General features: G+C 47.3%; 4 protein-coding genes and 1 long non-coding RNA gene across 7 annotated transcripts in view; 2 read left to right on the top strand and 3 right to left on the bottom strand.

Moving 5' to 3' along the window:
* The first annotated feature begins 712 nt into the window (after positions 1-712).
* LOC148124553 (uncharacterized) lies at positions 713-7,416 on the top strand. The gene is made up of 3 exons (XM_087914099.1): positions 713-1,070; positions 5,690-5,851; positions 7,152-7,416. Exons 1-3 carry the CDS (start codon positions 762-764, stop codon positions 7,293-7,295), a joined length of 615 nt encoding a protein of 204 aa, XP_087770225.1. The 5' UTR covers positions 713-761; the 3' UTR covers positions 7,296-7,416.
* A 196-nt stretch (positions 7,417-7,612) lies between these two features.
* TMEM79 (transmembrane protein 79) lies at positions 7,613-20,992 on the bottom strand. Of its 2 annotated transcripts, XM_087914098.1 has the most exons (5): positions 19,717-20,955; positions 18,749-19,027; positions 15,004-15,876; positions 10,932-11,145; positions 7,613-10,298 (listed from the first exon to the last, which is right to left on the bottom strand). In XM_087914098.1, exons 3-5 carry the CDS (start codon positions 15,719-15,721, stop codon positions 10,091-10,093), a joined length of 1,140 nt encoding a protein of 379 aa, XP_087770224.1. In that variant the 5' UTR covers positions 15,722-15,876; positions 18,749-19,027; positions 19,717-20,955; the 3' UTR covers positions 7,613-10,090. The 2 variants fall into 2 exon arrangements, with proteins under 2 accessions (XP_087770224.1, XP_026573507.2); XM_026717722.2 differs by lacking the exon at positions 18,749-19,027 and having other exon boundaries at positions 19,717-20,992.
* An 11,569-nt stretch (positions 20,993-32,561) lies between these two features.
* LOC148124554 (uncharacterized) lies at positions 32,562-33,335 on the top strand. Its single transcript, XR_015739663.1, has 3 exons — positions 32,562-32,633; positions 32,775-32,846; positions 33,047-33,335. It is a non-coding gene; the product is annotated as an uncharacterized LOC148124554 (long non-coding RNA).
* A 5,173-nt stretch (positions 33,336-38,508) lies between these two features.
* Positions 38,509-54,787, bottom strand: PAQR6 (progestin and adipoQ receptor family member 6). Of its 2 annotated transcripts, XM_026717735.2 has the most exons (8): positions 53,526-54,787; positions 51,693-51,933; positions 47,132-47,259; positions 45,292-45,497; positions 44,499-44,625; positions 44,031-44,127; positions 41,966-42,110; positions 38,509-40,969 (listed from the first exon to the last, which is right to left on the bottom strand). In XM_026717735.2, the coding sequence occupies exons 2-8, from the start codon at positions 51,741-51,743 to the stop codon at positions 40,698-40,700; spliced, it is 1,026 nt and encodes a 341-aa protein (XP_026573520.1). In that variant the 5' UTR covers positions 51,744-51,933; positions 53,526-54,787; the 3' UTR covers positions 38,509-40,697. The 2 variants fall into 2 exon arrangements, with proteins under 2 accessions (XP_026573520.1, XP_087770341.1); XM_087914215.1 differs by lacking the exons at positions 51,693-51,933; positions 53,526-54,787 and having other exon boundaries at positions 45,292-45,514; positions 47,132-47,212.
* Positions 54,788-58,778: 3,991 nt separating this feature from the next.
* Positions 58,779-69,258, bottom strand: part of SMG5 (SMG5 nonsense mediated mRNA decay factor) — a 37,453-nt gene continuing 26,973 nt past the window's right edge. The window contains exons 17-22 of the mRNA XM_026717654.2: positions 68,036-68,095; positions 65,432-65,591; positions 64,094-64,184; positions 62,187-62,261; positions 61,452-61,590; positions 58,779-59,901 (exon numbers count right to left, since the gene is read on the bottom strand). Coding sequence (XP_026573439.1) covers positions 59,818-59,901; positions 61,452-61,590; positions 62,187-62,261; positions 64,094-64,184; positions 65,432-65,591; positions 68,036-68,095 — 609 coding nt within the window. The 3' untranslated portion in view covers positions 58,779-59,817. The remainder of the gene's footprint in view (positions 59,902-61,451; positions 61,591-62,186; positions 62,262-64,093; positions 64,185-65,431; positions 65,592-68,035; positions 68,096-69,258) is intronic.

Below are 69,258 nucleotides of genomic sequence, written 5' to 3' on the forward strand. Positions count from 1 at the left end.
TCCAGAGGGGGTCAGGAAGAAAAAAAAGATCTAAACTTAGTTTCTTGTTGTTCTTTTTCAGCAAGAAAAGCAAAACTCCTGAGAAGTTTCTTTGTGAGGACAATGTACCTCTCTCAGAAATTTTAGGTGGGTGTGGAGGGTCGTGGTAGTGTTTGACATACAAACCAAAAGGACCAGATATTGTACGTCACCATTTCTTTTTTAAAAGGACGGGTTTTTTTGGTCTACACCCAGAATACCAAATTTATTTATTAAACTTATAATTTAAATTTAAAGAGGGTGTGTGTGAAACATCCTAGAAGGATTGCTTTGATGGCATCTGCAATCCTTAAATTGGTCTGATGGGACCAGTCAAGCAAAGTTGACTTATTTCCCTTGTGTGTTGAATGAATATATTTGAATTTTGGCTTAACCCCCAGGGGAAAAATATGAGAATTGGGTTTCAAAGGCTGGTTCTGGGATGTCCTATCCAAAGACACCAATTGTGGGGTCAGATCAATGCCTATGGAAGGGAGGGCACGTGACTGGACCAACGAAAGAGAATGTCACAGCCAACCAAAGCCTTCTTTTAGGGGAGTGGCATTCGATTGTCCAGCCTGAGATGCCTTCACTAAATGACCGTTTCTCTTTTGGGGTGTGTCTCAAGGGAGGACAGGCTGTCTGGACTTGGGGGTGGAGCCCCTGAACCTATATCAGTCGGTGCCCCCCATCCCCAGCCCGCCCATTGCTACCCAAGGAGTTGTGGCATTGATTTTGGCACCATGGGAGGCTACTGGCAGCTGGTCTTTGCCTGCTGCCTACTTGTCCAAAGTCTTTCAGCAGAATACTCAGTGAAAGACAACTCAACCTCTGCCGTGAAAGACAACTCAACTTCTGTGGTGAAAGACAACTCAACCTCTGTGGTGAACTCAGACAGAGAGCTGAAGAAGAACATTGGGCAACGAATTGCTTCCCTGCAGGAAATGCGGCAGGATGAAATTCGCAACTTCGCTGACTTAGCCTTGCAATATTTTAACATGCAGAAACCCTCCTTGTTCACAACCTTGGAGAAAGCAACCGTGACGGTCAAGGTAAGAAGCATCTTGAAGCCACTGAGAGGGTCTCCATCTGATGATTGTTTCAGTGAGGATTGTAGCCATTTAGCACCCTCTGGCCCCACAGGAAGTCTAGACGGTAGTTCCCATAATTCCCGGTCTTGTCAGTTGCAGAATTAGAGACTTTGCAGTCCAACTCAACCAGCTGAGGAACGCTGTCATGTCCATTCACCTAGGAGAGGGATACACACACACACACACACACACACACACACCATTATTTATTTTATGGAGTTTTTGAGTTCTCACCTCTCCTTCAGAAGCTCAAGGCTGTGTGGATTGCACTCCTATCTCCTGTTCTCCTCCTCAACAACAATCCTGAGAGGTAGGCTGGGCTGGGAGGATCTATGACCGAAAGAGTAAGTTTTCTGTGGCTGAAGGCGGAGTAGAATCTGTATCTCTTCATCACTAGTCCAACACCTTCACTGAGGCTCTTGTTTTTGATATCTCACCATTCGTGTAGGACCTCAAGGCAGCATAGAGAGTGGAAGAAAGGGGACTAAAACTTGGGTCTTCTCAATTGCACAGAAGAGGAGCATAGGTGATAAAGAGTCTGGAGGCTAAACAGTATGATGAATGGTTGAGGGAGTTAGATATGTCCAGCCTATCAAAGATGATAAGGATTAAAGTGGGGAGGGGGATGATAGCAGTCTTCTAGTACTTGAAGGGCTGAGAAGATTGATTTAATTTCCAAAACACTGGAGGACAGGTAGAGATTCAAGTAGTAATGTAAGTTTTTTTCATTATTATTATAGATCCAACATAGAATTAAGGAGAAATTTAAGGTGGCTTCTTAAAAACCTCCAGAGATGGAGCATCCATAATTTCGGAAGGCAAGCTGTTCCATTGGTTAATTGTTCTAACTGTCAGGAAATTCCTCCTTATTTCTAGATGGCTTTTTTCTCCTTGATTAGTTTCCATCTGTTACTTCTTATCCTGCCTTTGCATGCTTTGGGAGTCAATTCCCTCTTCTTTGGGGCAGCCCCTCAGGGGAAGTATTAGTGTGGTTTTATACTGCGCTGGTGAGACCACACTTAGAATACGGCATCCAGTTTGGGTCATTAAAATACAAAAGCGATGCTGAGACTCTAGAAGGAGGGCAGAGAAGAGCAACAAAGATGATTAGGGGACTGGAGGCTAAAACGTACGATAAATGGTTGCAGGAGTAGAAAATGTCTGATTAATGAAAGAAGGATGGGGCGGGGTGTGTGTGTGACAGTAGCAGTCTTCCAATACTTGAGGTGCTGTCACATGGTACAACCTGCAAAGCATCTGAACTGAAGGCAGGACAAGAAGCAATGGATTAAAATTTATCAAAAAGAGATTCTACCTAGAATTAAGGAGGAATTTACTGACAGTGAGAACAATTAACCAGTGGAATGGTTAAATCAGAAGCTGTGGGTAGTGCCACCCTGGTGGTTCTCAAGAGATGGGGCCACCATTTGTCTGGAATAAAATATGGACTCCTGCCTGAGCGAGGGTTGGACTAGAAGACCTTCAAGATCCCATCCAATCCTATCATTCTATGTTTTAGTCCAGACTTTATACCACTCTGTCTCTTTCTCCTGTATTTAATCAAATAGTTAAAGTTTTGTAAACCAAAGAGAATGGAATACAATGGACAAATATGAGATGATACGAATGCATGAGTATAAAAGAATGTAAATATGTATATAATTGTAGATAAATGTAGATAAAAGTAAATAGAAATAATAAGCAGCTAGCACTATATTAATAACGTAAGGGGGAAAAGGAAATTAACTGTTACGGGTATCTCTATGCTATAGTTTATATGGCCAAAATGATGGCCAAGAAAGTCGCACTGTGTTCAATTGTTTTTAATGTTTATTCAACAAAATTTATTTTAAAACACTACACAAATATCCAATAATAATTTGGGATGGATTCTATTCTTCTCCTGAATTACCTCCTTGAGGAATTTGGGAGAGGCTCTTTAAGGAAGACTTCTATGAGCAGACATTGAGGACCAAACAGAGAAAAAGCAAATAGTAGCAGAAAAAGGGAAAGACTGGAAGAGAAATTGAAGACACCGAGGCAGTGTTCTTGACTTAAAATGTAAACAGGGAGAAACGAACTACAGCAGACAAGGATTGTTAGGAACGATAGTCACTTAACAGTTGGGTTGGCAATATATAAACCAGGATAGTCATTTAATACTGCTGTATCTTTAAGAGAATCTTGTAATTGTGATTAGCTGAGGTTTCCCCCAACGGCCATAAACCTGGTTTGTTCTTTTTTTTGCATTTCCTTTGCTTTCCTTTTAGAATAGAATAGAATACCTTTATTGTCATTGCATTCTACAAATACAATGAAATTTGAAAGCTACTCCAGCACAGTGTCCCAAACACCACATCACAATCACACTATAGAGTATTTAAACATTAAAATAATTAAATAGTAATTAAAAACCTAGTCTAAAACCTATCTAAAACATATAGTAAGTTAGATAGTTTAAAAATGCCACGATATACATAGGGCTACATCACATATGCATTGTTTGATTCAAGACAATTACTGCCTTGGAAAAGAAACTGTTTCTCAGTCTATTAGTCCTCATTTTAAGACACCTATAATGCCTCCCTGATGGTAACAGTTCAAAATATGAATGTCCAGGAGGAGAATGGTCTGTGGGGATTTTTAGTGCTCTAGAGAGGAGTCTGGTCTTCGCAATCTCTTCCAAAGAAGAAAGAGAGCAACCTCTTTTGCCTGATCGTTATTCTGCTTGAATTGCTGTGAATCTTGCAACTATTTGCAAACTTCGTTTACTGAACTTTGTTTATGATACTGGTAAAGAAAAGGACTTCGTTTTTGGATTATCCCTGGACTGATTATTTTGAATACTAACTGCTTTAACCACATATGATTTGGACTGTTTGTTGGACTTTGTTTACCCGTTTACAGGAAGTAAAACTTGCATTTTACTATTCAGTGTTTCTGTGTGCTGGTTGTGTGTTATTCATCACCACCCTCACTATGTTTCTCTGAGTGTAATCATTCTCCTAACGGGGAATACCTCAACAAGCATAATCAATTGTTTGGTGGGAGTCATTAAAACTGTTGTTGACCATGATGTGGTTGCTTGCTCTGATCCCGTTCACACATGGGATGGATTCACACAACCCTAAAACCTGGTTTAGGTTTTCAAGTCACAGTGGGCGAACCAGAATCCTCCAATATGATTGACAAGGATTCCAGGTTCACTCAACATCCCAAGACAAAAGGTGAATTATGACATTGGGTTGTAGCCAAAATCACCCCAGTCCCATCTTATCCAAGCCTAGCACATTGTGCAATCTTCATTTCGGGGCAGGGGGAATTTTGCAAGGATGTAATTTTGCCTGTTTTCCCCAATTCCATCATGGTGATAGAAAAGCAATTTTCATACGCAGAGAGACGTTTAATTTCCTGCTTGGAAGGGAGTGGTCGAAGCAGCCAAGATGATGGCTGTGATCGCACACTTTTGCAGGTGCCATCTTGACTTTTTTGACCTCTCTATTCCTAAAGGATGACTTTGCCCTTTGCGGAGCATCTCACAGTCAAAACACCCCTGTGTCGGGGCTCCAACAAATCCATCCTCATTCAAATCATAAGTCTCTAGCCGCATCTCTCAGAGTAAAAAAAAAAAAAAAAGATTAGGAGTGGCCATGTCAGTGTTAGCTGGATGCAGCCGACACTAAAATATTCATTTCCCCCTTGACCCTGGTCTCCCCTCTATGGGAGACATCATCAATCAGGAAGCTCAAACTGCCCAAGGAACTGCTGATCCAGTTCTACAGAGGAATTACTGAGTCTGTCATCTGCACCTCTATAACTGTCTGGTTTGGTTCTGCAACCCAACAGGACAGACACAGACTTCAGAGGGTAATTGGGCCTGCAGAAAAAACAATTACTACCCACCTGCCTTCCATGGAGGACCTATATACTGCAAAAGTCAAAAAGGGGTCTGTGAAAATATTTACAGACTCCTCACATCCTGGACATAAACTGTTTCAACTCCCACCCTCAAAACAAGGCTATAGAGCACCACACACCAGAACAACTAGACACAAGGAGAGTTTCCCCCCGAAAGCCTGATCACTCTGCTAAACAAATAATTCCCTCAACACTGTTCCAACTATTTATAAAGTCTGCACTACTATTACTATTAATCTTCTCATCACTCCTTATCACCCATCCCCTCCCACTTGTGACTGTAGGACTATAACTTTGTCACTTGTATCCTTACAATTTATATTGACTGTTTCCTAGTATGATTTGATTGTTGATTGTACCTTATGATTATCATTAAGTGTTGTACGTTATGATTCTTGATTCTTAACAAATGTATCTTTTCTTTTATGTGTACTGAGAGTATTTACACCAAGACAAATTCCTTGTGTGTCCAGTCACACTTGGCCAATAAAGAATTCTATTCTATGCTCTCCAGTAATAATCTTGCGCGCCAACAGCTTTGGCTGCCTAGCAATTATCTGAAGCATTTAAGGAATGCACTACTTTACCCTACTCCCTTTCTGCTGGCAGCTAAAAAGACCACAGGAGTATCTTTTTAGCTGACACCCTGATTGTTTTCGTAGAAAGCCATTGGATCCATGGTGTACCTGCGGATGACATTAGAAAAGACCAACTGCACCAAAAAAGATGTGAAGCATCACAGTCTCTCTCACTTTGATGACTCTGATGACTCTGATGAAGGCCCCCCGAAATATTGCGGTCCACTTGACGGCCAGAACAAGGAGGTGAGGAAACAGGACTTGGTCTGCATAGGAACCCCAAGCTGGGAAAACTCAGCTAAGAGTTCTTAGGAGTGACTCCTTCCAGTGACAGGATTCCCCAACAAACGGATTCATTTTTGATTATTTTAGATATTTTCACGTCCTGCCTTTAGTGTTTTTCTAAATGACTTAAGGCAGGAATATACGCAGTAGTCCTTCTTCCTCCTATCTTCCCTGCAACAACAACCCTGTAAGGTGGGTTGGGCTGAGAGAGACTGGATCAAAGTCACCCAGCCAGCTTTCGTGCCTATGGCCTAAGGCAGGATTAGAACTCAATGACTGGACTGAAGTGATCCAATTGGTTTCCCTCCCTCCCTCCCTCCCTTTTTCTTCTTTTTCCTCCCCTCTTCATTCTCCTTCCTTCCCCTCTTTCCTTCCTTGCTCTCTTCCATCTCTCCTTCTTTTTCTTTGTCTGTTTCCTTTCCCATGCAAAACACAAAGAAACATTTCTCTTTTTGTTTTGTTTTTCGTTTGTTTTGTAGCCGCCTGCCAGCCAGGTTCCAAACGCATTTTAGCAGCATGTTTCAAATGACTCTTGCTCACCTTTTGGGGGAAAAAAAACTCATTGGAGGCTTTCAAGAAAAAACAAATTGGACATTCGTTTGTCAGAATTACATAAGTTCTCCTGCCTCAAGTTTTGACTCCACTATCATGATCACAGGAGTGGGATTCAAATTTATTAACAACCAGTTCTGTGGGCATGGCTAGGTGGGAGTGGCCATTTGACTGCCTCCTCCTCCTCTTCCTCCTCCTCCTCCTCCTTCTCCTCCTCCTCCTCCTCCTCCTCCTCCTTGCAGCATCCCCCTCCCATATTTTGCCTCCTGAATACCGGAACAGCTGATCATCAAAGCATCTGATCGTCGGGAGGGGAAAAAGAAATACCTTAAGGAGTGACTGGGTGGGGGAGAACGCAGTCAGCAATGTTGGGCAGTGATGTCAGCTGGGGAAGGGAGGGGAGGGCGGAGATGGGCGGGGCCAGCCAGGGACACAATTTCTCCGAACTGCACAGAATCATAACAACCGGGTCTACAGAACCGGTCCAAACCAGTAGAATCCCACCCCTGCATGACCATCTTAGAATCAGAGATGGAAGGGACCAACCTTTGGTGTTTTTATGCTCCCAGGCAAGAGTGATGCTTATTTTACGTAAAGCCCATTGAACTTGTGATGGTTAAGCCCTGGGAAACATGTACTGCACATCAAACCTCTTAACTTGTTCTTTGGTTTCCCTCCCCCCATCTACCTCTCCTTTTCTATTTTTCAGCAACTGGACTGCAAATTTGACATTTTTAAAAATGAAAGGGATTACGGTGAGACTGTAATGAGCCAGGACTGCAAGCCAGTTAAAATGATCGATAAGGATATTTTTCTTGGGGAAGATAGAGAATTCGACGAAGCTGGAAAATAGCCCCAGAAAGGATATGCCTGCTGTCACCCCCACCCCCACCTCATGCTAGAATCGCTGGTAGCCCTCTCTCGTCCCCCGCTGTCCTGAAATAGGAAAATAAAATAAAAGCTTTGCCATGTGATTGACTGACTGCGTCTCTCTCGCCTCTGCCCCATGCAAGGTTCTATTTCTTTCCCAACCAATTGCAACTGTAGAAGAACAAGATCCTGCAAGTGATTGGAAGGCATCTGCTAGCCCTTAACTTGACTCAGCCTCCCGTTGGCATTCAAAGGCGGACACAAACTGGAATGGCCGGTCAGTAATCAGATGGACAGCTCTTAGTTTAGTTTAGTTTATTGCCATTGCACCTTGCACAACGAAATTATATACCATCTTCTGTGTACATGATGACTATGTAAATAAACCCACACACACATCCTTCACATTCTATACATCGAATTGAAAACCCCTGATGTTGCATTCACATTGCACTATACAGTAGAATTCAATAGAGTTACTGCCCTGGGATAGAAGGTGTTTTTCAGCCTATTTGTCCTTGTTTTTATTATCCTGTACTATCTGCCCGACGGTAATAGTTCAAAAAAAGGTGTGCCCAGGATAAGATGAGTCTTTGAGGATGTTTTGAACTTTCTTAAGGCAGTGGGAGCTATAAAGCTCTTCCAAAGAGGGGAGAGGGCAACCCATGATCCTCTGGGCAAAGATGTTAGCCCTCTGGAGCACCGTCCTGTCTGCCCCTGTGCAAATTGGCAAATCTTACTGGTGCTCTTGCTGATTTTGGGCACTGAGACTGGACTGCCATCTGTCAGAAATGGTGTAGGATCTCCTGCTTGGGTGGGGGGCAGGGGCTGGACTAGATGACCTTCAAGGTCCCTTCCAATTCTGTTAATCTGTAAATCTCCAGGGGTTCAATGGGGTTGATACATGGTGGGGTGCCAACAACAGAGGGTTTAAATTTAGTCCCACGCAGACCCACTGTGCAAGTTAGTCCTGTGATGGGAACTCTTACACCCGGTCAATCAAATCCTTATCACCCTTACAATTTTCCAAGAAGAGTTGGAGAAGAGGAATGGCTGAAAAGCAAAATCACCAAAACGATGCGTTATAGGTAGTCCTCAATTCACAACCATTCATTTAGGGACCGTTTGTCAGCTGTCCCAACTTGGGGAAAAGTTAGAAAAGAAAGACTCTCGGCTATGGCTCTTGGTTTGACTGCTTGTCTGAAGGCCGCTTGCAATGGTCCTAAATGTGGAAAAATGGTCATAGGCCAATTTTTTTCAATGCTGTTGTAACTTTGAAAGGGTCACTTCATGAATGGTTGTAAGCCGAGGACTACCTTTATATGCTTTTAAAGAAAAGTATAAAAGTATTAGTACTCCTCCTTTCTCTGAGATTTAAGAAAAGGGGGTGCAATTTCTTTAAAAATACGCTGCTTACCATGGGCTGCTTAGACCAGAGGTGGTATTCAGCCAGTTCTGGAGAACTGGTAACAACAATGTTGAGTAGTTCGGAGAACCGGCAAATATCACCTCTGACTGGCCCCGCCTCCATCTCTTCTCTGCCTCCCATTGAGTCCCAGCTGATTGTCGGGGTCTCCTTTGGTTGCCCTGCACAGGAGAACGGAGCTGGAAAGCAGGTCAGTGGGGTGGGGATTTTGAATGGGGATTTTGCAGTATATCCTTCCCCTGCCATGCCCACCAAGCCAAGCCATGCCCACAGAACCGGTAGTAACAAAATTCGAATCCCACCACTGGCTCAATGTTGGTGCTGAACCCCAACACCCCTGAGTTGCACGGAGGCCAGAAGAAGCATGAGTGTGCCTGCAGCTTGGCGTCCCAAATAAGGACCAAGCAAGCCCTTCCGCTCCTTTGGGAAATCCCCCCCCCCAATCCCAGGGAGTCAGGCAGAGCCCCCCAAATGGTGCATCTGGCGTGAATATTGGGGTTGGAACCTTTTCGGATGGAAGGAAAAAAAATAAAGTCACAGGAGTAAATGAATATTTCTGAAAGTTGAACAACAGCGTTTTTCCACCACGTGACACCATATAAAACCTTAGTAAGGCCACACCTAGAGTCCTGCATCCGGTTTTGGTCACCACACTAAAAAAAACATATTGAGACTCTAGAAAAAGTGCAGAGAAGAGCAACTAGGATGATGAGGGGACTGGAGGCTCAAACATCCGATGAACGGTTGCAGGAACTGGGCCTGGCTAGTCTAGGGAAGAGAAGGACCAGGGGGGACAGGAGAGCAGCTTTCCAGTATTTGAGGGGCTGCCCCAGAGAGGAGGAGGAAGGGGGTCAAGCTATTCTCCAAAGCACCCGAAGGCCAGACAAGAAATAAAGGATGGAAACTGATCAAGGAGAGATTCAACCTGGAAATGAGGAATTTTCTGACAGAGGAACTCCTGCTTGGGGAGAAGGGGGTTGGACTAGATGACCTACAAGGTCCCTTCCAACTGTAATCTGTAAAAAGAAGGATCACACGGGTTCCTCCCTTCCAAGAACAGAGGATGGCTTCAAGAGGTAGGAAGGCACCCAAATGAAGGTCAGAAAGGACTTCTAAATAAGGTGGCCGAAGATCCCGTGGTGCAGAGCAGAGATGGGGGGGGCTTCTCTCCAAGGAGTTCTGAGGTTGGCCAGTCTTCTCCACTGGGATGCTGTCACACTGGTTTGGACAGAGGCGGGGTGAGACTAGTGACCTCGAGGGCTCCTCCCAAGCCTACTGTCAGCCAAGGATGGAAACGAGCCTCGCTGCAGTTCAGAAAGGGGGATTCCTTGGCTTTGAGGCTCTGCCTGGCTTCACCCCCAGTACCGGGACCTGGAGACATCCAGCTCCTCCTTTTGCAACGGGGACTTGGCACTCCTCACGGCAAACATGTTCTCCGTGTCCAGCAGAAACATGCTGTAGAGGTTGAAGACCAACATGGCAACCAGGGGGAGGAAGGTCAGGCCAAATCCGAAGCCTCGGAACGAGCGGCCCATGGCGTACGCCAGCCAGTAGAGAAGCCTGGAAGAAGGACAAGAAAGAAAAATGGTCAAGAGAAGTCAAAACGGCAGCCACGATGGTGGGATCCAAGCGTCACACCCATCGCAATCCTGTGGATCTCCCCATCAAAACCCCAAGCAAACCCTTGCTTGCATTTCGCAGGAACAATTCCAATTAACAGAGAACAGAATAAGAGAGCTGGGACCTTGGAGGTCATCTAGTCCAACCCTCTGTTCAAGCAGATGGCTGTCTACTCTCTTCTTAAAAGCCTCCAAGGGATGGAGCATCCACGGTGTCTTATATTTATGTTTGTTAATTGGGTTGTGGGTTTTTTGGATAATTCGTTTTTATTTTATTTATTTAGTTTAGTTTGCCAAGCATGTAATGAGAAAACAAGTGTAAGTATGAGCATAACATATAAACATGTAAGTATAGCACGTATATACATAATAAAATGAGTATGAATAAATGGGAACCATGGGACAGGGACGGTAGGCACGCTGGTGCACTTATGCACACCCCCTTTCAGGCTCTGGCGGGGGCATAGCAAGCCTCCCGCTCCAGCAGGAGACCCTGTACCAGGCAAATGGATCCAACCCAGAGGAAGGGTCTAGAAGGGAGAGGAGAGGGGTCACATAGCTGTTTCTATCTTACCGTGAGATGGCAAAAAGGGCCGTCAGGAGTGGGATCACCTTGAGCCCTTCCTGGGGCAGGTAGGTGGAAAGGACAGCGATGTTGAAGAAGTAAAGAATGAAGAGGTCGACCGACTGCGAGACGAAATGCCGATGGATCTCCACCTCCCTGGTGAGCTCCTCAAAAGGCTGCAGGGAGGAGGCATAAAGGCGAGACACCCCGTAAACCATCATCCCTGCAGGGGAAAAGAGACAGGAGGAAGGGGTCAAAGAAAGGCTTGCTCAAGGGGGACCTTAGGGCTGGAAAGGACCTTGGAGATCTGCTAGTCCAACTTTCCGCGCAAGCAGGAGATCCTATGACATTCTGGCCAAACGGCTTTCCAGGCTCTTCTTGAAAACCTCCAGGGATGCAGCACCCACAGTTTCTAGGCCATTCCACAGGTTATGTCAACTCTGAAGCTGTCCTGACCGAGGCCATCTTGGAGGCTTCAGTGTTGCCACAATGGTGCTGAGGGACAGAGAGCGGGGAGTAGAGATAGCTGGCGGTTTTGTAGCCAAAACAAAATAGTTTCCCCGGAGAACCAAGGACATTCCCACAGGTGGCAGACAAGTGAAATTTCCAAGCAACCAGACAGCACCTTGATTGGAGCATGTGACTGATTGGGAAACGTTTACTTTTAATTAGGGGAAAACTGCAGGGAATCTTTAGAGTTGGTTTTCACTAATTTGTGCCAATAGGATAAACTTGTTCTTTGAGGAAATGGCTTGCCTTGGAGTTCTATTTGCTATGGGTGTAACGCTGACTTTTTTTTTTTTTTACAACACTTAATAATAGTCTTTAATTTCTTTAAAACAAACACTTAAGGAAGGTTTTTAAAGTTATTAAGCACATGCGGATAAGACTAATAGAAAATCTGAAACATGTTTCAAAGGGCTCCGGTTTTTGTGGGTTGTGTATTATGTGATAGAGACTTCATTGATCATAAATACATAAGAGCCCCAATATGTCCTTTGGGTGTAGACTTTTGTACTTTGCACTACTCCTTGAAAATAATGAACATGACTATGAAATGATAAGTTTATATACTACTTCTGTTACTAAATAACTCTGTTATATTGAAGTTTTATGATTTGACATTTTAATTTTTAATGCATAGAATATCTACAACTAGAAGTCTAAGAATGTGTTTGCATAATGTTTAAGCTTTTAGCAATGCTTGTTTTGTTTGTGACTTATTGTATACTGTGTGTATGATTCAGAGTATCATAGAATGACAGAAAATAGGATTGATTGATTCATTTATTCAGTTTGTATAGCTGCACATCTCAAATCAGTGATTCTCAGTGGCAAACAATCAGAAACAATTAAAACAAATAGTAAAAAAAGAAAATTAAATGCTATTGTTAATTGAATAAAACACACTTTAGATTAGAGGTGGGTGTAGTCTTTTTTAGCTATCGTATTAAAAATATGTTATTTTTGGTTAAATTGTAAGTGCTGAAAAATGAATTAGGATGAGTCCTAGGATTGTTTTCAGAAATAAGTTCTGCTAGCATGAGGAAGGCTACATATTTATTTATTAGATTTTTAGTCCACCTTTATTATTTCATAGGTAACTCAGATTTACAAACAAACATAATACTCCTTCCTTCTATTTTTTTTCCCACAACAACCCTGTGGGATGGGTTGGGCTATGAGAGGGTGACTGGCCCAAAATCACCCAGCTGGCTTTTATATCTAAGGTGGGACTTAAACTTAGTCTCCTGATTTCTTTTTTCTTTTTAAACAAACTATTAATTATACAACTAAAATGTCACACAAACACATACAAAAAAAGGAAAAAAAAACGATTAAAAACTAGCAATTCTATTATCGACACTCTATGGTTCCTTGCTTGTTATCAATATTGGTGATATATTTACAAATACATCTTATTGCGAGTATATAATTACTACCTCTTTTACATTTTACGTTGTTTACTAATATATTTTCTATTTTTGTTCTATCCAGTCATACCAGCATTCCCAGCTTCTATAATATTCTGATGTTTCTTTTTCCTTAAGGGCTAAGGTTAACTTATCCATCTCTGCATAGGCTGTTATTTTCTGAATGACCATTTTCTCTCTTGGAATGTCTGCTTGTTTCCAACACACTGCAAAGATTATTCTAGCTGCAGTAAGAATGTGCAGTATATTATATTTGACTTTTTTAGACATTTGTCTATTAAATACCCCCAATAAGAAGAATTCTGGTTTTAATTCAATTTGCTCTGCCGTTATTTCCTCTAACCATTTTTTTGATTCTATGCCAGTATCTTTGGGCTTCAGTGCAGGACCACCACATGTGAAAGAATGTTCCGTGTTTCTTTTTACAGTTTAATGTAACGCTGACATTTTAATTATTCTCACTGATAGGAAATTCCTCCTTAGTTCCTTGTTGCTTCTCTCCTTGAGTTTCCATCCATTACTTCTTGTCCTGCCTTCAGGTGTCTTATGAGCTGAACGCAACAAAATTTCATTTTAATGTATGCCAATTAATCTATATTCAAAGTGACAATAAAGTTATGAATTCTATTCTGTTGAGGTAATTCCCCGTTAGGAGAATGAGCGCATACAGGGAGACATAGGGAGAGACGTGTTTGAATACTACTCACACAGCACACAGATACACTGTACAGTTAATGTAGGTTTTTACTTTCAATAAACGTTTAAGTAAAGTTCAAACAAGCAATCCAAGTCATTCACAGGTAAAGCAGTCAGTATTCATTTCAGGGATAATCCGAATATCAAAGTCCAGTATCAAAAAACAGTTCAGTAACAGACTTACATCAATGATCAATAGGAACTGGAGGAACGGCACTACTCTCCAACAGAAGCAAACAGAGATTCACTCACTTCACTGAGATTTCTGAGACTGGCTCCATCTTATGGCCATTTGCAGAACCACACCAATTTCAGTTTTTGCATTTTCTTAAAGATACAGTATTAAAATGTCTATCCTGGTTTATATATTTCCAACCCAAATAACTGTTAGGTGACTAATATTCCTAACATATTCTATTCTATTCTATCCTATCCTATCCTCCTAAATTCTTCATTCCAATATTCTATTCCAATTCCCATTCCATTCCCTATTCTGTTTTATTCCATTCCCATTCTATTCTATAGTCTTCTATTTCTATTCTATTCCTTCATTCAAATATTTGTTCTGTTCTATTCTATTCTATTCTATTCTATTCTATTCTATTCTATTCTATTCTATTCTACTCTACTCCCATTTCCATCCCTGTTCCTATTCTATTCCATTCTATTCTATTTTCTATTCTATTTTGGCTTTATTTTGCCCAGAATCACTGAATTGGGCAGCCATATCAATTTTATCAAAAAATAAATAAAGTTAAAAGGGAATATCTGGAAAATTCTCCAATTGGCACTTGACTGTAGAATTTATAGCTGGCTTTCCTGATGGGCAAAGATGGCAAGATGGCCACCAGCATCATGATGCATTCAGTAATGAAATTATTGAGGAGCTGGGATTTTTTTGCTTTTGGGAGGCTGCACACGCAGATTTCCTGGCCTGTGGAACGCTTCAACGGAGCCTGTCGCCAACCCTGGGACATGAACCGAGGGGATTCTGGGCTGGTCATGTACAACAGCTTCCCCCGGCCTGGCACCTTCTCTATGCTACGGGAACTGGGCCTGGCTACTCTAGGGAAGAGAAGGACCAGGGGAGACAAGAGAGCAGTCTTCCAATAGTTGAGGGGCTGCCACAGAGAGGAGGAAGGGGGTCAAGCTATTTTCTAAAGCACCTGTAGGCCAGACAAGGAAGAATGGATGGAAACTGAACAAGGAGAGATTCAACCTGGAAATAAGGAGAAACTTTCTGACAGTGAGAACAATCAACCCATGGAACAGAAGTTGCCTTCAGAAGTTGTTGGAGCTTCATCCCTGGAGGCTTTCAAGAGGAGACTGGACTGCCATCTGTCAGAAATGGCGCAGGGTCTCCTGCTTGGGCGGCGGGTTGGACTAGATGACCTACAAGGTCCCTTCCAATTCTTTTAATGTGTACGGCAAGTAGACTCCTCCCTACTCACCTAAAATGATGGGGAAGGTGGCGAACGCCCCACAACGCAGCGTGTACACCAGCCGGGCACTCATGCTCTCCATGACAGGCACGTCGAAGGGCAGGAAGACATAGGCACTGTAGATCAAGCCCGGGAAGATGATCAGGGCGGTAGTCATGGAGGCCACGGCTTTGAGGTTGGCCGAGTTGCAGCACCCCTTCGTCTGGCAACAATGGGTCTGTGACGGCTCCACAGGAGGATCGGGGAGGTCATGCAAAGAGTCCGAGCAGCCTTGGCCGAGGAAGGTCTGCTGCTCGAGGTCGCACTTCTCCTCCTGGCACAGTGCCCTGTCCTGTGGTGGCATTCCCAGCTGCCACGGCTGCTTCTTGTGGCTCCTGGGACGGCGTTCGATGCAGAGGGGGTCGATGGGGATGAAGGCGTGGGTTGCCATGGCGGGCACCCCACTGCACCCATCATTCTCCAGAGGTTTCAGGAAAGCTTGATGGTCCATGGCAGAGCCCAACGCGGCTGCCTTCATGCTCCCTTCCGGGCTCGGCCGGGCGTCCGTCTCCAAAACCTCGGGCATCTCGCCCGCTGCATCGTGTTGGGCTCGGTCCCAGGGCAAAGTCGCCTTGGCATCGTCCAAACTCAGCTCCTGAGTGTGAGGCTGGTCCAACTGGGCATCAGGGTACGAGTCCTTTCCCAGGGGCACCATCGCCAAATCTCCCGAAGGAGCAACAACCGACATCTTCAACTGTTTTAGCAAAAGTTTGTTCCGTATCTGCTGAGCTTTTTTTTTCTGCTAAATCTTTGCAGTCACCATTCCTTCTTCTTCCCCAGAACAAGAGGCTCTGGCAAAACGGACCAGGAATATCTCAGGATGTGCTGCAGCTGGTTCGTGTGCTGCAGAAAGAATGGAAAAATATAAATACATCTGTTTGGAGACAGCCAAAGGATGCAAAGGGTGGCTCCAAGGCAGGGGAGAGATTCAAAAATCCCAACAACCGGTTCTCTGCCCGGTTGTTGGGTGGGCCGTGGCCATGGTGAGCGTGGCCTACCGGAACTTCTAGGAGGGCCGTTTTTCACCCTCCCAGAGCCTCCACGCAGCCCCTGCACTTATTTGCATCCAAAATGGGCTACATGGAGACTCCGGGGAGGGGTATAGTGGGGTGGGCGGGGCCAGCCAGTCAGTTCAACTACCAGTTTAGCGAACCATATGTAAGTTTAACATCCGGTTCGCGTGAACCAGCCTAAACTGGCTGAATCCCACCCCTGCTCCAAGGCCTCCCCACTGAACAAAAATCTGCAAGAAGGAACACAAAGGAAATCTTTTGTTTTGTTGGTCATTTTGGGAGGGGAGGGGGCTTATCTGATCAATACAGGAACTATCCTCCCCTACTAACGCTTGAAAGGGGAATTATCCATTCTAAGAATTTTAAAATGGCCTTTGGAAGTCGTGGGAGCTTCATCACTGGTGGCTTTCAAGAAGAGATTGGTCGTCAGATAAATTGGTGTCCTCAGGTAAATGGGTCCTTCCACACCCCATTTGCACTACTCAGGTGACCCTGAGGACACAGACAAACCTCCAAGTGGCCTCAGTGGCTCTCTAAAAGGATGCAAATGAGCAGCTGTCTGCAAAGAATATAATTCCTTCCCTTCCCCACCAACCAGTCAGAGCTGAAGAAGCTTCTGGGATGAGAAGAGAAATGTCTTCAAAAGAAAAACCAGAAACTCTTGAAAAAAAGCACCTCATAAATTTCTTCTGAGATGTTTTTTCAACTTCCACATCCAAATAACAGCCAGTTTAGGCCCTTGTCTTCATTTGATATCCAACAGAGTTTGCCTCCTGCTATAAAACCAGGAGGGACGTAACCACCCCTTTGTCAAACCTAGTAACACATTTTATTAAACAGATCAAGTTTTATAAGCTTCACTCCATCAAATGTGATTTTCTCCTACTGTAGGCTAGCCTAGCACACCTCTCCTCCTGCAACTAATTGCTGTAGAATTGGGTTAAACTTATGCATAAATTAAGATTTACTTCATAAGAAGTGTGGAGTGTTATTTTAAGTTGCTAGACTTCATAATTCTGAATCTGTTTGTATTTATACAGAAAGGCGCAGAAATGTCAAGGTTTATTGTATATAATATGTCGCACCAACCTAGCCATTGTATCTTAAACATAGATTAGTTGGCTGTGCATCCAGGCAATTGTGATTTATTATGCTAAACATGGGTAAGCAAACTACATATACATATATATATATATAGAGAGAGAGAGATACATAGATATATAGATATAGATAGATATAGATAGATATATGTTGTGACATAACGTATATATATTTGTTTTCTTAAGTTTTCGCGGGTACGTACATGTATGGTATTCAGCTTTGTTTGGGTATTTTCACACGTCATTATAGTTGTGCTTTTAAAGTTGTAGCAACATTTCGGCAGAATCTCATCTGCCATCATCAGGTTTCTGTATCAGGCTTCAGACGAACCCAGTACAGAAGCCTGATGATGGCAGATGAGATTCTGCCAAAACGTTGCTACAACTTTAAAAGCACAACTATAATGACGTGGGAAAATACCCAAACAAAGCTGAATAACATACATACATACATACGTACACACATACATACATACATACATACATATATATATCCATTATATGAACCCAACAGAGAAAAAGAACAAAACATTAAGTTGTGTAGCAAAATGCAGCGAACTGACTGCATTTGAAGAAAGTAACTATAAAACTACACACCAGTATAGTATTTCAGCCCCCCTCCTCATCAGGTGGGACTGTGTGTGAAGGCACAGATAGTCCTTAACTTACGAGCACAATTGGTCCCAATTTACGTTGCTAAGTGAAACATTTTGCCCCATTTTATGACTTTTCTTGCTATGTTTGTTAAGCGAATCCCTGCAGTTGTTAAAAATTGGTCACATGGTTGTTAAGTGAATCTGGCTTCCCCATTGTCCGGAGGTCGCAAAAGGGTGATTGCGTGACCCAGGGAGACACTGCGGCTGTCGTATAGGTGAGCCAGTTGCCCCACATCCGAATTTTGATTACACGGTCACGAAGATGGGTCATAAGGGTGGAAAAAAACATTTCTCAGTCCCTTTTTTTCCAGCAGCGCTACAACTTCAAACAGTTGCTAAACGTACTGTTGTAAGTCGAGGACTACCTGTTGCGATTATGTTGGGATTCCAGCAGTTACCCCCCATTTCAACCGTGATCGCGAGCCAAACTTCCAAAACTTTGAAAGGTGTTTCTTTGGTCTGTAGGAAGTTAGCACTCAATCCTCTCCTAGAAAATTGAAATATCCTAGGAAATATTTAAAAGGAAGAATATTTCCCCTAAAAAGAGTAGAAACGCAGAAACAGAAACTCACCTCAGAGAGGCAGAAATTTAGCCCACTCCCCACCTTTGCTAATGTGCCATTAAGGCCTAGGGCCGAGTATTCTACATAACAAAGGTCTCTTTCTATCTCACCACCTGGCCTGGGAAGATTGCATCAGCCAGCACTCAGGTGAAGCCATGTGGTCCAGACATGCCTACAAAGTTAGTTAAGACCCCCGCCCCTGGGAGTTTGACAGCCAATGGGATTACATTTTTTGCACAGGAACAGTAAACACTAAGGTGAGGCCCAACGGGTATATAATATATATATATATATATATATATATATATATATATATATATATATATATATATATATATATATATGGGTCTCTCGGCATCTCAGCCCTTCCCTTTTCGTTTCACCTTGAAGTATGTGATTGTCCTTTTCACTTTGGAGCTCCAAGCCATGTGGTCCTGCTGTCCACCATTCAACCATCTTTCCAAACAGCCGCCGTGTTTCCAAGTGTCTTTTTCCTCACTTGGAACTGAACCCAGAAGGCTATTTCTTCCAAGAAGTCTTTTTAGAGTTGCCAGATTACACACTTGGCTACTTGGATCAACAAATTTTCTGGATTTGCCCAGTGCATCGATCAGTTCATGCTAAAGCGGCGCGAATCCATGGTGTCACGCCAGGCTGAGCCGCTAAAACAAAAGCCAAGCAAGCACACAGGCAGAAATCCAACTGGTTAAAAGGGAATGTAGATTATTCAGAACACACATAAAAGGATAAGCATAATGAAGATGATGATATGAGAATTAGTTAAAGCTAAAAGGCATAGGTTAAGAAATGATTGGAAAAATTATAAATAAGCTTGATGAAAATATTTGTGAAAAACAATAGAAAATATATGTAAAGTAGAGATTGATATGAACTAAATGTGGAAGACGAATATGTAAATCAAATTGTGTCTGTACAGAGATGTGAAAACCTGTTCGCTAAAAAGATGTTTCTTTAAAAATGTGGAAAATTGAAATAAAACTTTTACCAAAAAAAAAAAAAGAATACTATACAATATGGGAGAAATGGTATCATTGGATTGACAATAGAAATAAGAAAAGAAAATGTATATATAATGCATATGATAGATGTAGAAAGTATGGAAATAGTATGTACAGATTGTATTGGATATGTGAATGTATACAAAATTTTATTAAGTAATTTATTTATTAATAAATTTAATTTGTTTATTAAGTAATTGAGATATGTACAAATGAAAAAACCCAATAAAGTATAAAGGAAAAAAAAGAAACCCAAAGGATCCGACTGCATTTAAGAGGAGAAAAGTGGTGAGAGAAGCCTAGTTAAAGTTTTGCTAGTTTCGAAAACCTACCGGGGAGACGGAGAGAAATCCTCCGGTCCTTTCGCCTGGTTCTCCTTTCTCACGCCTTGCACACTCGCCTTTTCACCCTGGGACGTGCATGTATGTGTGTATGGTGTGTGTGTGTGTGTGTGTGTGAAGGGGGAAATAAACCGGAGCTGCTTCAGATGCCAGGAACTCCAGCAGCCCTTCCGCAAGTTTGTCAAATGCGCAACTTCAATTTTCTGGCTTTTTGTCCTTTGGACTTCCAAACCTGTTTGACCAGCCCAGGTGGAGTCCCTGGCAAGAGGTGCGGGGGCCGGTTGGCTGAGCCTGTCCCGCCCGGTTTCTGAGTTGGGAAAACACAGAGAGAGAGAGAGAGAAAGGGAGAGAGAGAAATACACACAGAGAGAGAGAGAGAGAGAGAGAGAGATACACAGAGAGGAACAGATACACACTCACAGAGACACATAGGCACACAGAAAGAGAGAAGAGAGGACAGTCAGATACACTGAGAGGAACAGATACACACTCACAGACACACAAACACACACAAAGAGAGAAGAGAGATACACAGAGAGAGATACACTGAGAGAAGAACATACACACAGAAATACAGAGAGAGAGAGGCACACAGACAGATACACAGAGAGGAACAGAGACACTCACAGAGACACATACAGGGAGAGGCACACACACACACAGACACACAGAGGGACAAGCAGACACAGTCACACACAGTGTGGGGGGGAGAAAGACAGAAGAGACAAACACACACAGATACAGACACACAGAGATACAAACACACACACACACAGAGGGAGGGTGACACACACACACAAACAGACAGAGGGGGGAAACACAGATACAGACAAACACAAAAACGGGGGAAAGGGAGAGAGAGAGACACACACACAAACACACTCAGGGAGGAACATACATGCACACAAAGAGGAACAGACACATACACAAAGACAGATAGAGATACACAGACATATAGACACACACAGATACACTGAGAAAGGAACAGATACACACTCACGTACACAGAGAGAGAGAGAGAGAGAGAAGCACAGACTCACACACAGGCAGACACATTCACACACACCAGGGGAGTGTGGAGAGAGAGAGAGAGAGAGAGAAAAGAACAATGCACACACACATATACACATATACAAAGAAAGGGAGATAGAGAGAGAGTAAGGGAGACACACACAGATATAGACAAACAGAAAAATTGAGGGGAGTGAGATAACACACACACACACACACACACACACACACACACACACACACACACGTACACAGAGTCTCTCCACCCCCCCCCCCACGCCCCAAAGGCATACAGGCACATTGAGCCAAACTCTTCATTTGCAACCTGCGCTCCCCACTTGTCTTGGCCCAGGTTCGCCACTAGAGAGCAGCACAGCTGTTGCCTTGACTTTCAGATGTGTGTGCAGGTTGTGCGTTTAAAACTTTGACTCCCCACTCCAGACCAAGAAAAGAACTCTGTGAAGTTAGGTTTGGCTGAGTGTTGATTCGACAGGTAGTCCTTGACTTACAGCCGCAATTGAGCCCAAAATTCCTATCGCTGAGCGAGACAGTTGTTGGACCGAGTTTTGCCCCATTGTACAACCTTTCTTGCCACAGTCGTTAAGTGAATCACGGCCATTGTTACATTCGTAACCCGGTGGTTAAGTTGATCTGGCTTACGCGCTGACTATGACGAAGTCTCAAAAAAACACAGGGCCCAGGGACCCCACAGCTAGGTGACCAGAAAAAGCACAGTCCTGGTTTGTCTCTTGGGGTCACCTGTTGGTAGAAGAAAAGACGCCAGGCTTAAGGATATTGAAGGCCAACTTTTTGGTGGCCTTCCCAGAATTTCCCATCCAGCCTGCTTTAAGATGGGTGGACTTCAACTCCCAGAATTCCCCAGTCAGCATAGGGAATTCTGGGAGCTAAAGTCCAGACATCTTAAAGTTGCTGTGGTGGAGAAACTTTATGGCTTCAAGACCTTCTCTAGATGGTTCTAGGGAAGGAAGTTTGCATTAATTTAAAAACAGTTAAACAGTTAAAATTTCTTACTTTTCCCCCCTCTGTCAATTAAATAAATCACTTTTCATCCATTTGTACAGGTGTGTTTGTTTCTCCAGTCGGTGATCTTATATCCCTGGTGATGTGCTAATTTTACTGTAATACTTTTAATCCAAAATAAAGAAAGAAATCTATTTTTTAATTATTATTTTTGCCACATGCTCTGAATACAGCCGGTGGGGAGCCTGTCCGCTAGGTGTAACGTCTGAATCCATCTTGGGTGGTGGTGATTTCCTTCCTCCTCCTCCTCCTCCTCCTCGAGGCTTCAGGGAGACCCTGGGTGTTCAGCCCCCCACTTCCAGCCCCTCCCCCACAAGGGTCACTTGTCTGCCGCCCCTCCTTCTCCTCCTCCTGGGTGCTAGGGATCTGGGGGGGGACCGCCTTCCCCACATGCCTGCCCCCATTAAAGGCAATGAAGAGGATACTTCAAGCATAAAAGCCACACGAGGCGGAGGAAGAGAACTCATTGGGGACACCCATTTATTTATTTAGTTCGTCAAGCATGTGTGAGAAAGCAAGTAGAAGTATGAGCATAACATATAAACATGCAAGTATAACATGTATATACATAATGAGTATGAATAAATGGGAACTGTGAGACAGGGACGGTAGGCACGCTGGTGTACTTATGCACACCCCCTTACAGACCTCTTAGGAATGGAGTGAGGTCCATGGTGGACAGTTTAAGGTTAAAGTGTGGGGGGTTTGAGGATGTAACAACAGAGTGAGGTAGAACCACTCTGTGGCTGAAGTCGTATTTTCTGCAATCAAGTTTGGAGCAGGTTACTTTGAGTTTGTATCTATTGTTTGCCTGTGTATTATTGTGGTTGAGACTGAAGTAGACATTGACAGGTAGGACATTGTAGCAGATAATTTTGTGTTCTAAGCTTAGGTCAGACCGTAGGTGGCGTGGTTCTAAGTTGTCCAGGTCCAAAATTTCAACCCAGGAGGCCTCCCCCCACAGGGATTCGAACAGGGGCTTTGGACCCCCCACCCAAAAGGGCGTGAACAGGAAGAGGAAGAGGCAACCAAAAAAGGCTTTGGGCAGCCATGATGGTGCCTTGAGGCAGCAGGGAGCTGGCCTAGATGCTGATGGCTGGCTCTTCCCAGGCAGTTACAGCCCCTCCTGCCCCCTCCCCTTGTTCCACTGTGACATCACAGATGACCCCACATAGGTCACTAAGCAACAGCTATCAGGTAGGCAGGCTGCCAGGAGATGCCACCTTGGCAAATGGGCTTTGACAGTTGGAAGAGGTTGGCAGGCACAGACTCTCTAACTGGGAGCCAATTTTGTTTGGAAATCAAGGTAGCGAGCAAGAAACACCAAGATGGGGAACTCTGGTGCTATAATAACCAGAGGAGCCAGGTGGATGACTAGTCCAATAACCTAAAGAAGAACAAAGACGAACAGAAAAGCGAAGATGGGACTTTTTCTAAAATCAAGAGGTGGTGATGGTGAGTATGTTTCCAATCCAGAATAGGAAATCGAAGAAGGCGGGACTTTGCCTGAAACCGGGAGGTGGTGAGTATGTTCCCAGCAATGAACAGGAAAGCCGAGGCGAGACATCGCTGGAAATTGGGAGGTGATCAGTATGTGTCCAGCACCAAACAGGAAAGCCAAGGTGGGATGTTGCCAGGCCCCAGGAGGTGGTGAGTATGTTCTCAGCACCAAAAAGAAAAGCTGAGGTGGGATGTCGCCGGAAACTGGGTGGTAGTGAGTACGTTGCCAGCACCGAGCAGGACATCTGAGGCGGGACGTTGCCGGAGAGCGGGAGCTGGTAAGTATGTTCCCAGCAACCAACAGGAAAGCCGAAGCGAGCCATCACTGGAAATTGGGAGGTGGTGAGTATGTGTCCAGAAACAAACAGGAAAGCTGAGGCGGGATGTCGCCGGACTCCAGAGGTGGTAAGTATGTTCCCAGCACCAAACAGGAAAGCTGAGGCAGGACATCACCAGACACTGGGACTGGTGAGTATGTTCCCAGCACCAAACAGGAGAGCCGAGGTGGGACATCACTGGACCCCAGGAGGTAGTGAGTAGGTTCCCAGCACCGAACAGGACAGCCACGGCAGGACGTCGTCGGACCACAGTAGGTGGTGAGTATGTTCCCAGCACCAAAAACAAAAGCCAAGGCAGGAGGTCTCGAGTATGTTCCCAGCACCGAACAGGAAAGCTGAGGTGGGACATTGCCGGACACCGGGAGTGGTGAGTATGTTCCCAGCACTGAACAGGAAAGCCGAGGCGGGACGTCAATGGACACATGGAGGTAGTGAGTATGTTCCCAGCACCAAAAAGAAAAGCCGAGGCAGGACTTCACCGGATACTGGGAGTGGTGAGCATGTTCCCAGCACCGAACAGGAAAGCCGAGGTGGGACGTCGCTGGACCCCGGGAAGTGGTGAATATTTTGCCAGAAAGCTGAGGCAGGACGTCGCCAGACCCAGGAGGTGGTGAGTATGTTGCCAGCACCAAACAGGAAAGCTAAGGCAAGACGTCGCTGGAAACTGGGAGGTGTCGAGTATGTTCCCAGCACTGAACAGGAAAGCCGAGGCGGGACGTCAATGGACACCTGGAGGTAGTGAGTATGTTCCCAGCACCAAAAAGAAAAGCCAAGGCAGGACGTCACCGGGCAACGGGAGTTGGTGAGTATGTTGCCAGCACCGAAGAGGACAGCCGAGGCAGGACATTGCCGGACACCAGGACTGGTGAATATGTTCCCAGCACTGAACAGGAAAGCCGAGGCGGAACGTCAATGGACACCTGGAGGTAGTGAGTATGTTCCCAGCACCAAAAAGAAAAATCGAGGCAGGATGTCGCCAGAAACTGGGAGGTGGTGAGTATGTTGCCAGCACCAAAGAGGAAAGCTGAGGCAGGACGTTGCAGGAAAACGGGAGTTGGTGAGTATGTTGCCAGAACCAAACAGGACAGCCGAGGCAGGACATCACCGGACACCAGGACTGGTGAGCATGTTCCCAGCACCACACAGGAAAGCCGAGGTGGGACATCACCAGACACCGGGAGTGGTGCGTATGTTCCCAGCACCGAACAGGAAAGCCGAGGCGGGACATCGCTGGACCCCGGGAGGTGGTGAGTATTTTGCCAGAAAGATGAGGCAGGACGTCACCAGACCCAGGAGGGGGTGAGTATGTTGCCAGCACCAAACAGGAAAGCTCAGGCAGGACATCGCCGGAAACTGGGAGGTGTCAAGTATGTTCCCAGCACCGAACAGGTAAGCCGAGGTGGGTCATTGCCAGAAATTGGGAGTTGGTGAGTATGTGTCCAGAACCAAACAGGAAAGCCGAGGCGTGACGTCGCTGGACTCCGGGAGGCGGTGAGTATGTTCCCAGCACCGAACAAGAAAGCTGAGGCGGGATGTTGCTGGACCCTGGAAGGTGGTGAGTATGTTCCCAGCACCAAACAGGAAACTGAGGCGGGATGGCGCCGGATCCCAATAGGTGGTGAGTATGGTCCCAGCATTGAACAGGAAAACCAAGGTGGGACATTGCCGGATCCAGGAGGTAGTATGTGTCCAGCCTCAAACAGGACAACAAAGGTGGGACATAGACAGACAATGGGAGGTGGTGAATATGTGTCCAGCACTGAACATGACAGCTGAGACGGGACGTTGACGGTCACTGGGAGGTGGTGAATATGTTGCCAGCAATAAACACGAAAGCTGAGGCAGGATGGCACCAAAACCCAAGAGGTGGTGAGTATGTTCCCATCACTGAACAGGAAAGCCAAGGCAGGACATTGCCGGACACTGAGCCTGCTGAGTATGTTCCCAGCACCAAACAGGATACCCACGGCAGGACGTCGCCGGACCCCAGGAGGTGGTGAGTATGTTCCTAGCAACAAACAGGATAGCCGAGGCAGGATGTCGCCAGATCCAGGAGGTGGTGAGTATGTGTCCAGCACTGAACATGACAGCTGAGAGGGAACGCTGCTGGTCACCGGGAGGTGGTGAATATGTTCACAGCAACGAACACAAAAGCTGAGGCGGGATGGTGCCGCACCCTAATAGGTGGTGAGTATGTTCACAGCACTGAACAGGAAAGCCGAGGCGGGGCATTGCCAGACTGAACATGAACATGACAGCTGTCGCCGGTTACTGGGAGGTGGTGAGTATGTTCCCAGCAACAAAAAGGAAAGCTGAGGCAGCATATCACCGGAAACTGGGCAGTGGTGAGTATATTCCCAGCACCAAACAGGAAAGCCAAGGTGGGACATCGCCGGACACCGGGAGTGGTGAGTATGTTGCCAGCACCGAAGAGGACAGCCAAGGCAGGACATTGCCGGACCGCGGGATTTCTGAGTATATTCCCAGCACCAAACAGGAAAGCCAAGGTGGGACGTTGCCGGACACCGGGAGTGGTGAGTATATTCCCAGCACCAAACAGGAAAGCCGAGGCGGGACGTCACCAGACAACGGGAGTTGGTGAGTATGTTGCCAGCACCAAAAAGAAAAGCCAAGGCAGGACGTCACCGGAAACTGGGCAGTGGTGAGTATGTTGCCAGCACCAAACAGGAAAGCTGAGGCGGAACGTCACTGGACAACGGGAGTTGGTGAGTATGTTGCCAGCACCGAACAGGAAAGCCGAGGTGGGACATTGCCGGACACCGGGAGTGGTGAGTATGTTCCCACCACTGAACAGGAAAGCCAAGGCGGGACGTCAATGGACACCTGGAGGTAGTGAGTATGTTCCCAGCACCGAAAAGAAAAGCCGAGGCAGCATATCACCGGAAACTGGGCAGTGGTGAGTATATTCTCAGCACCAAACAGGAAAGCCGAGCCGGGACGTCACCGGACAACGGGAGTTGGTGAGTATGTTGCCAGCACCAAACAGGACAGCCGAGGCAGGACATCGCCAGACACCGGGACTGGTGAATATGTTCCCAGCACCCAGGAAAGCCGAGGCGGGATTTCGCTGGACCCCGGGAGGTGGTGAGTATGTTGCCAGCACCAAACAGGAAAGCCGAGGCGGGACATTGCTGGACACCGGGAGGTGGTGAGTATTTTGCCAGAAAGATGAGGCAGGACGTCGGCAGACCCGGGAGTTGGTGAGTATGTTGCCAGCACCAAACAGGAAAGCCGAGGCGGGACATTGCCGGACACTGGGAGTGGTGAGTATGTTCCCACCACTGAACAGGAAAGTCAAGGCGGGACGTCAATGGACACCTGGAGGTAGTGAGTATGTTCCCAGCACCAAAAAGAAAAGCCGAGGCAGGATATCACCGGAAACTGGGCAGTGGTGAGTATATTCCCAGCACCAAACAGGAAAACTGAGGCGGGATGTCACCGGAAAACAGGAGTTGGTGAGTATGTTGCCAGCACCGAAGAGGACAGCCGAGGCAGGACATTGCCGGACCGCGGAATTTCTGAGTATATTCCCAGCACCAAAAAGGAAAGCCAAGGTGGGACGTTGCCGGACACCGGGAGTGGTGAGTATATTGCCAGCACCAAACAGAAAAGCCGAGGCGGGACGTCACCAGACAATGGGAGTTGGTGAGTATGTTGCCAGCACCAAAAAGAAAAGCCAAGGCAGGACGTCACCGGAAACTGGGCAGTGGTGAGTATGTTGCCAGCACCAAACAGGAAAGCCAAGGTGGGACATTGCTGGACACCGGGAGGTGGTGAGTATTTTGCCAGAAAGACGAGGCAGGACATTGTCAGACCCGGGAGTTGGTGAGTATGTTGCCAGCACCAAACAGGAAAGCTAAGGCAGGACGTCGCTGGAAACTGGGAGTTGTCAAGTATGTTCCCAGCACCGAACAGGAAAGCCGAGGCGGGACATTGCCAGACACCGGGAGTGGTGAGTATGTTCCCATCCCTGAACAGGAAAGCCGAGGCGGGACGTCAATGGACACCTGGAGGTAGTGAGTATGTTCCCAGCACCAAAAAGAAAAGGCGAGGCAGGATATCACCGGAAACTGGGCAGTGGTGAGTATATTCCCAGCACCAAACAGGAAAGCCGAGCTGGGACGTCACCGGACAACGGGAGTTGGTGAGTATGTTGCCAGCACCAAACAGGAAAGCTGAGGCGGAACGTCACTGGACAATGGTGAGTATGTTGCCAGCACCAAACAGGACAGCCGAGGCAGGACATTGCCAGACACCGGCACTGGTGAATATGTTCCCAGCACCCAGGAAAGCCGAGGTGGGATTTCGCTAGACCCCGGGAGGTGGTGAGTATGTTGCCAGCACCAAACAGGAAAGCCGAGGCGGGACATTGCCGGACACCGGAAGTGGTGAGTATGTTCCCACCACTGAACAGGAAAGCCAAGGCGGGACGTCAATGGACACCTGGAGGTAGTGAGTATGTTCCCAGCACCAAAAAGAAAAGCCGAGGCAGCATATCACCGGAAACTGGGCAGTGGTGAGTATATTCCCAGCACCAAACAGGAAAGCCAAGGTGGGACATCGCCGGACACCGGGAGTGGTGAGTATGTTGCCAGCACCGAAGAGGACAGCCGCGGCAGGACATTGCCGGACCGCGGGATTTCTGAGTATATTCCCAGCACCAAACAGGAAAGCCAAGGTGGGACGTTGCCGGACACCGGGAGTGGTGAGTATATTCCCAGCACCAAACAGGAAAGCTGAGGCGGGACGTCACCAGACAACGGGAGTTGGTGAGTATGTTGCCAGCACCAAAAAGAAAAGCCAAGGCAGGACGTCACCGGAAACTGGGCAGTGGTGAGTATGTTGCCAGCACCAAACAGGAAAGCTGAGGTGGAACGTCACCGGACAACGGGAGTTGGTGAGTATGTTGCCAGCACCAAAAAGAAAAGCCAAGGCAGGACGTCACCAGAAACTGGGCAGTGGTGAGTATGTTGCCAGCACCAAACAGGAAAGCTGAGGTGGAACGTCACCGGACAATGGGAGTTGGTGAGTATGTTCCCACCACTGAACAGAAAAGCCAAGGCGGGACGTCAATGGACACCTGGAGGTAGTGAGTATGTTCCCAGCACCAAAAAGAAAAGCCGAGGCAGCATATCACGGGAAACTGGGCAGTGGTGAGTATATTCCCAGCACCAAACAGGAAAGCCAAGGTGGGACATCGACAAGCCGGAGGCGGACACCAAAAGCAGGTGGGGTTGCCGACAGAGTGAGTGCAGCACCAAACAGAGCCGCGGACGTCACAGACAATGGGAGTAGGTGCAGCACAAGAAAGCCAAGGGCCACGGACTGCAGTGGTAGTATGTTGCCAGCATTCCAGAGAAGGCAGACGTAACAGGAGCTGAAACTGGTGCGATGTTCCCAGCACCGAACAGAGCAGCGGATGCAGACACCGAGTGGTGAGATGTTCCCATCCTGAACAGGAAAGCCAGGACTCATGGACACCTGAGAGGAGTATGGACAGCCAGCTGGACGACAGGTTGGGGTGCAGCACCAAGAAGCTGGAACCATGGACAATGGAGTTGGTGGATGTTGGCACAAACAGACACGAGGCAGGACATTGCCGACACGCTGGTGAATATGTTCCCAGCACCGAAACGAGGTGGATTTCGCTAGACCGGAGGTGGGGTATGCAGCCGAGGGATTGCGACACGAAGGGTGGTATTCCCCACTGAACAGAAAGCCAGACGCAATGGACACCGGGTAGTGAGTAGTTCCCACAAAAGAAAAGCAGGGCATATAAAGCAAGGAACGGAAACAAGTTGACAACAGGAACAGGTGGGCCGGACACGGGAGTGGTGAGTATATATTCCCAGCACCAAACAGGAGCGAAGCCAAACGTTGCCGGACACGGGAGTGGTGAGTATATTCCCAGCACCAAACAGGAAAGCCGCACCAAAAAGGCGGGCGTCACTGGGCAAACAGGGTGAGGTGCGTCAGAGGGGTGGAGTTGGTGAGTATGTTGCCAGCACCAAAAGAAAAGCCGAGGCAGCAGGGCGTCACCAGGAAAGCCAGGGACAGGACACGGAGTGGTGTTCCAGGCAGTGGACATGCGGACCGATTCTGAGTATATTCCCAGCACCAAACAGGAAAGCCAAGGTGGGGCGTTGCACCGATATTCCCAGCACAAACAGAAACGGGAGTCACCAGACAACGGGAGTTGAGTATGTTGCCAGCACCAAACAGAAAAGAAAGGCAGCGCACGAAACTGGGCAGTGGTGAGTATGTTGCCAGGACGGAGTTGGTGAGTATGTTGCCAGCACCAAACAGGAAACGGGACATTGCCGGACACCGGGAGTGGTGAGTATGTTCCCACCACTGAACAGGAAAGCCAAGGCGGGACGTCAATGGACACCTGGAGGTAGTGAGTATGTTCCCAGCACCAAAAAGAAAAGCCAAGGCAGCATATCACCGGAAACTGGGCAGTGGTGAGTATATTCCCAGCACCAAACAGGAAAGCCAAGGTGGGACATTGCTGGACACCGGGAGGTGGTGAGTATTTTGCCAGAAAGACGAGGCAGGACATTGTCAGACCCGGGAGTTGGTGAGTATGTTGCCAGCACCAAACAGGAAAGCTAAGGCAGGACGTCGCTGGAAACTGGGAGTTGTCAAGTATGTTCCCAGCACCGAACAGGAAAGCCGAGGCGGGACATTGCCGGACACCGGGAGTGGTGAGTATGTTCCCATCCCTGAACAGGAAAGCCGAGGCGGGACGTCAATGGACACCTGGAGGTAGTGAGTATGTTCCCAGCACCAAAAAGAAAAGGCGAGGCAGGATATCACCGGAAACTGGGCAGTGGTGAGTATATTCCCAGCACCAAACAGGAAAGCCGAGCTGGGACGTCACTGGACAACGGGAGTTGGTGAGTATGTTGCCAGCACCAAACAGGAAAGCTGAGGCGGAACGTCACTGGACAATGGGAGTTGGTGAGTATGTTGCCAGCACCAAACAGGACAGCCGAGGCAGGACATTGCCAGACACCGGCACTGGTGAATATGTTCCCAGCACCCAGGAAAGCCGAGGTGGGATTTCGCTAGACCCCAGGAGGTAGTGAGTATGTTGCCAGCACCAAACAGGAAAGCCGAGGCGGGACATTGCCGGACACCGGAAGTGGTGAGTATGTTCCCACCACTGAACAGGAAAGCCAAGGCGGGACGTCAATGGACACCTGGAGGTAGTGAGTATGTTCCCAGCACCAAAAAGAAAAGCCGAGGCAGCATATCACCGGAAACTGGGCAGTGGTGAGTATATTCCCAGCACCAAACAGGAAAGCCGAGCTGGGACATCGTCGGACACCGGGAGTGGTGAGTATGTTGCCAGCACCGAAGAGGACAGCCGAGGCAGGACATTGCCGGACCGCGGGATTTCTGAGTATATTCCCAGCACCAAACAGGAAAGCCAAGGTGGGACGTTGCCGGACACCGGGAGTGGTGAGTATATTCCCAGCACCAAACAGGAAAGCCGAGGCGGGACGTCACCAGACAACGGGAGTTGGTGAGTATGTTGCCAGCACCAAAAAGAAAAGCCAAGGCAGGACGTCACCAGAAACTGGGCAGTGGTATGTTGCCAGCACCAAACAGGAAAGCTGAGGCGGAACGTCACCGGACAACGGGAGTTGGTGAGTATGTTGCCAGCACCGAACAGGAAAGCCAAGGCAGGACATTGCCGGACACCGGGAGTGGTGAGTATGTTCCCACCACTGAACAGGAAAGCCAAGGCGGGACGTCAATGGACACCTGGAGGTAGTGAGTATGTTCCCAGCACCAAAAAGAAAAGCCGAGGCAGCATACCACTGGAAACTGGGCAGTGGTGAGTATATTCCCAGCACCAAACAGGAAAGCTGAAGCGGAACATCACCGGACAATGGGAGTTGGTGAGTATGTTACCAGCACCAAAGGGGACAACCAAGGTGAGACGTCGCTCGACAACAGGAGGTGGTATGTGTCCAGCACCAAACAGGACAGCTGAGACGAGACGTCGCTGGTCACCAGGAGGGTGTGAGTATGTTCCCAGCACCGAACAGGGCAGCCGAGGTGGGACTTCGCTGGACATTGGGAGGTGGCAAGTATGTATTCAGCACTGTACATGACAGCTGAGACGGGATGTCACCGGTCACCAGGAGGTAGTGAGTATGTTCCCAGCAATGAACACTAAAGCTGAGGTGGGATGGCGCCGGACCCCAAGAGGTGGTGAGTATATTCCCAGCACCGAACAGGAAAGCTGAGGCGGGACGTCACCAGACAATGGGAATTGGTGAGTATGTATCTAGCACTGAACATGACAGCTGAGATGGGACATCACTGGTCACTGGGAGGTGGTGAGTATGTGTCCAGCATCAAACAGAAAAGCCGGGTGGGAATTCACTAGATACCGGGAGTGGTGACTATGTTGCCAGCTCCGAAGCGGGACTTCGCTGGACATTAGGAGGTGGTGAGTATGTTCCTAGCACTGAACAGGAAAGCCGAGGCAGGATATTGCCAGATACCGGGACTACTGAGTATGTTCCCAGCACCAAACAGGATAGCCGTGGCAGGACATCGCTGGGCACCAGGAGTGGTATGTTCCCATCACTGAACAGGAAAGCCGAGGCAGGACATCGCCGGAGAACAGGAGGTGGTGAATATATTTTGAATAATGTTAGAAAAAATAAACAGGTTCATAATTATGGGTAGAAGCTGGTAGTTTATCCTGAGTATGGGTATCGAGAAGTATTATTTGTCAATAAATACCGCTGCCAAATTTTCATATTTCCTTAAAAAATGAGCAAAATTCGCCCCCCCGCTCCTTCATAACTCCTGCAGTTTATCTGAGTATCTCTGGGTTGTCTTGCTAGGTGCAATAAGTTGTAAACGTGGGATAATTGACGGTGATCTCCATTTGTGCGATTCGAACAATAGGCAGGTGTGTAACTTTGGGTCAACAACCAAGGGATGGTCACTTCCGTTCGTGCAATACGCTTGGTGAGTTCTTGTCCTGCAATATGCAGAACTGACTTGGTGGGGCAATGAGGAGGAGAAGGTGAAGTCTCCAATTCTCACAATTTAGTGACTTTGGAGTTTGGACTAATAACCAAGAAATCATTGTTTCTCTTCTTGCCATAGGCCTGGTGAGTTCTGCTCCTGGAATGCTCACGAGTGGCGGCTGTGTCACTTTGGGTCAATCCCAAGGAGGTGGTGAGTTCTAGTTCTCCAATGGGCACCAAAGCCTGCCTTCCTTCCCTCCCTTCATTCATTCCTTCCTTCCCTCCATCTTTCTTGTTGCTTTTTTCCTTCTTTCCACCCAAATTTCCCTCCTTTCTTCCTCGCTCTCTCCCTCCCTCCCTCTTTCTGGAGAAGTCCATCTCATTGACCTTAGGCCAATCATTCTTTCCCAGCCCTAGGAAAGAGGCAATGGCAAGCCAGTTCTCCAGAACTTCTCCGAGAAAAGAGACCGGAACTGTTCAGACAGACTTCAGGAATTGGACCTGGCGGAACAGAAGGAAAAAAAGAGCAACGGATGGCGAAGACGGAAGCGACACACACCCCTCAGCACATCACATCCTGGCTAAGACCACGCTGAGGCTGGGCAGAGGTCCCCTCGGCTCACACGCGGACCAATGTCCCTGTAAGATCCACCATCTTCGTCTTGGCACCTCGCAGGCAGTCTGCCATCAACCTCGGAAAGGGAGGAGGGGACAAATTGGCAATAAAGCTGTTATGAGGGAAAATGGGAGGGGGGGATTGACAGTCGAGGAAGAACGGAGCGGTTTGTAATCCAGTCCATGCCGGCATCTTCAAGGCCACATATCCTGAGAGAGGAATTTCATCAGCTTAAACACCTCAGTGCTTCCCAACACTTCTTGACAGTGACGGATTTGGCTGCACATGGATGGACTGTGGGGGGAGGGTCGGGGGAACCAGGGGGTTAGTGCTGTATTGATGCGCTGGAACTTCAGGTTCTGCCCGACTGTCCTGCAATCAACATCTCTTAGTAAAAGTGCCTTTTCGCTTTAACCAAATGGAGTCAAGGGTTTCACTTCCCTGGGAGATCAGATTTGGTCAGGTCTGACAGTATCCAGTTGCGTGATCTGAAGTCAGTGACTGAAGAGGGACCCCAGCCATTTCACCGGGCAATTGCTGAATGAGCCACAAATCCTCAGCTGTGTCAATCAACGACCCATGCATCCGGACCGAACTAATGTGGGCATCTGGCTGGGAATTCTGGGAGTTGAAGTCCCCACATCTCCCCACATCGCCAAATTGGAGAAGCTCCCTGAGTTCAGGTGGCTGCAGGTGGCTGACTTTTCCCAACAGGCTTGTCAAAATTTTAAAAAGGAAATGGACCGTGAGCATCCAGGAGATCCTCTGAGCATACGACAACCCACAAGGGCATCTCATTCCCGACCCCTGGCACCACACCAAGCTTCGCAATGACCTGACCTGGCCTCATCTCAATCTGATTCATAATTTATCTCTAATAAATGTTGCAAGACAAATCTTGATACCCAGTGACTCCTGAATCCCTTTCATTCCGGCTGCCAGCTGCCCACTGGGCACACCTCGGAGGTTCATGGTGCCCCCTCCTCTATTTGAGCTTCCTCTTGTGCCCTCTGCCCCACATCAGGTCCGGCTGCTCGCTGTCGACAATTTCATAGATAGCGATGCTCTTTTTCCGAGCCCCACTTCTTCAGATTTGGGGGGGTCCCTCTCCCTGCCTTGGCCACCAGGGCACCTTGCCAGTTGCGCACCTCGCTCAGGAAATTATCCAGTTCATGCTCCATGCAGGCCAATTGGTAGACGTATGCCTGGAGGGCGGGGTTGGTGCCCGGAGGGCTGGATCTGAACTCGGGGTGGGCTGGGACAAGGACCTGAGACTCCTAACTGGATAATTGGTCCCTGTCTTCTTCTGGACAGGGTGTCTGGACCAGCGGACAGATTCAAATTTCCTACCAGTTCTGTGGACGTGGCTTAGTGGGCGTGGTGTGGTTTGGTGGGCATGGCTTGGTGGGCATGGCTTGGTGGGCATAGCAGGGGAAGGTTACTGCAAAATCCCCATTCCCTGCCACCCCACTAACCTGCTTTCCAGTTCCATTCTCCTGTGCAGGGCAACCAAAGGAGACCAGGGGTTTGGGAGGCGGGGAATAGATGGGGGCGGGGCCAGTCAGAGGTGGCGTTTGCTGCTTCTCTGAACTACTCAAAATGTCTGCTACCAATTCTCCAGAACCGGTCAGACCCAGCTGAATACCACCACATGAGAGCCCCCAAACAAAGCCCAGCCACCCCTCCCAACTTAAGCTTTTCTCACCTTTTCTTAAAAATTTGCACGGCACCCTTCTCATTCATCGAACGATTCTGGGTGGCTTGCCTTAGACCGAAAAGGTTAGAAAAGAGAAAAGACGACACACAGGCATCTCCATGAAGAGAAAGCCATTTCTTTGAGCCAGTTTGCATGGGGGCTGCTGACTTGGTTGAGTGGGTTGTGTGAACCCAACCTTTTGGGGCAACTCCTTGTCCTCTCACAGAATCACAAAATCCTGGGGCCGGAAGGGATTAGGGTCTCCTGCTTGAGCAGCGGGGGTGAGTTAGAGGACCCCCAAGGTCCAAAGGTAGCGTTCAAGTTTTTGAACAACCGGTTCTGTGGATGTGGTTAGGTGGGCGTGGTTAGGTGGGCGTGGCCATGTAAAGCAATAAGACAGCGAAGGGGATCCCGGCACAGCTGATCATAGGAACAGCTGAACGTTGGGAGCGGGGAAAAACGATATACCTGAGGGAGTGACCGGGTGGGGAAGTATGCAGTCAGTGATGTTGGGCATGTGTGCGATGGCGCGCATGCGCAATAAGGACGGACTGGGCGGGGCGGGGAGGGCCAGATGGAGAGGGGTGGGGCCAGCCAGGGGCACGGTTTGCCGGTTCTCCCAAACTGCGCAGAATCATAACAACCGGTTCTATAGAACCGGGCTGAACCGGTAGAACCCTACCCCTGGTCCAAGGTACCTTCCAACTGTGTCATTCTGTTATTCATTCTTCCCTTCCAATATTGCCTGCCTGTCTTCTCTTTTCTTCATTCCTGCCTTCTTTTTCTCCTGCCTCTTCCCTTCCTTCCTTCCCTCTCCTCTCTTCCCTCCCTCCCTTCCTTCCTTCCTTCCTTCCTTCCTTCCTTCCTTCCTCCTTCCCTTCCTCCCTCCCTTCCTTCCTTCCTTCCTTCCTTCCTCCCTTCCCTTCCCTTCCCTTCCCTTCCTTCCAGGACCTTCAGGGCAGGCTGAAGAAAAAAACGGAAATGTCATTTGTCTGAACGTGGTGTAGGTAAGGTTTCCTGCCTAAGCAGGGGGTTGGACAAGAAAACCTCCAAGGTCCCTTCCAACTCTTTCTTATTCTGTTCTATCAAAGGTGGTGTGCCCCTGACCCATTCCTGCAGTGGTTTTCCACCCCAGAACCCATTTGGTGACAGAATCCAAGGGCGCCCAGCCCAAGCGGCATAAATACTTTTCCCTGGGCAGGAGAATGAAAGCCTTTGTGCATCGGCCTTTGCAACATGGGCTGCCTTTTCAAAACCGGCTTTTGTTTCCCTTCGTACCAGGAAGAGAAACTATCCTGCTGCTTTCTCCTCCCTGCCAGTTCCCTGGTCCAAATAAAAGAGAATTAATTGTCTGTTGAAATTTCTCTCCGAGGGGGGAGGGGAACAAGGCCCCAGGGACACACCCCCCCCGGGTGGAGTGGGGCATTCTCCACACCACTGAATGCCAAGGAGACCCAGGAACGAAGTGATTCTGCTCACAGCTCTTCTCCTTAGTCCCATCTCTCTCTCTCTTCCTCTCCCTCCCTCCCTCTCTCTCTCTGCCTTGCCGTCCTTGACTTATAGTGGCTCATTTAGCAACCATTCAAAGTAACAACGGCACCCCAAAGAAAGGGCATCTCGAGGTCACAATATAAGATGTTTGGAAGTTTCCCCACCAGTTTCTGACAAGCTGACAATTGGGGATGGGGAGCTGGATTCACTTAATGACTTTGTGATTCACTTAACAACTGCAGTGATTCAAGGAGAGATTCAACCTGGAAACAAGGAGGAATTTTCCTGACAGGGAGAACAATCAACAATCAAGTTGCCTTCAGAAGTTGTGGGAGCTTCATCCCTGGAGGCTTTCAAGAGGAGACTGGACTGCCCATCTGTCAGAAATGGTGTCAGGTCTGCTTGGGTGGGGGGGTTGGACTAGATGACCTACAAGGTCCCTTCCAACTCTGTTAATCTGTAAAGGACAGAAGTTGCCTTCAGAAGTTGTGGGAGATTCATCACTGGAGGCTTTCATGAAGAGATTGGACTGCCATCTGGAATGGTGTAGGGTCTCCTGCTTGGGTGGGTGGACTAGAAGACCTACAAGATCCCTTCCAACTCTGTTAATCTGTTATATGTCAGAAATGATGTAGGGTCTCCTGCTTGCATGGGGGGTTGGACTAGATGACTAGGTCTTCTAGTCCAACTTTGCTCTAGAGGAAACCCTGGTCAAATGGTTGTCCATTCAATCTCTTCTTAAAAGCCTCCAGTGTTGGAGCATCCACCACCTCTGGACAAAAAGCTGCTCCATTGTTGTAAAGTTCTCACTGTCATCAAATTTCTCTTAATTTATAGGTAAAGGTTCCCCTCGCACATATGTGCTAGTCGTTTCCGGCTCTAGGGGGCGGTGCTCATCTCTGTTGCAAAGCCAAAGAGCCAGGGCTGTCCAAAGACGTCTCCTGGTCACGTGGCCGGCAGGACTAAACGCTGAAGGCGCATGGAACTCTGTTCCCTTCCCACCAAAGGGGTCCCTATTTTTCTACTTGCATTTTTTTTACGTGCTTTTGAACTGCTAGGTTGGCAGAAGCCGGGATTCGAACTGCCGGCCTTTCTGATCAAACAAGCTCAAAGTCTTAGCCACTGAGCCACCGCGTCCCTGATCTCTTTATTTATAGGTTGCTTCTTTTCTTGAAAGTTCTTCCTTGAAGAACCTCTCAATCCCATAGAGGGCAGTGTTTCTCAAGCTTTGGTCATTTGAAGACTTGTGGACTTCAAGTCCCAGAATTCCCCAGCCAGATCTCCCACGGATTCTGGGAGTTGAAGTCCACAAGTCTTCAAGTGACGAAAGCTTGAGAAACATTGCCATGGAAGAACCCAAGTGGTGGGATTCAGCCAGTTCGCACCAGTTCGGGAGAACTGGTTGTTAACTATCTGAGAAGTTTGGTGAGCTGGTTGTTGGAAGAAATCATTAGGTCAGAGAACCGGTTGTTCAATTATTTGAATCCCACCACTAGAAGTACCCCAAGGAACCTTCGACCACCTTTCTCTGCCCATGAATTGTCTGGATCTCTGCTGAGGAACTTTGAAGGTCTGTAGAACTTTAATGTGGACCAGAGCAAGTCCTTTTCCAGAAAAGCAACCAAGGGAGCAAGTCAGAGCAATGGAGGAACAGCTCCACTTGGTCTCCACCACTTTCCCAAACCAAGTTTCCAGGGAGGTCATGATATGAAAAAGGCGAGAGTTTGGAGGTCGTCTTCTCTTCCTTTTCTTTCCATTTCTCTTTGATATCATAAGCCTTTCCAAAAGAGACTCCAAGCCATGGTTGCATGCAAGCTACTATGGGAACCCTTTTGAGATATAGGGGAAAAGAGCAGTTGGCAAATAATGTGGGTTGACCGAACTACCACGGCAGAGTAAAAACTCCAAGAATTATACGCTCACCTACTTATGTATTTATAGAACTCAATCTTTTTGAAGTCTTCTGCCTTGAACAGAGGGTGGCTAGAAGCTCTCTGAGGTCCCTAACCATGTTCTACTTCAGAGTTCATTATGGACCTTCCAAACAAACAAGCAGAGACAAAAAATATGAACAATTGGTTTCAAATTTTATTTTTTCCCGTCTTTCCAGTTTTGAAGCAAGTCTGTTTCATCTCAAACACCACAATTATCCTTCTTTTTTTAAAAAAAATAAACAAATAACATTTTTATTTTGTTAAGACAGTAAACAAGATATATATTTCTCAGCCTGGTTTCCTTCATGTATTTTCGGGGCTTTCTTGTGACTTGACTGACTTTATTTATTTTTTTAGCAGCAAACACTGTTTGTCCAAACAGAGAGAAATTGATACTTCAAAATATATCGGGGCTGTCCCACAACACTAAGAAAAAGACAGTTAATTAAAAGTTAATATATTGTGCAAATGCCCAAAGAGATGGATCAATTCAATTGACAAATTTTCAGGATGGATCCAGATATACAGGGATATTATCAAACTTGGTTAGTCAACTGGGTGATCTGGGGCCTCCAAGCCACAGAGCTGGAGAGAAAGAACACCTCAAAAAGGAAACCTCTCCATTATAGAACTCGCTGCCAAGTATCGTACACTCCTTTCGAACCCTGATTGGCCGCATTGGCTAATTCACACCTACCGTTGCCTTCTTGGGCCAATGGGAAAGCGCTCATACAGATAGACCTTGATTTACGACTGCAATGGGGGTGGGGGTGGAGTCAGAATTTTCCATTTCTAAGCGAGGCGGTGGTTAAGTGAGCCACGTAGGATTTCACGACCTTTTCTGCCACCGTTGTTAAGTGAATCACAGCAGTACCACAGCTGTTAAGCAAATCCAGCTCCTTCCATCGACTTGGCTTGTCAGAAACTAGCTGGGAAGGTCCCAGAGGGTGACCCCGCCCTCCCCATGACCCTGGGGAATTACCACGACAGTCATAATTGTGAGGACAGGCCACAGTTCATTTTTGCACCATCAAATGAATGGTTGTAAGTCAAGGACTACCTGTCATGCTATCTAAGTTGACTCCCTCTTCTTTGGGGCAGCCCCTCAAATACTGGAAGACTGCTATTCCTGTCCCCCCGAGTCCTCCTTTTCTCTAAACTAGCCTGCCTGGATACCTTCAAACCTCCACTCCCATCCTCTTCTCTAGAACAGGGGTCTCCAACCTTGGCCCCTTGAAGACTTGTGGACTTCAATTCCCAAAGCTGGCTGAGGAATTCTGGGAGTTGAAGTCCACAAGTCTTCAAGGGGCCAAGCTTGAGAAATGCTCAAAGCTGGCTGAGGAATTCTGGGAGTTGAAGTCCACAAGTCTTCAAGGGGCCAAGGTTGGAGACCCCTGCTCTAGACAATGGTTGGCTCCCTTGATCCAACGATCGAAGGTAAGACCGACCTGGAGATGCCTTTTTCTTCCAGATTTCTCTACAACCTGCCTCAACCGTCCAGCCATATTTGCTACATACTTGGTCCATCTGTTGGGGCAGCTTCCAAGCATCTCTTTGCTACCATCTCCTTGGCTTTTTTCCGAGATGATTTCCCTTACGCATGTTGTGGGGAGGAACATGAACCAGTCCTGGAGTCTGGAGGAGGCTCTGATGAGAGGTCTGTATCAAAGGCAAATATGGGGCCAGGCCATCTGACATTATCAGCTGCCTTTGGAGTCAGAGATAAGTGGGGCAGAAGAACAGCTGAAGACTGTTCTCTTCTTCTGGCAGCTCTGTGCATGAACACATTGGGAACAGGCTCCAGCTGTTCTTCTGCCCTGCTGGTCTCTGACTCTGAAGGCAGCTGAAAACTGTCGGATGGCCCTGGCCCCATATCTGCCTCCGATGCAGAGCCCTCGTCAGAGCCTTCCCCAGACTCCAGGACTGGGCCACGTTCCTCCCCAACCTCCTCACTGAGTCTTCCGCCAGCTGTGCTGGCCACTGGCGGGCCACAACAATGCATGGGCAGCCCTAACTTTAGCCTGGAATTATTGAACTGGGCAGGAACTGAACTCAACACTCCCTTGCCCGGCAAAATTGGAGCCCACCTTCTCTCCTGCTTGGCAGGCCTTTGCCAACAACACAGGGAAATACAGTCACAGTTAGTCCTCGACTTACGATGACAATGGAGTCCAACATTCTGCTCCATTTCGGCCCTTTCTCACCCAGGGCTCCATTTCCCTCCACGCCCAGGCGATCTTCAGGTATGAAGGCATCACCAGTGAGTTGGCAGGACCCGCCAGTCCAGACATGCCAATGTGGTGGGGGTCCCGTCCCCCTCAGCAGCTACTTCTCCTTGGGTCCTTCCGGCTCGAGAAGGCTGCCCTGCAGGATCCGGATGGAACCTGGTAAGCGGAAGAGGGCCACGGTGAAGGCAGCAAAGAGGAGGAGGTTGCCCAGCAAGGTGGCACCCAGAATGACGAAAGTACGGGTGAATGTGGCCAGTGGGCTGTGGGCGCTCAGCCATGCCCGCCGAGAGTTCATGTCACCCAGGATGGCTTCCAACTGGAAATGAGTGCCCACCACGGCACAGATGTGGAACAGCTGGTGGCTATGGCCTAGAGATGGGGGAGAAGAGGGGTGGGGGAGAATAACAGAATAACGGAGCTGGAAGGGACCTTGTAGGTCATCTAGTCCAACCCCCCACCCACTCAAGCAGGAGACCCTGCCTACACCATTTTTGATGGACGGCTGCCTAGTCTCTTCTTCAAAGCTTCCAGTGATGAAGAATGAGAAGAGGACACGGAGAGGAATGAACACTATTTTAAAAAATAGTAAAGTTGGAAGAGACCTGTTGTGGCCCATTGGCTGCTGCCCCGCCCCCCACAGCAGCCAAATCAGAGGAGGAGGAGGAGGAGGAGGCAGAGTGGGAGTCAAGGTCAGCATCAGGGCAACCTGAGAGCTCCGAGGGGGAAGAAGGAATGGAGCTAGCCGAGGCGGAGCCTGGGCCGTCCGTCAACTCTCAGACAGAGAGTCAACAGCCCACAGGTCTGGAGGTGGCTGATGAGGAAGAGGAGGAACAGCTGGGCTCAGTGCCTGACACTTGGATGCACAGAGGCAGAGGAGAGGAGAGCAGTGGAAATCTATGAGACGGTCCTTGGGACGGAAGAGCCACCGCTGTTAGCGAAGCCCCATCCGAGCTCTGGGGATCAAAGGCAGGGGGCGGAGATGAATAAATGTGGTAGACAACTATTCACCGCCCAGATGGATGGACTTGTTAGCCTGCGGTGAGAGACAAACTTTTTGCTGGGGCTGCCGACCTCCTAATAAATAAATATTTGAGTCTATGGGGAAGCCAGATTCACTTAACAACAGGTTTACTAACTTAACAACTGCACTGATTCACTTAACAACTGTGGCAAGAAAAGTCATAAAATGGGGCAAAACTCACTTAACTGTCTCGCTTAGCAACAGAAATATTGGGCACCATTGTGGTCATAAGTCAAGGACTACCTGGTTTGTAAAAATAATATAGGTGGGATACTAACAAACAGACAAACCCATCAGCTTTCTGGCTTCAGAAACGCTTCATAAACGCACCTATCCTTGCTTACCGATGAAATCGAAGCGACCGGGAGCCAGCCGTTCTGGCAGATGCGACGCGAAAAGGAAGCCGGTGAGCAGGGCAAAGAACAGGTGGTAGAAATAACTAGCCACAGAGTCGTTCCACGTACAATCATCGCCAAAACAGAACAAAAGCTGGAAAGGAAAGGAAACCACCATGAGTTGGCCCTCAAAAGTGGAATCAGAGTACAGCAGAGCTCATCCTCCCCAGCCACCCAGACCATGGACGATGGGACCAGCACAGTGATGCTTACGACAAGATGGAAAGTCACTTTACTCCCAATTGCCAAAACTCCTGACAGACCGTCCGATTTCGTATTTCTGGAGTAGTATTTAACACCTACTCGTCTTTAAATATTATTTAAATAAATAAATCTTTAACCATAGTGTTTATTCTCTAGAATTGCATCAACATTTGCTTGTAATTTGAAAGCAGAATGGAACTCTGCCTGGACAAGACCAAAACAAAGGCGGTCCTCGACTTACAGAAGTTCATTTAGTCCAAAGTTACAACAGCACTGAAAAATGGGGACTGTTTGTCAGAGTTACAACCTGTGTAGCATCCCCCAGGTCCCCTTTTGGAACCTTCTCACAAGCAGAGTCAGTGGAGAAGCCAGATTCGCTGAACAACCGGGTTGCTAACTTAGACACCCCTGCAGTGATTTACTTAACAACGGAGGGCAAGACAAGTTGTAAAAAGGGGCAAAACTCACTTAGCCAGTGTCTCGCTTAGCAAGAGAAATTTTGGGCTCGATTGCGGCGGTACGTCGAGGACCAACTGTGCAAATCTCCCCGATAGCCGTTCTTTCCTCCCATTGAGCAGCTGAGGGCTGGGCGTCTGCTTATCTAGCCATACCCCAAGCAGCATCTCTTCCCCTCTGAGTGTTGTGGTCCACCAGCAGCCTGCGGAGCTGGCAGCAGAATCGGACAGTGGGGAGGAACATGGGCCAGTTCTGGAGTCTGGGACTCAAACAATGGTCCTGTGTCCAAAGCAGAGATGGGGCCAGGGCCGTCTGAGAGTTATGTGCTGACTCCAAAGCCTCCAGAATCTGACAGCAGCAAGGCAGAGGAAAAGGGGGAGCCTGTTCCCAGTGCGCACTTGCTCAGAGCTGCCAGAAGGCAAGAACAGTTAAGACAAAAGGGGTGACTTGGGAGTAAGGCTTGGAGATGATTGGCCCCTTCCCATAAGACATAAAGGAGGAGCAAAAGGACAGGAACCTTTGTGGGAAGCAACTTTGTTCATTCTGGTCGGTTTAAACTCTGCAGCTTCATGTTGACTTTGGCTTTGTACAGCTAATTGGCAATTGGCAGCCTTTCAAGGGAAATAAAGGTGGGTGATTATCAGCCTTATCCCGAAGGACTGTGGCAGACTTCTGTTGGACTATTCATAAACAAGTTGGGACTCATGATGGGCTGTGAATGCATATAATTCACAGCCGTTTAAATTAATAAAAAAGGGTTTTGGGGAACAGCCTGTGATTGTTACTGTCTCAGGAAGCTTTGGTCAGAACACCGAGTCTTCCAAGGCCATCCCCCCTCCCCATACAGCCTGCCTTCCTGCAGAAAAGCTCCTCTCTCTTTGAGGGGTAAACCATTTTGCAAAGAAAAACACCCTCCCTCAATGAAGCCCATCCTCAATATTTCCAGAGATGTCCCCCAATTTGGCAGTGTGGGCTAAACTACGGCTGATCCTTCTGATGCAGAGGTGGTATTCAGCCGGTTCGGGCCAGTTCTCAAGAAACGGGAGCAGCAACGTTGAGTAGTTCAGAGAACCAGCCAGTCCCACCTCTGACTGGCCCTGCCCCATCTCTTCTCTGACTCCCATTGAGTCCCAGCTGATTGGCTGGGTCTTCTTTGGTTGCCCTGCACAGGAAAACAGAACTGGAAAGCAGGTTAGGGGGGTGGGGAGGAAAGGGGGATTTTGCAATATCTTTCCCCTGCCACACTCACCAAGCCACATCCACCAAGCCACACCATGTCTACCAAACTGAATCCCACCAAGGGACCCACAGCCCTGCCCAGCGTCCCTTCTCCCCTCTCCCCTCTGGCGCCTACCCTGAAGAAGAGTGGGATGTTGTCGAAGAAGAACGGGTAGACGAAGGCAGCTGTCCGGATAGTCTTACTCCAGCGGGGCCAGCCCAGCTCTAGGAACCTAGAGAGTGAGGAGGAGGAAGAGAGAGAGGGGAAGGAGGAGGAGAAGAGGAGGAAGAGGAGGAAGAAGAGGAAAAGAAAGAAGAGGGGGAGGAGTAGGAGGAAAGGAGGAAGAGGAAGAGCAGGAAAAGCAGGAGGAGGGGAAGGAGGAGGAGAGGAAGAAGAAATTTCTTGCAATGAGAACAACTAACCCGGGGAACAACTTGCCTCCAGTGGTTGTGGCTGCTTCATCGCTGGAGGTATTTAAGAAGAGATTGGAAAGTCATTTGTTTCTGTAATGGTACAGGGTCTCCGCCTGCTTGAGCAGGTGGGGTGGGTTGGACTAGGAGACCTCCAAGCTCCCATTCAACTCTGTTATTCTGAAATACCTACCGAGAATAGCACGAAAGGCTGGTGCAGATCAAAGAATTTATGGCAGCCATGGGGACAAAGCAGTGATGCCCCAGGCTGTTGACCCAACGATCCGGCATGGCGTAGGCGCCATATGTGAACGCACAGCCTGAAACACACACAAGGACACGGTTAGGAGGGAGGGGGCTTCTAATCCTGCCTCCATGACTCAAGGCTCAGAATTGTGAAATACTTTGCGGTTGGTTCCCTGTCCTGAGAGTTGAAGTCCATCTCTATTAAAGCTCACTGGTGGAGGAATTCTGGGAGTTGAAGTTCACGTAAAATTTAGAAACTCTGGTTCATTCTCTTCCCCAACCTGGTACCTCCCAAGAAACTTTGAAGCTGCAGCTTCCATCATCATCATCATCACAATAATAACAACAACAATAACAATACTAAGACTAAGACTACTCCTACTCCTACTCCTCCTCCTACTCCTAATAATAATCTTTTAATGACCCCATAATCCCTTACGGGATGGAGTCTGGGCAATTGAATGGAGCTCCGTATTTACTGACCGGATGCCTTCCTGTCGCCAGTGCTGAGTTTCGCCCCCCCCCCCCAGCAGATATATTCTCAATGTGCCCAGAGAGAGAACTACCTAGGCTGAAACTCACAGCCTCCTGATTGTGAGGCGAGAGCTCTACCACTTGGCCCCCGCACCACTCATCTGTAGCTTCCAGAATGCCCCAGCAAATTTGGCATTTGGTAACATCCCCCCCAAGGAAAGGAGACAACAGGAAGAAGGTCAGCCTTAAAACCACAAGCCCCTTACCCAAACTATAAAGGCTGAGGGCATTGTAGTCCAGGAAATAGCAGATGTGTCGCGCATGGGTGGACATGGTGCTGAAGGTGTGAGCACAGCTGGACGTGAAGGGATAGAGGCAGACCAGAGACATGTAGGCCAGGAATGGCCAGCTGTAGGTGTCGCTCCAGAAGTCCAAGCGATAGGAGAGCATCACAAAGCGCCATAAAAAGTACCTGGAAGGGGAGAAAGGCTATCAATGCTGTGACTCCCCTTCGGCCGCTGAACTGACCCATCCAACAATGCAGAAAAAATATTGGACTAAAAATACATATGTGATCAGAGGGTGGTATTCAGCCGTTCTGACCAGTTCTGGAGAGCCAGTAGCAGACATTTTGAGTAGTTCAGAGAACCGGCCAATCCCACCACTGACCACCACCCCCATCTATTCTTCGCCTCCTGAGTCCCAGCTGATCGGCTGGGTCTTCTTTGGTTGCCCTGCACAGGAGAACGGAGCTGGAAAGCAGGCTAGTGGGGTGGGGATGGAATGGGGATTTTGCAGTATCCTTCCCCTGCCACGCCCACCAAGATGCGCCAAGATTTGGATGAGGAAGAGCCTGAATTTTGATCACGGGCAATGGTTGTAAGCATGAAAAAGGGTCACTTTTTCCAGGGCTGTGCCATTGTAACTTTGGGTTTTTTTAATATATATATTTTTATTTTTTTAACTTGAACATATCATCTTCCATTAAACAGTTGATTGTCTGGGTACAGATGTCTCTGGGCTACTACAATCAATATTTACAATATTCATTACATTGATAATAATTCTCTCTCTATATAAAAGAGAAATACCACTCAGGCATCATCACAACATTTCCAGAACCGTAAAGCCTACAAACTTGAAATCTTGACTTCTAAGTGCTCACTAAGAAAGGATTTTTCCAAATGACCATCAGAGCATTAGTATTTCCTATATTATTATTATTATTATTAACACGCTCTGATGCTAAGGAGTTCTACTCACCCACACCACCTGAAAAGAAATCTCTTCCAAATGCAAAGCACAAGCAGAGGAGTTTCAGTTTCAGAGCACCAAGCAGCTTTAGTCCAGAGCAGTTGAGCTAAGCCACGCCCAGGCTCCTTGCTGTCTCCTTGCTCACACAGCAAATACTGTTTCAGTTTCCAAACAGCCCTCAACTCTCTCGCACACCGACAGGACACTCGCCAGATGAATACCGATGGATACTGGTAGGCAGAGGCAGAATCCCCCACCCTTATTTTCCTTCCCCAAAACTAAGCCCCATCACATAGTTTCATTGCGAAGCATGGGTATTGAGCTAATCTTACAATATTAATAATCAGCATTATAACTCTATTCATTTCAACCCTCTTAACATATCTTCTGATGAAAATATTATATTAGGTAATGGCAATCTTAACAATCATATATAATTATCATCATATTGTTTACATCTCTATCTTAAACATATATTCTTTATTTCCTTAATCTCTATTTATTTTTCTCACTTCTATTTTTATTCTCCAAAAATCTATAAAATAGCTCCCATGTCACGTAAGACTCGGTGTGTTCTTTTTCCTTTATAGCAAGCGTTAATCTGTTCATTTCTGCACATTCTAATATTTTCCTAAGCACATTCTCATCTATAGGGATCTCCTCCCTTTTCCAATTTTGAATGGTCACTAAACGAATGTTGCAAGTTGAGGGTTAGCCATAAGTCCTCCAGGAAGAGAATCACCTGGAGGAGGAGGAGGAGGAGGAGGAGGAGGAGGAGTGGGAACAGGAGATAAGACGAACAAGCAGGTACCAACCAACCCCTGAATTGGGGCTAAAAATCCACAAACTTACCAAGTTGGAAGGAAGTGAGTCCAAATATTGACAGTTTCATTGTTCAGTTGGAAGGAGCTGAGGACGCAATCCAAGGCAGAACTTTTGGGGTGTCGGTACCCCGACATGATACCTTCTTCCCAGAAAATCTGTGAGATAAAAAGCGAGAGATCCAAAAACGTTGGGATTACAGTCCCCATGTGTCAGCCTTCAAGACTCCTTTCCTTTCTCTTGCTATCTTTTCGGCTGCCATAGTAACGGGGGGGGGGAGGGTCAATCAATTGAGCTTTGTGAAAGTGGGAAGCGTGCTGGAGGTTTTAGAGAATGAACTAAATAACTTGGGGAAAAAAACTTTTATTTTTTATGCTTATTTGCTTGCTTACTGAGCAACTGCGGTTCCTTACCAAAATAGGCCAAGGTCAAGGGCCAGGTGTCTGCATCACCACCTGAAGATGCCCCACATGACAGTATACATATCTTCAATTGGATGGACTGCTTGAACTATGGTGGGTGGGAATGTTCCCATCACTTTGGATATGTGTTTTTTGCGCATAATTCCTCAGATCTAGAATTACTTTGATGCTACCACTTGAATTCCAGTAAAAAGTTATTTTCTCTATATTAATGGAGTCTAAGAGTGTCTTTCTTGGATTTTGAATGGAGCACCACCTTCTGGGAGCCCTGACAGTGGGAGTCTTCGTTGAGGCTCAACTGTCCTCAAATTTAACAGAAAAGCAGAAGAGTTGGAAGGCACCTGGGAGGTCCTCTAATCCAACCCCTGCTCAAGCAGGAGATCCTTCTCTTCTGCTTCTTCTCCTCCTCCATTGTCCTTCTCCTCAGCATACTAGGTTTTCTAGTCTAACTTGGAGACCTTCTAGTCCAACCCTTCTCTCCTCCTCCTCCTCCTCCTCCTCCTCCCCCATAATGTTGGGAGGAACCTTGGAGGTCTTGTAGTCCAATGCCCTACTCAAGCAGAAGACCCTTGTCATCTCCTCCTCCTCTTCCTCCCCCTACGCTTCTCCTTCTCCAAATAATAGAGTTGGAAGAGACCATGGAGGTCTTCTAGTCCAACCCCTGCTCAAGCAGGAGATCCTTCTCTCCTGCTCCTTCTCCTTCTCCATTGTCCTTCTCCTCACCATACTAGGTTTTCTAGTCTAACTTGGAGGCCTTCTAGTCTAACCCTTCTCTCCTTCTCCTCCTCTTCCCTCCCACTCCTCCTCCTCCAAATAATTGAGCTGAATGGGACCGTGGTGGTCTTCTAGTCCAACCACCTGCTCAGACCCTGTACCACTTCAGACAAAGGTATTTGAGGCTGCAAGAGAGCTTAACCTGGCAGAGAAGATGGTGACATCTGGCTAGCTATAATATTTCCTTTAAATGAGTTCACTGCCTCATTCAGGAATCACTGACAAACTCTACTCCTAAAGCCAATTTCCTTCAAAAATTATTGTTATTCTTAACTGCTTTGATCCTGGTTCTTTTTCAGGTACATAATCACAGCTGCCTCCGTCTCGGGGTTAGGAGTTGGGCACCTCACATCCCTGATCCGAATACAGCTTTTGCCACACTGCATAATTTCACACCTAGGCGCTCTGGAAAACCATCAACCTTTGGTGCCTTCCATGTGCAGGAAGTCCTCACCTTATGGCCAAAATTTGAGCCAGAATTTCCACTGCTAAGCAAGACAGTTGTTCAGTGAACCCTGCCCAGTTTATGCGCTTTTGCTGCCACCATTGTGGAAGTGAATCACTGCCGTTTTTAAGGGAATATCTATGGAGAGTCTCAACCATCCATGGTTGTTCAAAAATGCCTGCTATGGAAGAATGGTTACATAGTGGATGGAGATGGTTGAAATGGCACAAAATGTTATGGCCCGCCGGAGGCCAGCGGAGCTGGTGGCAGACTCGGACAGTGAGGAGGTTGGGGAGGAACGTGGGCCAGTCCTGGAGTCAGGGGAAGACTCTGACAAGAGCTCTGCATCAGAGGCAGAGATGGGACCAGGGCCGTCTAGCAGTTATCAGCTGCCTTCAGAGTCAGAGATCAGTGGGGCAGAAGAACAGCTGGAGCCTGTTCCCAGTGTGCGCATGCACAGAGCTGCCAGGAGAAGGGAACAGCTGAGGAACAAGGGTCAACTCAGGAGTAAAGCCACAGGTGGACAGTGAATAGCCCCTCTCATAGGGAATAAAAGAGGAGTGAAAGGGGAGTGGGGTTTTGCAGGAGACAATTAGTTCATTTGGGTGAAGATCTGTTCCTGCATTCTTGCCAAATATTTTCTGCTACAGTGTGACATCTGAAAGATATCGGCCTGGCAACTCTCCAAGTCTGATAAAGGTCTATAATTTTGAAACATCTTGAAAGGCTGTTGGCTGGGACTTTGCTGGAGAGGAATTCACTGTAAACTAAATAAAACGGGTTTATCGGGATGAAGAGCCAGCTCTGCGCTGTTGGGGAAGTTTAGGTCAAAACACAAAGCTGATTACCTTGATCAAAGAAAAGAGCATAAGTACTTTTGTTTTCACATGGAAACCACTTCTGAACTTCGTGCTGGATGTGGGAGAGAATGAAACTTCAATGTTGGGTTTTACAGATTAGACTGATAGATCTTTATAGAAATGACTTGTTCATAGTATTGTAGAAAAGCAAAAAGCTGTGATTTGATGTCAATATCTTATTCTATTGCAGCAGAGAGAGTAGGAAGTCAATGTTTCCTTTCCTTTTTCTTTCCCTATCCTTCCTCACTTTTCTTTTCTCCTTTCCCCTTCCCCCTCACTGTCCTCTTATTTGCATTTTGTATTTTTACAATACCTTATAACTTAACAAAAAGTGGTAATACAAAAATTATTTTCCGAAAGACAACTGGACTTCTTTGATTTTTCTTCTTCTCATCCAAGAATAATATACTTAGACTTCGGCAAGGCATTCGACAAAGTAGACCACAACCTACTTCTTGGGAAGCTAGAAAAAGTGGGATAGATAGCATCCCCACCAGATGGATTTGCAACTGGCTGGCAAACTGTACTTAACGAGTAGTCCTTAATGGGTCTATGAATACGTGGAGGGAAGTAAGCAGTGGGGTGCCACAAGGTTCCGTCTTAGGCCCAGGACTCTTCAATATGTTCATGACTTATGTGTGGGAATAGAAGGGAAACTTACCATATTTGCAGATGATACTAAGCTGGCAGGAATAGCTAACACCCAAGAAGATAGGCTCAAGATCCAGATGGATCTTGACAGACTAGAACACTGGGCCCTATCTAACAAAATGAAATTAAATGTAAAGAAGGATAAAGTCCTACATTAGGCAAGAAAAACCAAAAGTACACATATAGACTGGGTGAAACCAGGCTCAATAGCAGTAGCTGTGAGAGGGATCTTGGAGTCTTAGTGGACAACCAGCTAAATAGGAGCCAGCAGTGTGCAGCAGCAGCCAAAAAAGCCATTGCAGTCCTAAGTTGTATTAATAGAGGGATACAATCAAGATCAAGTGAGGTACTAATACTACTCTATAAAGCCTTAGTACTGCATCCAGTTTTGATCACCACATTATAAAAAAGATGTTGAGACTCTAGAAAAAGTGCAGAGAAGAGCAACTAGGATGATGAGGGGACTGGAGGCTAAAACATATGAAGAACGGTTACAGGAACTGGGCCTGGCTAGTCTAGTGAAGAGAAGGACCAGGGGGGACAGGAGAGCAGCTTTCCAGTAGTGTTCCACCAGGCTTAACAGCAGTAACTCTGAGATGGATCTTTTACATTTTTTTAAAAAAATAGATTTTTATTATATTTTCTATCAATACAAATCATATTCACGTTTATAACAGCATTTTGACATCGACAAATATAATTATCTTATAAATCATATTATGTTTTATATACATCAACCAATAACTGTTATCTCTATTTATACTTATCTCTATACTTATATATTTTATGTGTCTACCGTATCATTCTCTTGAAGTCACTTATAGTAATTACACTATTCCATTCCTCTTATTTCTTGTATCTATTCTCTAACCATTTATACCATTTATGCCAAATTCAGTAGTATTCGGAGTTCTCCTTCTCTTTCATTTCTCAAGTAAGCATATCCATTTCCGCACATTCCAATATTTTGTGTAGGACTCTGTGGGAGTGTTGGGTCCTTTCTACATTTGGGCAAAAGCTATCCTGGCTGCCATTAGGATGTGTAAAATAATATATTTTATCTCTTTTGGGTATTGATCCTTGATTATTCCTAATAGGAAGAGGAAGTCGGATCTTTTAAGTTTTAGTGGACAACCAGTTAAATGTGAACCAGCAGTATGCAGAGGCAGCCAAAAAAATGAATGCAATCCTAAGTTGCATTAATAGAGGGATATAATCAAGATCAAGGGAGGTACTAATACCACTCTATAAAGACAATTAACCAGTGGAACAGAAGTTGCCTTCAGAAGTTGTATGGGCTTCATCACTGGAGGCTTTTAAGAAGAGACTGGACAGCCACTTGTCTGAAATGGTAGAGGGTCTCCTGCTTGAGCAAAGGGTTGGACTAGAAGTCCTCTGAGGTCCCTTTCAACACTGTTATTCTGTATTCTGTTACTCACCCGAGGTACTTGATGGATCCTGAAGATTTGAGGCAACTTGATGGTTAACATTTCTGGAGATGAGAGGCAGAATTCTTCTTAAAAGTATATACATATATATGTGTGGGTATCCCCAAAATAAACTCTCGGTGGTCCTTGGTGGTTGGTGATGAGGGTTCCCACCTTCTCCGGCACAGGACACGATAGATTCAGCAGCATTGGTGATCTGGTTCTGTTCCACCATGGGAAGTCAACTCTGCCACTGAATTTAAAATGACAGCTGCTTTGATATCTCCAGAACTTACCACTAATCCAGCACATCGGAGAATTGTCAAAAATAAAATAATAATAACAAATAATAAAGAACCACTTCTTCATTATAAAATGAATGGTCAGGGTGTTGATTCTTGCAAATCCTGATTGTGTGCTATCATAAGTATACAGGTGTCTTTTCTCTAATTCAGAGTTTCTTCATCTTGTTGATTTTCAGATGGGTGGACTTCAACTCCCAGAATTCCTCAGCTGGGTGCGGAATTCTTGGAATTGAAGTCTACCCATCTTAAAGTTACCAAGGTTGAGAAACACAGCTCTAGATTAAAATAAAAGCAGTTAAATCATTCTCTCCCTCCCTCCCTCCCCTCTCCTTCTCTCCCTCCCTCTCTATCCCCCCTCTCTCCTTCTCTTCTCCCTCCCCCTCCTTCTCTCCATCCCTCCTTCTCCTCTTCCCTCCCTCCTTCCCACTCTGTCCTTTCCTCCCTCTCCCTCCCTCCCTCCCTCTCCATTGCTCAACATTCCTCAATCAAAGGGCGGCTTCAGCTCACAATCATAACTTTCAACACCCCACCAAGAAAATCCAGAGTTTGCATTCACAACCCAAAATGAGATAACAGACCCAAGGTAACACCTCCAATTTATAAAAACACTTCAAGAGTCTAGCACTTAGGAGCACTCCATAGCCTCCAGCTGACTTCTCTGTCTCTCTTCTCAAACACTTCCCTACTCAAAAACGCTAAGAAAATGAAGGTTTATTTTAGAGGGGGAACTCATTGAAAGGCGTTGGTTTTAAGAAAAAGATGCATAATCCCAAGGCTTTCAGCAGGCAGTGCCTGTTTTATTTTGTTAGTTTTGTTGTGGCCCGTTTCAACTGGGGGAGGTCCAGACCTCCAACCCTGAAGGCACCTGAGGAAGGAGAGAAACGTAACATGCGGCCTTTTCCCTCTGCCTTGAAAAACTTTGTCCAGCAACTTGGAAATGCTGGAAATCCTTGTTTTAAAAAAAGAGGAAGCAAAGAAGGAAGGAAGGAAGGAAGGAAGGAAGGAAGGAAGGAAGGAAGGAAGGAAGGAAGGAAGGAAGGAAGGAAGGAAGGAAAGAAAGAAAGAAAGAAAGAAAGAAAGAAAGAAAGAAAGAAAGAAAGAAAGAAAGAAAGAAAGAAAGAAAGAGAGAGAGAGAAAGGTAGGTGGAAGAAAGGAAGGAAAGAAAGAAAGAAAGGTGGGTGGGTGGGTGGGTGGAAGGAAGGAGGGAAGGAAGGAAGATAGGAAAAATAGAAAGGAAAAATAAGAAGGAAGGAAGGAAGGAAGAAAGGTGGGTGGAAGAAAGGAAGGAAGGAAAGAAAGAAAGGTGGGTGGGTGGAAGGAAGGAGGGAAGGAAAAATAGGAAGGTAGGAAGGAAAAAAGAAGGAAGGAAAGAAAAATAGGAAGGAAGGAAGGAAGGAAGGAAGGAAGGAAGGAAGGAAGGAAGGAAGGAAAATAGGAAGGATAAATAAGAAGGAAGGAAAGAAAAAAAGGAAGGAAGGGCCACCCCATCCTTGGAACAGTGGAAGAAAACCAAGGCAACTCCTAGAGATCCAAGCCATACCTTCTGCGGAGAGGATGGGACTTACTGGGGGGACCCCTGCAGCCCCCCAACCAAACCGCGTCCCTCTCATTGGTGCCTTCCGGATTGCTGCAACTTCCTTGAGTGTCTCTGTTGGTCCCCTCCTTCCGTCCAACTTGGTTTCCTCGCCAGCCTTGATGGACGCCTGCCAAGACGCCTTCCCTCCCTCCCTGCCTGCCGGCCAGCCGGGGGAATGAAAAGGGGCCCTGTTGTCGCAGGAGCCACAACCCGAAACCGAGGAAGCAACAAAGAAACACATTGAAAGCTTTCTTCCTCTCCCTCCCACCCCACAAAGACTTCGCAAAATAACAGCAAAATTCTGCCTTTGTGGCGGCAGGTTTAGGGCAGGGCAGAGTGAGATCCAGGCCCAGGCGTGTGTGTGTGTGTGTGTGTGTGTGTGTGTGTGTGTGTGTGTGTTTGTCTTTCCAAAGGCTCTTTCTGGAGGGGGATGTGAGAAGTGGGACAACGTTTCGGAAAGGTGCAAATACCTGTCCCAACATTGTTGACCATAAGGTAAGAAAATATTTTGCACAGGCTGTTCGGAGAGAGAGAGAGAGAGAGAGCTTTCCTCAAAATACAGGTAACCCTCGCCCTACAGCTGCTTTGTTTAGTGACCGTTCAAAGTTACAACAGCATTGGAGGAGGGAGAGCGAAAGAAAGAGGGAAAGAAAGAAAGAGGGAGAGAAAGAAAGGAAAGAAAGGAAAGAAAGAAAGAAAGAAAGAAAGAAAGAAAGAAAGAAAGAAAGAAAGAAAGAAAGGAATGAAAGAAAGAAGAGCGAAAAGAAGGAAGGAAGGAAAGAAGGAAGGAAGGAAAGAAAGAAAGAAAGAAAGAAAGAAAGAAAGAAGGAAAGAAAGAAAGAAAGAAAGAAGACAAAGAAGAAAGAGAAAGAAAAAAGAAGGGGAAAGAGAGAAAGAGGGAGAGAGAGATCTTTCCTCAAAATACAGGTAACCCTCGACTTACAACTGTTTTGATTAGTGTCTGTTCAGTTACAACGACATTGGGGGGGAAAATGACAGGATTGTTTTTCACTTAGGACCATGGCAGCATTCCCAGCTGGGCAACCAGTTCATACTTATGACGGTCACTGTCTCCCAAGCTGACCTTTTTCAATCTTTTGACAAGCAACGTTAAGGGGGAAGCCAGGACCACTCAACAATCAGGTATCTGACTTAACAACTGCAGTGATTCACTTAGCAACTGGGGCAAGAAAGGTCGTAAAATGGGGCAAAGCTCACTTAAACCCATTTTGAGAAAGAGAGAGAGAAAGAGAAATAGAAAAGAGGAAGAATAAAGGAAGGAGGGAGAAAGAAAGAAACAAGGAAGGAAGGAAAGAAAGAGGGAGAGAAAGAAAGAAGAAAGAAAAAGGAAGGAAGAAGGAAAAAAGGAAGAAGAGAAGCAAAGAAGAAAAGAGAAAGAGAGAAAGAGAAGAGGAAGAAGAATGAAGGAGGGAGAGAGGGAGAAAGAAGGAAGGAAGGAAAGAAAGAGGAGAGAAAGAGAGAGAAAGAAAGAAGAAAAGAAAGAAGGAAAGAAGAAGAGAAAAAAGAGAGACAGAAGAGAAAGAAGAGAAAGAAAAAAGAAGAAAAAAGGACAGAAAAAAAGGAAAGAAAGAAAGAAAGAAAGCTCTTCTGTTGGGAGGGATCAGCTCCATCACCTGAAAGGACACCAGAGTGTGATGGGGTGATTTAAGGACACTGTGGGCGTTTTTGGCTGCTGGAGCTGCAGAAGCAGAGAAAGGCAAAGACTTCAAGCCAAACACAGAGCGCTTTTCTGCCTCTCCTGGCCAACCTTCCCCTGGGCTTAAAAGGGGGAAAAAGGGAAGACCTCATCAAGGGGCTGAGGCTATGCATTTTAATTAAATCTTAAAAGAAGAGGGCAGCCCAAGCCTCCTCTCCTGCCCTCCAAAGCTGGGCCAGTCATCCCTGCAAGGGAACCACTTAACTCCCCGGATGCCAATGGACCCAGTCCGTTGTGTTCTTGGAAACAAAGCAGTGGTGGAATCCAGTTTTTTTTACTGCCAGTTCTGTGGGTGTGGCTTGGCTTGGTGGGCGTGGCAGGGGAAGGTTACTGCAAAATCTCCATTCTCTCCCCACCCCACTGACCTGCTTTCCAGCTCCGTTCTCCTGTGCAGGGCAACCAAACGAGACCCAGCTGATCAACTGGGACTCCGGAGGCGGAGAATAGATGGGGTTGGCGAGGCCAGTCAGAGGCAGGATTTGCCGGTTCTCCGAACTACTCAAAATTTCCACTACTAGTTCTCCAGAACTGGTCAGAACCGACTGAAGACCACCCTCTGAAACAAAGGCTCTGGGCCAACAAGGTGGCCTCCTGGAAGGGAGGATGTAGGGTAGGTCCAGCAGAAGAAACCATTTCTGACCTCTAGGTTTGAACAAGACTTTAAGCTTGCCTATCTTCCCACTTTCGAAACCGCTTTTTCCCAAGCTTTTTATTGCTGTTTTCAACAGCCCAGCATGAAGAGCAGAATTGGAAAGGGAAACTGCTTTTGGACTTCATGCTCAGTGTAGCGGGGAAAAGGAAACTCTTGATTTTGGGTTTGGCTGATTAAATAGGCTGTCATGATAGAAATGGCTATGTTAGATTAGATTAACAGAGTTGGACGGGACCTTGTAGGTCATCTAGTCCAACCCGCCCACCCACTCAAGCAGGAGACCCTACACCTTTAGTATGTACACTATTATGTGAAAAGTAAAAAGCTGAGGTTGGGATATTATTCTGCTGTGCCAAGAGTCAAGAAGTCAACCCTTTTTTTCCTTCTTCCCTTTGCCGTACACATTTTCTTCTTCCCCTTTTCTCCCAGTATTTTCATTTTTCTTTGCATTCCGTATTTTGATAAACGAAGAAAAATATGACCATAAAAAGACTGGATATTGCCAAGAGGAAGGGACTAAGAGGACCCACATTCAACCAAGACTTTCCAATGAAGCTGAAAGGACTCTCTTCATAATTTCAAAGAAAAAAGATGGCTTGATCAATAGAATAGTTGTAGCTCAGGATCGAACTGTGGGGTTCTTGGTGCTCTCTGAGCCTTGGTGGGTTTTCTTCCAGGCGTTTCATCACCAAAAATAGGTGAGATCTTTAGTGCTATCATCACCACCACCACTAACACTGATGAAGTTAGTTTGGTAATGAAACACCTGCAAGAAAGCCCACCAAGTTCAGAGAGTATCAAGGACTCTACAGGTGAGTTCATGTTAATTTTGCATTTGCTAAACTCACAACGGCACAAAAGCTCCGTGGGTCACCATGCAGCCGTCTGGTTCTCTTTTTGGAGGTCTTCCATGCCCTGGGTTATTCTGCACCGCCTGGGCAGCACTGGGTTTATTGTGCTCCACCTGAAAAGATGTTTCTCCACAGACCGACCAGGGAGCAGGCTGTTCTGACCAAGGCTTCCCGAGACTGTAATTAAGCACTCTTTGTTTTCTTTCAACACTGGGAACTATGTGTATTCCCAGCCAGTAATGAGTCCCAAACAATTGCTCGAGATAAGCACCCACCTTTCTCTCCTTTGAGTTGCAGCCAACAACTAAAGTGCCAAATGAATTATAAAAACCAAAGTCCACAGAGCTTCAAGGTTGAATCCGAACAGAGCGAACAACTTTGCTTCCTGCAAAGGTTTCTCCACCTTTGCATTTCCTTTATACCTTATGGGAGGGACACTCCCAGGTGGTCCTGGCCCCATCTCTGCATCAGACGCAGGACCCTCATCTGAATCCTCTCCAGACTCCGACTGGTTCCCGTTCTTCCCCGCTGTTCGATTCCGCTGTCATCTGCACAGGCTGCTGGCAAACCACAATACAGGCTGGGCAGGCCCTGTCCCTTGGAGCCCAGCAGGTGCTCCTTCTACCTGTCCAGGTGAGCATGGAAGAACAAATGTTTTGAAGCCCCCTCCAAAAAAATTACCCTTCCCTCCCCCCCCCCTCCAAGTACAAACGAAGCTTCTTGATTTCACAAATGTTTATTTATGGCAATGCAATTCCCCTTGCTCCAAAAAACGATAAAAATTAAAAAAAAATGCTCTTGACATTGTCAACAGACAGGCCAGCCATGGCTCAGACCGATGTACCCCCTCCCACGCCCATGACAAGCACTTGAAGAGAAGCCCCTGACCAGACCGCCAGTCTTGGCTGCCAGGGCGGAGACCCTTAAACGCTCCATTTTAAAAATGTCCCTTCTGAATGAGCTTCCTTCCCACTCCCCCCACCCCACCCCCCAAAAACAACACAACCCCAAGTTAAATCAATGCCAAAATTGTGCAGATCACCCCACAAATGCCGACGGTTGCAGAGTTCGCCCTCCTGCAGGTGTCTTACGAGCTGAATGTGCTGACACCCCCTTAACCCGCAGGCCAGCGCCACTCCCCTCTGAGTCTCTCTGCAGGTTGAGGGGCTTCTCCCCTCCATCCCTTCCTAGGTCGGGGTGGGGGGGAAGGGCTACTTCCATTGCCAGGATTCAAAAGCAGGACCCATCCACAGAATGCTTCTTTTCCGGGGTGAGTGTGTGTGTGTGTGTTCTGCGACGGTAAGCCAGGGGTGGGGTGAAACCCTCCCAGAGCTGAAGAGCCAAGCCAGCTCTTGGTCTGCCCACCACTCCGAAAGGGAAGGAGCTGGGAAGAGCTGCCTTCTCTGGAAGGGGCCTTGGGGGAAGGGGGGGGGGCAGGCAGCAGGCCGGAAAGCCAGGCAAAGACAAGAAAGAAGGAAAGGAGGGAGGGAGAGAGAGTGGGGGGGTAGCCAAAGACCACAGTTCCTAGTGGCAGAGCTGCAATGCAGGTGTGGGATAAGATCAAGGCAAATGGCATTTTCTCTGCCGTCGAACGAAGCTGCGCGGGGGAGATAAAAAAAGGGTGGCAGGTTGACGATGCCACTGTCCATGTGGCTGGGTGGAAGTCCCACGCTTCCTTTTCCACGTCTGGGCAAGGCAGGGGGGGCAGGCCTCAGGGCTTCCTCTCCAGGCAGGCTGGGGGAAAAAAAAAACGGGATTTCCAGGCCCGCCGCACCATCTTCCCTTCTCCCCCAACTGTCAGAATAAGCTAAGCGCATGCAACGTAAGGATGACGTCTCTGGGGGTATTATAGAGAATGAAGACATTTGGTCCGGCTACTCCAGGTTGGAGGGAGAATTGGGGGCTGCTACCGCTTTGATTACTCCGAGTGGGGCAAAGCCAAGCCCAGCCGGTGAGGGGAGGGGAAGGTTCATCAGAGTCAGTCCCTGGATTTAAAAAAAAAAATTGGAATTTCCCTCCCTTTTTATCTAGAAAGCCCCTTTCCCATTCTCCAGGAAATGACACAAAGAGGCTGGCTGGCTTTTCCCCTTTGCAAGGGTTACTCACCCCCTTGCATCCAGGAAAGGGTGGGGCGGGGTGGATGGGGAGTGGGACAGACAGCATGCAAAGGCCCCGGGGCTGCGGAGGAGGAAAAGGGGAAAGAATGGGGTTTTTTGTTTTTTTTAAAAAGGTAGAGAAAGAGAAACAGGGCCAGGAAATAAGCATCTTCCGTCCTAAAACTTTTTCCCAGGTCCCGTGCTACTCTTGGCCATCCTTCCAAGGTTTCGGAGTCCGACTGGCACACCAGCCTCCCTTTGTCTCGCCCTGGAACGAGGGCAGCCCCCTCCCTGCCAAAAGAGAGTCAATTTCGCTTGAGAAACACAATAAAAGGGGACTAGGGGAAAAAGGAACATTTAAGTTAAAAACGAAGAGGAGAGCGTGCCCCTTTCCCCCACCGCCGGTTTCCAAAAGAGCCTCCTCTGGTGATCCTGGTCGATTCCCGCCAGGATCACGCAGGCCCCCTTGGGGAGGTTTCTTCCTGCAGTGAGGAGACAGGAGGGGGCAAAAATCAAGGGCATTTTCCTTTTTTTTTTTGTTTCATTAAGCCGAGCTGGCAGCGCCTTTCTGACGAGAAACCGAGCGAGCGTCAGAATGGAGCCCCCCCTCCCGCCCGCCACTGTCTCTCCGGGGCACGGCCAAGGTGCGCCTCTCTTCCCCCAGAGGGGCTGCGATGTCCCCACGTGCGCCACCTCCTCTGCGGGGAGGGGAGGTGATGGCGGAGCAGTTTGCGTTCATGTTGTGTGTGTGTGTGCCCCCGCGCCTGGGTGTTTGGCGCACACACACCCCCGGTGGCTCGGGTTTCATTTGGTGGGTTGCCGCCGCGATTGCGTCGTGTCCAAGGTTAGCGCCTGCGATGTGACGTTCTTGCGTTCCGATGCGGTGCGTCCAGAGACGGGCAGACGGAGCTTCAACCAACCTGGGGATACCCGAGGGGGCTCAGCCCATCTCCTTCCACTGCTTGTAAAACTCCACGACATTTTGGATCTCAATGCTGGCGCTGGCCGCTGCTTGGATTGCGGACTGAGGAGAGGAGAGGAAAGGGTTCCAGTGAGCGGGCAGAGAAGGACCCAGCCTTGTAGCTCGGCTACCTTCAAGGCCCCACAGCTCATCTAGCCCAACCCCTTGCCCTGGGCTGGAATCCACTGCTATTGCTGGCCTACGGAAATTGTTAATCTTCCTAGTTAGAAGGGTGTCAGGAATCCAGCAATCGCCCTCATTAAATCATGATTCTCAAGCCAAACTTCAAAAAACTTCAAAGGATTAATTAGAGGCGACCTACAGGCCCTGCTCTGTGTGAAGCCAACTCTGGCAGACGTAATTTACAGTCCCGTGACCCTGTTTCCCCCCATCCCCCCTGGGTGTGTCATAAATCAGATTCTCCAAATGAGCCCATTCAGACTGGGTGTCATCCTTCACGTTCTCCAATTAAATATATTCACGGCAAAAGCTCTGGTAGTTTAGTTACAATCTTTTAAAGATAACAGTTGGAATGCTGCATTGCTCTTCCACATTTCCTTCCTCACCCCGCCCTTTTTTTTAATGGCAACCACTAAAACAGGCATAGGAATGTTTTATGAGTTGACAAAGGGTGTTATTGCTTTTTAATTTCTTTTATAACTTGGTTTTTTTATTGTATGGGGATTTGATCCCAGTAAACCGCCTGCAGTCACTCAAGAGCGAGCCGGGCAGCTATATAAGTTGTCTTAAATTTTAAATCTTTAAAAATTTTAAATCTTCTTGACTTTCCAACAAGGCATTCGTGGGAAGCGGTAGTGGCAACGGGGAAGACCATCGTTATTTTAAAAAGTTTGTTTTTATTTGTCCTTCATAGAAAGGAAAGTCTAGGGATGGGATGTCAAACACAAGGCCCGCGGGCTGCAGCTGGCCTGTGGCGTGCTTAGATCTGGCCCGTCGGGTTGCCCTGGAAAGAGCAAAGGAGTGCCGGCGGTGCCTCTGCCAGCAGAAATGGGGCCTGGGGGAGGGTGTGTGCGACTTCCCTTGGACTCCATTTTCGCTGGCAGAGGGCTAGCAAAACAAACTAAAAACAAAACAAAAGGAGAAGTTTTTCTTTCCCTTTTGTATTTGAGCATCCAAGAAGAGACAGGAAAGGAGACAGGGGAAGAGGACAGACAAAGAAGGAAAGATGGGAAGAGAGCAAGGAAGCAAAAAGAGGGAAAGAAGAAGAGAAGGAAGAAGAAAAGAGAATGAAGAGGGAAAGAAAAAAGAAGAGGGGAAGGAAGAAGAAAAGAGAAGGAGGGAAGGAAAAAGAAGAGAAGGAAGGAAGGGAGGGAGGGAAGGAAAGGATTATGGGGGGAGGGGTCTGAGGGAAGTCCTACCTTAGCACTTGGCCACCACAGGTGCCCCCCATCAACACGAGTGACATCGACCTGGCCTCGTCCCCGGCCATGCCCCCTACCCCACCAGGTCAAACACAACCCTGATGTAGCCCTCAATGAAGTAAGAGTTGACGCCCCTGGTCTAGGGTTTCCTGCCTGAGCAGGGGGTTGGACTAGAAGACCTCCAAGGTCCCTTCCAACTCTCTGTTATTCTATTCTATGCCAGACACCTACCTGCATGGGAGCAGAAAGTTTGCTGGGGTCCTGGAGTTGGAAGCCGGTGATGACAGTCACCATGCCAGCCGTGTCGTCTTCGCTGCCTCCCTGAGAGGCGGTCAGCTGCTTACAGCTGTCCAAGATCTTATAGAGGTTCCTGGGAAGGGAGGATGAAGGACAAGATGTTGAAACAAGGCAGCAGCAGGAGAGAGAGAGAGAGAGAGAGAGAGAGAGAGAGAGAGAGAGAATCTGGTTGGCAAAAGCACACCAGGTACAGGTAGTCTTTCAGTTACGACCCACCATCGAGCCCAACACTTGTGTTGCCAAGTGAGACAACTTGTGAAAGGAGTTTTGCCTTGTTTTATGACTTTTCTTGCCCCAGTTGTTCAGCGAATCATTGCAGCCGTTAAGTTAATTGTTAAGCGAATCTGGCTCTCCCATTGATTTTGCTGGTCAGGAAAGGTCACAAAAAGGGATCAGGTGACCCCCCCTCCCAGGATGGCGCGACCGTTGTAAATACGAATCGGTTGCCAAGTGTCTGAAGTTTGATCGGGGGACCACGGGGAGTCTGCAATGGCCATTAAGTGTGAGAAACAGCCACAAGTCCCTTTTTTCAGTGCCGTTGTAAGTTTCAACAGTCCGAGTTAAGTGCCAGTTGAGCTGTATGCATACATGCGTGCGCTGCCCAATGGCTTGCATGACCCAGTTCCAAACAGGCCACAGCCCCTTAAGGGATTAAGCTCACAGGCTTACCAAGCATCTAAATCTTGTCTCTTCAGCTTATGCCTTTCAAAACTTTTTCCGACTTCTTTCTGACAGCGAATGTACCTGGAGAGAAGAGCACAGGAGAGAAGAAGAATATTACTAACATTCCTAAGTCGTGATGACCCTACTCTAAATATAAAGGTAAAGGTTCCCCTGGCACATCCGCGCTAGTCGTTTCTGGCTCTAGGGGGCAGTGCTCGTCTCCGTGACAAAGCCGAAGAGCCAGCACTGTCCGAAGACGTCTCTATGGTCATGTGGCTGGCAGGACTCAACACCTTCAAAGACATATGGAACGCTGTGACCTTCCCATCAAAGGGGTCCCTATTTTTCTACTTGCATTTTTTTAATGTCCTTTTGAACCGCGAGGTTGGCAGAAGCTGGGACAAGGAACGGGAGCTCACTCCGTGACGTGGCGCTAGGGATTTGAACAGCCGAATGGCCGACCTTTCTGATCAACAAGCTCAGCATCTTTAACTCCTGAGCTACCGCGTCCCCTCACTCTAAACATAAGGACAACGTCGCCACAACAGATGCAGCAAACGACTTTAGAATAGAGTTTCAGCCTCTAGGAGAAATATCAGCCCAAAAGGGATGGTTTTGGTACACATTTTTAAAAATTAACAGTAATAAGGCTGCTTCCAGCTTTTGGAATGTGGCTTGTCTTTCCCCTCCCCAAAAAACTAATTCCTATGGCCATTCTCCCTGGGTATAGGTAGTCCTTGTCTTCGACCAAAAATGAGTCCAATATTTCTGTTGCTAAGCGAGACAGTTAAGTGCACATTGTCCCATTTTATGACCTTTCTTGCCATAGTTAAGTGAATCACTGCAGTTGTTAAGTGAACTCATTGACTGTTCATCAGAAGTTGCAAACGTGACTCCGGGACACAGTAACTGTCGTATATATGAGTCTGTTTCCAAGCATCTGAATTTTGATCACACAACCAAGGGGAGGCGGCAATGGTTGTGTGGAAAATGGTCGCAAGTCGCTTTTTTCAGTGTTGTTGTTGTAACTTTGAAGGGTCACTAAATGAACCGTTGTAAGTTGAGGACTCCCTGTAGTTTGAATAGTTACCCCTTAGCAAAAAACCACCTTCTGATCAATGAAAAAAAATAACAAGCAGCTTGTTTTACATTTTGTCTTTGAGTTTTCTTCTATAGGAATGTAGTTCATCCAAAATAGCAATAGCACTTAGACTTATATGCCACTTCACAGACAAGGAAGAAAGGGAGGGAGGGAGGGAGGGGGGATAGGGAAGGGGAAGGAAAGGAAAGGAAAGGAGGGGAGGGAAGGGAAGGGGAAGGAGGGAAGGAAAGAAGGAAGAGAGAGAGAGAGAAAGAAAGGAAGGAAGGAAGGAAGGAAGGAAGGAAGGAAGGAAGGAAGGAAGGAAAGAAAGAAAGAAAGAAAGAAAGAAAGAAAGAAAGAAAGAAAGAAAGAAAGAAAGAAAAGGGAAGGAAGGAATAATAATAGCACTTAGACATATATTCAGCTTCACAGTGAAGGAAGGAAGGAAGGAAGGAAGGAAGGAAGGAAGGGGAAGGAAAGGAAGGGAAGGGAAGGAAGGAAGAATAGCAATAGCCCTTAGACTTATATACCACTTCACAGTGTCTCTAAGTGGTGTACAGAGTCAGCTTCTTGCCCCCAACAATCTTGGTCCTCATCTTACTGACCTCGGAAGGACGGAAGGCTGAGTCAACCTTGAGCCTGGTGAGATTTGAACTGCCAAGTTGCAGTCAGCTGGCAGTCAGCAGAAGGAGCCTGCAATACTGCACTCTAACCACTGTGCCACAGAAGCTCTTAAAATGTTTAAGTGAGACTGTAATTTGACATCTGGAATGATCCCACCCTCCGATGAATATATGGAGGAAAAAGCAGGACAAGGGACAGGACAACTTACCTGTTTCCCTTTTTAAATTCTGCTTCTAAGTATCGGATGCTGTCCCGAGCTCCTGCATTCTCCTTCTTCAGGAAATCTAAGCCATCAATGACTAAAACAAGAGCCAAACATTCTTGTTATTTCCCCTTTAACAGCAGTAGGTCGTAGAGCAGGCAGCCCACTTCCCCCCCGCAACCTCCAGAGTCCCAAGGGGACTCGGAAATCTTCCTAAAGCCACATCTCCTCTGGCCCAACATCTCCATATGCCTTCCTTCCTCTTCCCTTCCAGGCAGGCATGATGAGGTACTGTGCTGACCTAGGTGTCAACTAAAAAATACTTATTTGGTCTTTTTAGTTGGCAGCAAAATGGGAGTGGGGGAAAGCAGTGCATTCCTTAAATGCTTCAGATAACCGCTTTGGCAACCAAAGCTGTTGGCGTGCAAGTTTATTACTGGAGAGCTTGGTTGATGACTCTGGGCTATGGTTGTGTCTAATTGGAGAATATATATCCAAGGGGGTGGGGGGAAGACTAGGGTCAAGGGGGAAATGAATGATGTGTCAGAGTCGGCTGCAACCAGGAAACGCCGACATGTCAACTCCTAATAAATCAATCTTTTTTACTCTGAGGGATGTGGCTAGAGACTTATGATCTGAATGGGGGAGTCCTGACACTAGGCTTCCTTAGAAATCATAGAACACAATCTTAATCCCCGACAAAACCTCTTTTATTTCCATGGCTGTGAATTATGTTCATTCACAGCCTGCAAGGCTTCACAAACAGTCTTTCAGGGGAATGTTTAGACACCTACCTTACTGCACTTGGAATGCGGCCAGAGAACTAATTGCCAGATGCGGGGCAAGGCCAAATTGGATACAAACAGAACTTTTCAAAGCATGAACTGACCAGACGAACTAATTGCTTCCTGCAAAAGCTCACATCCCGTCCGCTCCTCTTTTATGTCCCAGGAGAGGGGCTAGTCATCTCCGAGGTGTGGCCTTACTCCTGAGTTGACCCTGCTTCCTCAATTGTTCTTGTCTTCTGGTAGCCCTGTGCATGCGCAGGCTGGGAAGTGGTTCCAGAAGCTCCCTCGCCTCACTGCTGTCTGAGTCTGAAGGCAGCTGATGACTGCCAGTCTGCCCTGGCCCGGCTCTGATGCAGAGCCCTCTCCAGGCCTTCCTCAGCCTCCAGGCCCGGCCCAGGTTCCTCCTCAACCTCCTCACTACTGTCTGACTCTGCTGCCATCTTCATCAGCTGCCAGTGGGCCACAACAGGTACAGAGAAACTTCCCTTGGCCAAATCTACTAGGACTGCGCCGGAAGGGATTCCTTCTGCTTCAGCTCTACCTGCATTCTGCTTACCTGTCCGTGGGATGATGACAATGAACCTCCCGCTGGCGGCCAGTTGCCTGATGGGGCTGAGGTGCTGGCAGAGGGCCTGGGTGTCCGGGACCAGGTAAGGGGACATCACACACTGAGCCTTGGGCTGCTGGAGACTGCCTTCCAGCTGGGACACCTCCAGCTGTTTGGGGGAAGGCGGGGAAAAAATGGAAACAAGAATCTTTAGAGAAGAAGCTTGGAGGAGTGGCAAGTTGTCTCCTTGCAACTCAGTAGATGAAAAGCAGCGATGAAGGCATAAAGTTATTTCATGCAAACATACACAACTCGCCAGCTATTTAGTTGGGAGGACCACAATTCCTCACCGGTGGTGGTATGCTACCGGTTCGGCCTGGTTCAGTAGTAAAAATCACTACCTGTTCCTCTGATCAGCTGAGAGGAGAAAAAAAAAACCTCCCACAATCAGCTGAGAGGATACAAGTCTGAAAAGCGCATGGGAGGGTCACTCCTAGCTTTTCCTTTCTTCATCCTCTCAGCTGATTGGGTTGTTAAGGGCGCACGCGCGCATGTGCGATCACCCACTGAACTGGTAGCGACTAAGGTAGGATCCCACTACTGTTCCTCACTCAGAATTAATATAGTAAATACCGGCATTTTGCGATGAATGGAAACTGGAATATTGCAATATTTGATTCAGGGCAAAGAGTGTCATGCCCCTGTTGGAGTCTGAAACCGAAGAGGAAGATGAACAGCTGACAGGGAGTGGGCGTGTGGCTCCGTTGGCTGTGGAGGAAACTGGGGAAGGGCAAAGTCTGGCTGGGCAGAGCAAGAGAGGTGTAGAACAAGGGAGGAGGAGTTCAGAAGAAGACCCAGGCCCACCCCCTCTTCATCCTAGGGCACGCAGGGAGGAACGGAGAAGAGAGCAACGTGGGTTGCGTGGCTTATGGGGGAGGAAAGGGCCCTGATTCCCTTCATTAGCTACAGCTGGGAAGAGAGTTTGAGAGAAATGCATACTGGGAGCAAACGTGAGTTTATCTTGTGTTGACTTTAGTTATCTGTGTTCCTGGTGTCTTCCCAACTGTGTTGAATTACTGCCGTGCCTTCAAGTCTGGAATTCTTGCTCCTGCCCTGCCAAACTGATTACCTCATTTTGCCTTGATTGGACTTATAGTTACAGTTTTTGTTGACCACATTGTGGATTTGATTCTCTGCAGCCAAAGGCTGTTCTGGGAGAGTTCTTCTCCAGCCAGAAGGTAACCTGGACATTGGGGGCAAAGTTGGAGCTAATAAAGAGACTCCTACTGATTGTCTGACTGTGTTGCCTTTGGGCCACAGTACTTTGGGTCATCGCAAAGAGGATTCTTTGTGGCTCTGCTTTGCTATGTGCTTCATCCCCCGGGTTTGTTATTACATGGATGTATGAGCCAGGTGGTGCAGTACAGGTAATCCTTGACTTACCACCACAACTGAGCCCAAAATTCCTGTTGCTAAGCGAGACAGTTGTTAAGGGAATTTTGCCCTATTTTGCAACCTTTTTTGCCACCGTGATTAAGTGAATCACTGTAGCTGTTCAGTTAGGAATACAGCTGTTCAAAATAGATCTGGCTTCCCCGTTGACTTTCCTTGTCAGAAGGTAACACAGTTGTTAAGGAACATGGTTGTTAAGTGAATCTGGCCTTCTCCATTGACTTGGATTGTCAGGAAGGTCAAAAAAGAGGATCACATGACCCCAGGATCCTGCAACCATCATAAATGTGAATCAGTTGCCAAGAGTTTGGATCATATGACCATGGGGATGCTACAACGGTCATAAATGTGAAAAACTCATAAATCACCTTCTATAGTGCCACTGTCACTAAATGAATTGTGGTAACCCGAGAACTACTTGTATTGAAGGCAAACTCTGCCCACAGCCAGGAGTTCCTGACAGGACTCAAGGTCAATTCAGCCTTCCGTCCTTCCCAGGTCGGTAAAATGAGGACCCAGATTGCTGGGGGAAAATAGGCTGACTCTGTAAACCACTTAGAGAGGGCTGTAAAGCACTGTGAAGCGGTATAGAAGTCTAAGTGCTCCTTCCTTCCTTCCTCCCTTTTCTTCCTTCCTTCCATCCTTCCCAGTTGTCAGAATGTAGAATTGCAGACTAACTCTGCCAACTTCCAGGAGTTCGATCCTGACCAGCTCCAGGTTGACTCAGTCTTCCGTCCTTCCAAGGTAGGTAAAATGAGGACCAGATTGTTGCGGGCAACAGGCTGACTCTGTAAAGCACCTAGAGAGGGCTGGAAAGCACTGTGAAGCAGTATAGAAGTCTAAGTACTATTGCTGCTCCTTCCTTCCTTCCTTCCTTCCCTCCCTCCCTCCCTCCCCTTCCCTTAACTCCTTCCTTTCTTCCTGACAGTGGTTAAAATGCAGCATTGGGGCTAACTCTGCCTTCAGCCAGGAGTTCGATCCTGACAGGACTCAAGATTGACTCCGCCTTCCATCCTTCCAAGGTCGATAAAATGAGGACCCAGATCATTGGGAGCAAGAGGTTGATATTTATAAAAAAAAAAAAACCAGGAAGATGGATCTGAGTGGACCTCCGATTTAGACAAGACGTGCAGCAGCCCCAACCTCCTTCCTCTCCTGTACCTGCAGTCGAAGCTGGGCCATGTCACGCATCAGCCGGTTCCGTCGGGCTTCCTCGGCAGCCTAGGAGGGAAAGAGAGAAAGGGGGGGGGGGGCACACCAAGTTAACCTGCTTTTTAAACTATAACCTCCCCATTTCCCAGATGCATCTCTAAGGACAATCCTTTTTAGGATACGGCTTCCAAAAACTCCAATGACGAAGCATGAATTCATATCATGCCTCATTCTCTGACAGATACCGGATAATGTAGTTGGGGTTGGGTTTTTTTGTAAGTCATGCTGCCCACATAGCAAAGCTTTTGAAGGACCGAGAAAACTTTTTAAATATTTAAAAGTGCAAAAAAAATTTTTTTTTTATGATTCAGAAAGAAGATATCAGGGGCTGAGTCTTGCTATAGCCCTATATATACTAGTTTCATTGATGACATAAGAAACTGAGTGGAACCCGATATTTGCAGATGGACGTGTTGATAATGCACTAAGTATCAGCCACCCACCCCAATTCTTGTCAATCAAAAAGGTAGATTTCCTTCTCTGCAGCCATGCAGATTCTGTTTTTAATTTTAATTTTCCAAGGGATTTCTTTGACCCTTTTCAAAAATTCTTCCCATTCCCAAGCTCAAGGTTGACTCAGCCTTCTGTCCTTCTGAGGTGGGTAAAATGAGGACCCAGACTGTTGGGGGCAAGAAGCTGACACTGTAAACCACTTAGAGAGGGCTGGAAAGGCACTGTGAAACGGTATAGAAGTCTAAGGGCTATTGCTATTGCCCTTCCTTCCACCCCTCCCTCCCTCCGTCCTTCCTTCTTCTGTAAACCGCTTAGAGAGGTCGGGAAAGCACTAGAAAGCAGTACATAAGTCTAAATGTCCTTTCTTCTAATTAATAGTGCAGACTAACTCTGCACACTGCCAACAGTTCAAGGTCTAAACCACTTAGAGAGGGCTGTGAAGCACTGTGAAGCAGTATATAGGTCTAAGTGTCCTTCCTTCCTTCCCTTCTCTTTCTTCCTTCCTTCCCTCCCTCCCTCCCTCCCCAGTGATTAGTAGTGCAGGCTAACTCTGCACACTGCCAACAGTTCAAATCTGACCAAGATCTAAACTGCTTGAAGAGGACTGTGAAGCATTGTGAAGCGGTATGTAAGTCTAGGTGCTATTGCTATCACCCCTCTCAATTTCAACAAACACCCCATAGTTTCCAAGCTTTTCACAAACCCCAAAGAGATGCTTT

This window comes from Pseudonaja textilis, chromosome 16, assembly GCF_049901715.1.
Source record: "Pseudonaja textilis isolate UNSWEBS1 chromosome 16, rPseTex1.2, whole genome shotgun sequence".
NCBI classification, from domain to species: domain Eukaryota; kingdom Metazoa; phylum Chordata; class Lepidosauria; order Squamata; family Elapidae; genus Pseudonaja; species Pseudonaja textilis.

Excerpts from the sequence above, each read along its gene's own strand:
- LOC148124553 (XM_087914099.1), top strand. The coding sequence starts at position 762 with ATGGGAGGCTACTGGCAGCTGGTCTTTGCCTGCTGCCTACTTGTCCAA. Across the intron at positions 1,071-5,689 it reads AAGCAACCGTGACGGTCAAG|AAAGCCATTGGATCCATGGT; the intron begins GTAAGAAGCATC and ends TTGTTTTCGTAG. Across the intron at positions 5,852-7,151 it reads TTGACGGCCAGAACAAGGAG|CAACTGGACTGCAAATTTGA; the intron begins GTGAGGAAACAG and ends TCTATTTTTCAG.
- PAQR6 (XM_026717735.2), bottom strand. The coding sequence starts at position 51,743 with ATGTTAACCATCAAGTTGCCTCAAATCTTCAGGATCCATCAAGTACCT. Across the intron at positions 47,260-51,692 it reads GGATCCATCAAGTACCTCGG|ATTTTCTGGGAAGAAGGTAT; the intron begins GTGAGTAACAGA and ends TTTATCTCACAG. Across the intron at positions 44,128-44,498 it reads AGCCTTTCGTGCTATTCTCG|GTTCCTAGAGCTGGGCTGGC; the intron begins GTAGGTATTTCA and ends CTCACTCTCTAG.
- TMEM79 (XM_026717722.2), bottom strand. The coding sequence starts at position 15,721 with ATGTCGGTTGTTGCTCCTTCGGGAGATTTGGCGATGGTGCCCCTGGGA. Across the intron at positions 11,146-15,003 it reads CACCTTCCCCATCATTTTAG|GGATGATGGTTTACGGGGTG; the intron begins GTGAGTAGGGAG and ends TTTCCCCTGCAG. Across the intron at positions 10,299-10,931 it reads GCCCTTTTTGCCATCTCACG|GCTTCTCTACTGGCTGGCGT; the intron begins GTAAGATAGAAA and ends TCCTTCTTCCAG.